Source organism: Polypterus senegalus, chromosome 8 (genome assembly GCF_016835505.1).
Source record: "Polypterus senegalus isolate Bchr_013 chromosome 8, ASM1683550v1, whole genome shotgun sequence".
NCBI lineage: Eukaryota > Metazoa > Chordata > Cladistia > Polypteriformes > Polypteridae > Polypterus > Polypterus senegalus.
The window spans coordinates 178,944,640-179,016,728 of record NC_053161.1 but is presented as its reverse complement, the minus strand read 5'-3'; the positions used below and the strand labels follow the sequence as shown (position 1 = coordinate 179,016,728).

At 40.0% G+C, this 72,089-nt stretch overlaps 1 protein-coding gene across 2 annotated transcripts; it reads right to left on the bottom strand.

Moving 5' to 3' along the window:
- Positions 1-19,280: 19,280 nt before the first annotated feature.
- Positions 19,281-63,648, bottom strand: LOC120533502 (NACHT, LRR and PYD domains-containing protein 3-like). 2 transcript variants are annotated; one of them, XM_039760409.1, is made up of 8 exons: positions 63,472-63,648; positions 48,076-48,242; positions 47,700-47,874; positions 46,698-46,763; positions 28,758-30,486; positions 21,951-22,124; positions 21,508-21,696; positions 19,281-20,186 (listed from the first exon to the last, which is right to left on the bottom strand). In XM_039760409.1, the coding sequence occupies exons 1-7, from the start codon at positions 63,518-63,520 to the stop codon at positions 21,519-21,521; spliced, it is 2,538 nt and encodes an 845-aa protein (XP_039616343.1). In that variant the 5' UTR covers positions 63,521-63,648; the 3' UTR covers positions 19,281-20,186; positions 21,508-21,518. The 2 variants fall into 2 exon arrangements, with proteins under 2 accessions (XP_039616343.1, XP_039616342.1); XM_039760408.1 differs by having other exon boundaries at positions 21,523-21,696.
- Between the last annotated feature and the right edge of the window lie 8,441 nt (positions 63,649-72,089).

The following is a 72,089-nucleotide window of genomic DNA, read 5'->3' as shown; positions in this document are numbered from 1 at the left end:
GCTTTGGATTTTTTTTTCTCCCTAAATAATAAAAACCATAATTTAAAAACTGCATTTTGTGTTTACTTGTGTTATATTTGACTAATGGTTACATGTGTTTGATGATCAGAAACATTTTGTGTGACAAACATGCAAAAGAATAAGAAATCAGGAAGGGGGCAAATAGTTTTTCACACCACTGTATAAACACCCTTATGCTTGAACATGGTGTTCGTTATGGACAATCCGTGACGAGCACAGAAGTCCAATAACAAAACACCACTTGGGTTCAGATCGGCGGGGGCATTCCTCCCAATCACGCCCTTCCAGGTCTCACTGTCATTGCCCATGTGAGCACTGAGGTCTTCTAGCAGTACGAGGGAGTCCCCAGAAGGTATGCCCTCCAGCACCCCCTCCAGGGACTCCAAAAAGGGTGGGTACTCCAAACTGCTGCTCGGCACATACGCACAAACAACAGTTAGGACCTGTCCCCCCACCCAATGGCAGAGGGAGGCTACCCTCTCGTCCACCTGGGTAAACCCCAATGTACAGGCTTCAAGTCGGGGGGCAAAAAGTATGTCTACACCTCCTCTGCGCCTCTCACCGGGGGCAACTCCAGAGTGGTAGACAGTCCAGCCCCTCTCAAGGAGATTGGTTCCACAGTCCAAGCTGTGCGTCGAGGTGAGTCCGACTATATCTAGCCGGAACCTCTCGACCTCGTGCACTAGCTCAGGCTCCTTCCCCTTCAGATACTGACTTTATATATACAGGTAAAATTCCATTACAACAAATATCTTTACAACAACTATTTTTATGGTGACAGTTTCCCCATATGACACAAGTCTATAAAATTCTCATTACTACAAAGCAGATACTTTAATTACAACAAAGTGCCCAAAAGACCATGAAATGCCTGAATGAATCATCCACAGAGCAGTTAGTTCTGTGGCCGCAGCTCAGTTGTGCACAACGATCCCCAAACAGAAATATTGTAAAAATGGTTTTCTTTCTTTGAAGTTTCCTTGTACTGTTTTTTTGCTGTTTTTGTTTCCTGTGGTTTTCAGTGATACCTTTTGCTTATTGCTCGTCAACATTTAAATGTCAATTTATTTATATAGCAAATTTAAAACAACAAAGGAATCCTGTGGCCAAAGTGCTTTACAATAAAAGAAGAAAAAAACATACAATTAATATAAATAACATGAATAGAAATAAAATAATTGAACATAAAATAAATAATAAATAGAAGTAAGATTACACAATCACATTAAGGAAACCATCAGTATTACTGAAGGTCACAGAAGGCAAGTAAATAGTCTTTAATCTTGTTTGGAACAGTTCAATTGTAGACAACTCCTTTATGTGATGAGGTAAAGAGTTCCACAGGCGAGGAGCAGCAGCTGCAGTTTTACACTTGGTATGAGGGACAACAAGCGACAACTGACCAGAAGATCTAAGCACTCTCGATGGCTGGTGTAAAGCACACAATTCAAATAAATAGGCAGGAGCAAGCCCATGTAAAGATTTAAAAACTAGAAACAAGATTTTAAAATCAATTCGAAGAAGCTAATATTGGAGAAACAGAATCAGACTTTCTTGCCCCAACCAGAAAGCAAGCGGCAGCATTCTAGACCAAATGTAACTTGTGTCTCAAGGATTTGCTAATCCCAGACTACAGCAAGTTGCAGTTATCAAAGCAAGAGAAGATAAAAGCATGAGTAGCTTTCTCAAGATCCCTAGAAGATAAAAAAGGCTTGATCTTACCTTAAAGATGAAGCTGGAAAAAGCAACTCTTGACTACAGAATTAATCTGTTTCTCAAAAGAGAGGTTACTGTCACAGATAACACCAAGATTGTAGACTTTTGGTTTGCAAAAGACAGAGAAAAAGCTGAGAAGTCCAAGACCAATTTGGGCTTTAGCTGATGCACCCACTAAAAGCACCTCCATTTTATTTTGATTCAGATAAAGAAAATTATTAGCCATTCAAGATCTTACTTCTTTAAGACAGTTGTGCAGTTGATTCATTGCAGAGTTGCAGACGGGAATATAAACCTGTATATCATAGCATAGCAGTGAAAACCAATGCTAAATTTCATAAAAATAGCTCCAATAGGGTGAAGGTATATAGACAATAAAAACTCACTGAAAAGTGTCTACCAGTTAGATATGACTTGAACCAGTTAAGAGTGGCCCCTTTAAACCCAACAAGATGTTCAAGCCACAACAGCAATATCTCATGGTCAATAGTGTCAAAGGCAGCAAACAGGTCAAGAAGGACAAGGACTACAGTGCTGTCTGAGTCAGTAATACTAGAGATGTCATTGAATACTTTCAGTAGGGCCGTCACAACACCATGATAACGCCTAAAGCCAGATTGGTAGATCTCAAATAAATTATTGGAGTTAAGGTGATCAACCAATTGATTATAAATAGTTCTTTCTAAAATTGACTAAAACTCTAGGATCTAATTCTGTCTTTTTTATACAGGGACGCACTGCAGCATGTTTAAAAAATGAGGGCACAACCGCCACACTAATAGAATAATTGATAATGGCTAGTAAAGATGGGTTCAAAACATCAAAGGCTTCTACTACGAGGAGTGGTGGTACAATATCAAGAAGACTGAGAGTAGGTTAAAAGGGTGTAAATAGTACTTTTTAACTGTGAAAGTGAGAGAAGATCAAAAGATTTCAAGACAATACCATGGTTAATACTAGAATTACCAGAGCTTACGAAAAAACTCGTAGATCTGTTCCACCTTAAATCGCTTCGCACCTCTCTATCAGCGTCTTTTGTCCTGTAAATGTGTCAATAAGCAGCAAGCAGCCAGCAGCCTAACTATTACATCCCCCCACTGCCGCACAGTTTTCTCAGCTCAAGTCTGTTTACCTGCGTGTAAGTTGCGTAGAGCGTATAGAGTGAGAAGTCAAGCAAAATGAGACCTTTTATAAATTCTGTATCGTTATTTGGAACACATGCATTTCATGTGTGTTCCGTGTCTACAACGATCTATGTAAACACATCATTAAAACAGAAAGATTTTTCATGTTTTAGTAATAATTGACAAAATGTAGACATGAAGTGTATAATCTGTGAAACCTGAAGCTCAAATATCAAATAAATACTTTCACAAAAGGTACAAATATAACAGAACAAATGCGCTTTTATTCAAAAATATAACTACAGAAAAGGAACACGTGTTAGGGTGCGACATTGACACGCATTTGGTATGACTGCTTTAGTGGTGCAATGGTATCAACTGTTAACTGGTAATCAAAACTTCACGGTTCAATCCCGGACGACTCTGTTTTAAGAAATGAGCTGCTCTTATTCTTACTATTTTAGAATAAAAACATACATTTGTTTCCAGTCTGTAACAGCCAGTGTAAATTTATGAAACTTGTAAAGGTTAGCTTTGTTTTGTTTTTAATTCAGTTTTATTCTCTCAGTCGCATTCACGATTCCAGCCCCCCACCCCTTGCATTTGACACTGCTGTTTTCACATAGCTGTGCTATAACAGAGGTGAACTCAGATAATGACGACGGTTCTACATCGGAGCAAGAATGCAAGCCGCACTTTTGCCATCACTGTACTTTGTATATGTACATGGGGAGCTCTGCAGTCTACTTGTGACTTTACACTGTAGGAAGTAAGTAAATAAATAAAGGTAAATAGGTAAATAGCATTCGATCTGGATCTGATATACAAAGTACAGCGACGGCAGCTTCAACCTTCAGCTATAAACTCTTCAGTAAGCGAGCGACTCTCCACACTAGTGTTGAGATCTGGACGGTGCATGTGCCCTAAAAGTTAACATTTATATGTTACTTACATAAAAGCCAGATTGAATGTTATTTACCTTGAGTTATTTACTTACTTCCTACAGCGTAAAGTCACAAGTAGACTGCAGAGCTTCCTGTGTTTGATCGACACAGGCATGCTCAAAAAATACGTGTAATGCCACGAAAAGTGCCTGCTGACACTGTAGTATGAAAGCAATGGTACGATAATGCAGTTAGACATTTTTTGGGGGCATATGCACCATAAAGTTTTGATTACCAGTCAACAGTTGATACCGTTGTGCCATTGAAGCGGTCGTAGCAAATGCGTGTCAATGTTGCACCCTAACGCGGGTTCTTTTTCTGCAGTTATATTCTTGAATAGAAGTGCATTTGTTCTGGTATAATATATAATATTATATAATACTAGGAAAATACCCGCGCTTTGCAGCAGAGAAGTAGTGTGTTAAAGAAGTAGTGAAAAAGAAAAGGAAACATCTTGAAAATAACATAACATGATCGTCAATGTAATTGTTTTGTCACTGTTATGAGTGTTGCTGTCATATATATATATATATATATATATATATATATATATATATATATATATATATATATATATATATATATATATATACACACATACATACATACACACACACATTATACAGTGGTGTGAAAAACTATTTGCCCTTCCTGATTTCTTATTCTTTTGCATGTTTGTCACACAAAATGTTTCTGATCATCAAACACATTTAACCATTAGTCAAATATAACACAAGTAAACACAAAATGCAGTTTTAAATGATGGTTTTATTATTTAGGGAGAAAAAATCCAAACCTACATGGTGATGATCAGAAACATTTTATGTGACAAACATGCAAAAGAATAAGAAATCAGGAAGGGGCAAATAGTTTTTCACACCACTGTATATACAGTATATATATCTATATATATATATATATAACTATATATATATATATATATATATATATATATATATATATATATATATATATATATATATATATATACAGTGGAACCTCGGTTTGCGAGCATTATTCGTTCCGGAAACGTGCTCCCAATCCAAAGCACTTGTATATCAAAGCGAATTTCCCCACAAGAAATAATGGAAACTCAGAAGATTCCTTCCACAACCCAAAACTAATCATATAAAAATGATTAATACAAAATACAAAGTAAAATACATAATACAAATTAACCTGCACCTCACCTTTATAAAGAATCATGGCTGGTGTGAGTTCCCGGTACAATAAATAACAGCGCTGTTGCTGTTTCAAGCTGAATAAAACTGGTGTTAAAGTACTAATACTCAGCTTCGTGTTTTGGGGAGCAAGATGGGTACTCACACTTCACAGCGCACACACACACAGTCACAATGCTGTAGTAAACAGATGTTGACTATATGAGTGAGCGAGCGAGCGAGATAGATAAGGAGAGAGAGAGAGAGACGCGGTGGGCAAGCAAGCGAGCGAGATAAGGAGAGAGAGAGAGAGAGAGAGAGACGCGCTGGGCGAGCGAGCGAGATAAGGGGACAGAGAGAGAGAGAGACGTGCTGGGCGAGCGAGCGAGATAAGGGGAGAGAAACGCGCTGGGCGAGCGAGCGAGATAAAGAGAGAGAGACATGTTGGACGAGCGAGATGAGAGAGAGAGAGAGAGAGATGCGCTGGGCGAGCGAGCGAGATAAGGAGAGAGAGAGAAGAACCATCAGCTCAGTTGTGATCACATAACGCTCAGCAGACAAAGTGTATCCATACTACTCGTATTGCAAGACATCGCTCGTTTATCAAGTCAAAATTTATTAAACATTTTTGCTCGTCTTGCAAAACACTCGTAAACCAAATTATTAGTAAACCAAGGTTCCACTGTATCTCTCTCTCTCTCTCTCTCTCTCTCTCTCTCTCTGTATATATATATATATATATATATATATATATATATATATATATCTATACTAATAAAAGGCAAAGCCCTCACTGACTCACTCACTCACTCACTCACTCACTCACTCACTCACTGACTGACTGACTGACTGACTCATCACTAATTCTCCAACTTCCCGTGTGGGTAGAAGGCTGAAATTTGGCAGGCTTATTCCTTACAGCTTACTTACAAAAGTTGGGCAGGTTTCATTTCGAAATTTTACGCATAATGGTCATAACTAGAAGCTATTTTTCCATTTACTGTAATGGAATTGAGCTCGAGGGCGGAGTTTCGTGTGACATCATCACGCCTCTCACGTAATCACGCATTACGTAGAAAACCAGGAAGAGCTACAAAACGCGCTGAAGAAAACATGCATTATATAATTAAGAAGGCAGCTAAACAATTAGAAGCGAAGCGAAAGTGACATATAAAACCATATTCAGCGGCTCACATGAACTGACGCAGTGCGCAGACAAAAAGCAACAGTTCCAAAGAGTGCTGAACAAAAACCGAATTATACTGCTACGCTCAAATAGACAAACCACACGACGTGGCGCAATAGTAGAGCCTTCGCCTGTAGCGCCCACGTCCGAGGTTCGATTCCCGAGAGGGGATGCACTAAGTATGTACGCGCTCTTCTCGATTCATTTTAGCCTCGCATCCCCTTAGTTTGAGACGTATGAAAACACATGCGGTTAACGCAGAAAGACAGATCACCTATTGAAGCTTCATGAATAATGGATACTTAATTCGCGATCCATGATTGTTTTGGTAAAGCCATACTCAGTGTATTCATTAGATGAACGGTAAAAAAGTAAGAGCGAGGGGAGGGTAACTTACTGAGGCACACAGGCAAAACCACAATAGCACGCGGGCTCGATGTACTGTAGTGTGCGTCAACTTGATCTGAATTGCGCGATCACATTCGAAAAAATATTTCTTTTCAAGTTCTATTTAGTCCATATGTGTCAAACTCAAGGCCCGCAAGATCATTTTATATACTGTATTATTGTTATTAATGGCCCGGGGATATGAAGCGCTGGTAACACAATAAACTACAGATCCCATAATGCAGCGCTTCAGCTGTCTTGCCGAACACTTACCGTGTTAATCAAGTCTAGCTTATGAGGCTGCAAGTTATTGCGAAGCTAGCCCACACGATGCCAAAGAGAAAAGGTGATTCTGAACATAGAGCCTTTAAAAACCGATGGGAGGCTGAGTATATGTTTACTGACATTGCCGGTAAACCCGTGTGTCTCATTTGTGGAACGTGTGTACAAAAACTGGGGTCTCCTGCCCAGCAAAAGTCGAGCAGCCGGCGCTTAGCTGTGCCGGAATTTGAGACGCTAACTGCGCTTCTGCCTTAAGTCAAAGTGAGCACTTTTAATTTTTTTCATCCTCCCCCTGATCTATAGCCCAGACAAGTACAAACACGGGACCCCTTTTCTACACCACGGCAAAATAATATTAAGGCGATTCACACTTTCTTTGCACGTATACGATTATGAGGTCCTCAGCTCGGATTATGAAGACACGCACAAGACTGGAGGACTGACAGTGCTATCACAGCCGATTAATGGCAGGGACGTCTCACCAGTCTACACAAGACCCACCGCGACTGTCCCCAAAAGGCGATCATAACGTCACCGAACACATCTCTATACTATATAAAAGAAAAAGGCAACTTTCCTTTCTTTACACCTTTTTTCCTTTTATCCCAAACCAAAGCCTTTCTCTCTTAACACTGCAGAGGACACAAAACTAATTTTCTTTAATTGCTGGTAATACCGGTAACGCACATTACCAGAGGCAGAAATTTGAACGTTCACATAGAAAATGTAATTTCTATACCACAGCCGTCGTGTAGCGCCTTTCAAAATGGATCTACTACCGAGAGATGATCCATATACATTTTAACTGCTGTTAGTACTACTTAGCTGTTCTGTTATACCGTCTTTTAAAATGTAGTTTACCCGCAACCACTCGAGTAGTGCTCAATGTACCTGTACTTCTTAAAACGTTAATGTTTTACTGTTTAATAACCTATAGACTATATTTTATTATTTTTCCCTTGCACTCAGTGACCAAAGCTATACACACACATATAGACACATACATATATATATATACACATATATATACCTGTGTGTATGTTTGTATGTATGTGTATATATATATACACACACACACCTATCTACATTATATATATATACACACACACACACACATACAAACATACACAACACACACACACACACACATATATATAATTTGTGTGTGTATGTATGTATGTGTATGTATATATGATGTAGATAGATATGTATATATATATATGTGTATATGTAGATATGTATTGTATATACATATGTATATATGTATATAGATATGAAGATATGTATGTGTATATATATGTGTATATGTATGTGTATATATATATATATATATATATATATATATATGTAGACTCAAACCCATTATGACAGCAGCAATCCAAGCTGTGAGAAAACAGTAAAAAGGAGGCGTGTTAGACGTCGTGGTACATTTTCTAATGCAGCTAGACGAAAACAACTTCGTGACGCTGCCGCCAAATACACAAAACAATTACTTTCACAATCATGTTACGTTATTTTTCAAATGTTTCCTTTTCTTTTTCATAACTTCTTTAACACATGACATTGCTGCGAAGCGCAGGCATTTTGCTATATATATATATATATATATCACAGCGACACTCATAACAGTGACAAAACAATTACATTGACAATCATGTTACGTTATTTTCAAAATGTTTCCTTTTGTTTCTCTTCCTTCTTTAACACACTACTTCTCGCTGCCAAGCACGGTATTTTCCTATATATATATATATATATATATATATATATATATATATATATATATATATATATATATATATATATATATAGGAACAACACTCATATCAATGACAAAACAATTACATTAACAATCATGTTACGTTATTTTTTAAATTTTTCCTTTTCTTTTCATACCTTCTTTAACACACTACTTCTCCGCTGCGAAGCGCGGGTATTCGGCTAGTCTATACTTATAAAAGGCAAAGCCCTCACTCACTGACTCATCACTAATTCTCCAACTTCCCGTGTAGGTAGAAGGCTGAAATTTGGCAGGCATATTCCTTACAGCTTACTTACAAAAGTTGGGCAGGTTTCATTTCGAAATTCTACGCCTAATGGTCATAACTGGAAGGTATTTTTCTCCATTAACTGTAATGGAGTTGAGCTGGAAAGACGGGGGAGTTTCGTGTGACATCATCACGCCTCCCACGTAATCACGTGAACTGACTGTCAACGCAGTACGTAGAAAACCAGGAAGACCTCCAAAAAGCGCTTAAGAAAACATGCATTATATAATTGAGAAGGCAGCTAAACAATAAGAAGCGGCGAGTAACATATACTACCATATTCATGAGTGCTGCTACCTCGGAAAGAAAGCAAGCTGTAAACCTAAACTTTAAATTAAGTTCATACACAGGCTGCCGCTGGCGTTTCACATGCCCACGGGTAATGCGGGATACAAGTTTAATGAGAGGACGCAGGATATAAACGAGAGTTTTGATCACTTTGTAACCAAGTTAAAATTGTAGGTGAAGGGGTGTGCTTATGCAAATTCCGAGAGACTGTGTTTGTGGGGGATTGACAGTTAAGGCGGGTGGGGGAGTCACGTCATCATCTCCCCTCCCATTCATCTCATTTTGGTCTGAGCTGAGCTCCGCGGCTAACGCCGTCTTCCGAAGCAACTTCTTCAGACTGCCACCAAATACTCACAGAAAAATCCACAAGTTAATACACACGCTGTCTCTAGAGTTTCTCCACACTGAATCCTCCAGGCACTACTTACAAAAGGTCACATTGACAATCGTGTTACGTTATTTTTAAAATCTTTCCTTTTCTTAGCACAAGCACAGCTGAGAAGCTTCGATGTATGTGCTCCATAACGCATTAAAAATAATGCATTTAATCACACTTTGCATTACAAGCAAAGGGGAGCTTTTGTCAATGCATGATTTCCTGGTACTGTACACCGATTACATTGATCAGCGCATCCCGATTCATTTTACCCTCGCACCACCTTAGTTTGAGAAGAAGTATGAAAAAATATGAGGTTAACACAGAAAACAGATCACCAATTCAAGCTTTATGAATAATCGATTCGCCATCAATAATTGTTTTGGTGAAGCCATACTCAGTGTAATCCTCCTTCCATTTTATAATTTTTCCGCCACTAGCCATGATTAAATGAATGGTAAAAAAGTAAGAGCGAAGCGAGCGTGACTTATTTAGACAGGCATATATATGACAGCAACACTCATGACAATGTCAATCATGTTACGTTATTTTTAAAATGTTTCCTTTTCTTTTCGTACCTTCTTTAACACACTACTTCTCCGCTGTGAAGCGCGGGTATTCTGCTATATATATATCTATATATATATATCTATATATATATATATCAATATATATATATATATATTTATCAATATATATAAATATATATATATCAATATATATATACACATGCATACTGTACATACACACACACACACACACATTATATATACGGTGAAGTACTGCCTTAAAAGTTTTATTAAGATGAAAATTAAACCTTTTTTAAACTGTGGGAAAATATACCAATAATTATTTGTTAAGGATCTCTTTGTATACCACATTGTGAGTTCGGCCCTCCGGTTGTAATATGACCAAGCTGTGCGCTGAGCTTACTCTTAAGCTTGCAAGTACAGTTGGCCATGGACAAAAAATCTACAGATTTTGAACCCCACCACAATTATGAAGCTGGGAATTGAAGGTGTGATGATAAATGTTGTTAGTGCGTATGCCCTACAAGTTGAGTGTGCGATGGGGGAGAGAGAAGATTTCTGGAGTAAGCTGGATGAACTGGTGGAGAGTGTACACAAGGGAGAGAGAGAGTGGTGATTGGAATGGATTTCAATGGACATGATGGTGAAGGGAACAGAGAAGATGAAGAGGTGATGGGTAGTCAAGGTGAGGAATGCAGAAGGTCCGATGGTAGTAGATTTTGCGAAAAGAATAGACATGGCAAAGGTGAATGTCTATTTCAAAAAGAGGGAGGAACACAGGGTGATGTACAAAAGTGGAGGAAGATGCACACAGATAGATTCTATCCTCTGCAGGAGGGTCAGTGTAAAGGATATTGTAAACTGCAAAGTGATGACAGGAAAAAGCATAGTTAGGCAGTCTGTAGGATGATATTGGAGATGAAGAAGAGGAGGAGAGTGAGGGCAGAGCTAAGGATCAAATCTCTCTATTATAAAAAAAAAATCTTGCGACGAGACGTGATGTTCTGAAGAGAGACAGAGGTGCTTCAGAGAGGCACAGACACTTTCACTTCCAGCAACACGGTCAAGTCACACTCAAGTCACGTCATACTGACATTAGTTGGAAGCATGCTCCCATGAGACAGTGACTTACGCAAGGAAAGTGATAATCAGCCCAGAACAAGAGGATTTGAAAACCTTGTAGGTCCAAACGGGCTCAGAAATAAAAGACAAAGGCAGGTCTAAACATACACATTGTGGTCTATGGCCGGCTTGTCATCCCGGCCAATACCCCCAGGCTGCCAGATGGAGCTCTCCCTGCAGCATGGAGGTGCCCTGGATACCAGCAAGGAATCATGGATTATGGAGTTTTCCCCTACAAACCTGCTGGATACCCCAGGGGCCAATAGAGGACGCTGCAGGGAGGCCCAGAGAGTCACATGTGCCCTATAACCCGGAATTGCGTCATAGGCAAAGTGACAGCGGAAGTGACGTGTTTCCGGGGTGAAAAAGGACTTTTTATCTGACCCGGAAGTAATGAGGAATCATGGACTGAAGGACTGTGGAAACACTTCCAGGTCAGGGAATATAAAAGACTGAGAAAGACACCAGAGTGTTGAGCTGAGCTGGGTGGAAGGGTGGCAATGCGTCTGGGAGTGGAGTAATTGTTTATTGAGTATTATTGTAGTGTTTAATGAGTACTGTGGAGGAGAGGGTGCTTTGTGCACTGTGCAGTATAAATAAAGTCTACTTTTGGACTTTTATCTGGTGTTTGGCGTCTTGGACAAGGGTTCAAGGGAGCGATAGCGCCCCCTATCTGTCACAACATACAGATTATGACAGCAGTGGAATTTGAAAGGCTCAAAATGAACCTTGGCACAATACACACGCAGAGCAACTTAAAAATATAACAGTACTACAATTCGTAGGTGTCAAACAACAGAGAGTACAGATCACATTTGTGGCAACAAACTGAAATTATTACTAGGTGAAATAATGGGGGTCAGAAATAAAAGACAAAGGCAGGTCCAAACATACACATGCAGAGCAGGTTACAGATTATGACAGCAGTGGAATTCGAAAGGCCCAAAAATAACCTTGGCGTGATACACATGCAGAGCAAGTAAAAACATATGACAGTACTACAATTCAAAGGTGTCAAACAATAGAGAGTACAAATCGCATACGCATAGGTGAAATAACGGAACAGCAAAAAGAGATCGAAAATATGGACATAGGTGATATGTTGGAAGTATGTAGATATTGTAAGGCTATACAATTTATGTCAGAGACTTGTAAATCGTCTAATTCGTGTTGCCATCAGGGAAAAGTACCATACGCTATAAGAATCAGGGTTCCCGCAACAATTACAGCTACTACAAGTTTAATTTTGAAAAAAACACAATTTGGTCAGGTGTATATTTATGATTACAGAGAAGCAAAGCAACATAGAATTGAAAGAGTTAAACGATCTTATGTAATAGTGAGGTGTAGCAGGTCCACAGCTCATGTCTAAAAAGGCCAGTTTTCAGATAAATAATCTCTGCACTCACGGCTTAGAGAGGGGGCATGGTGTGTGTGGCCAAGCGGTTTCTGGGTGATGCCTGATGCAGACGGTCCTCACTTAAGTGCACAGGTGAGGAGTCGTCTGCATCCGTAATTGATGCCGGGAGCTTCTAAATGCCACATCTGATCCATGTCCCCATAATAAACAAAAGCGCGAGGTGGCTAGGAAGGGGGAAGGAGAGAGGAAAAAGAAGAAAAGAGAGTAGAGAAAACGGGAGGTTAAGGGAGAAGAAGGCTGGAGAAGTGGGGAGCCGATGCGAGCAACTGACTGTTATAATACATTTTGCTATAATATTAAGGTTAATGTCACTGTCTCTGTAAAACACTTTTTAAGGATTCATTCACATGTGCAGACTAAGTTTGGCACACAGGGGCTAGTCTGCCTGCATTTAGAAAACCATTACTTTAGCAGTTTGAAGAATGAACAACTGCAGTGTAGGCATTGTGCTATTATTGTATTTTTGGAGGTGGGCTCGAGTCCGTTCCTTTCCTTGTTTGGAGACCAGAGAGAGCCTGCAAGTGGAGCAGACAGTATATAAGGCTTGGACTGCTGCCAAGACACTTTGAAGCTGACGGCCGGATGATGTTATCTTCATTCGTCCTAAAAATCCTTTCAGTGGAAAATTGCAGACTGTATACATCAAGATCCGACCTTGGTATTGTCTGCTATAGCGTCCCCCATTTATAAAGCCGCGTAAAGCGTCATTAAAGAAAGATAAGTATAATTCTCTTATGTGATTTTTGTACCGTAATCACTATGGGATGGATATCACCTTTTAATATCATATCTCTATATTTTCAGTTAATTAAAATTCCACAATTTTAAAGAACGTATTCCAATTAGGGAGCTTTTGCTTCTAAAGGAAACACTGACAGCAGGCTCTCTTGAGCAAAGGCAGGTAGCTGGTAGGAGAGCCCGGAAGAGTGTGGCTAACTCTGGGAGGGGGCAATTTGAAGCGGTCACTCCAGCTGAGCAATTGGGAGAAGCTGGAATGACCGGCAATGGAGACGACTGGCTGTCTAAAGGAGCGGAGTCGCGGAGGCTTTGGGTGTGTTGAGCCCCAGCGTGAGCGCACTAGCCGCTGGGGGGGAAGAATCCCAAGTCTCGATCCAGCTGGAGCCCAACATAGCTGAGGATCAGAGGGCTACGGGACCAGTATTGAAGGACCTGTATATGGTGGTAGGGCGACTCCCATGTTGCGGGGGAGTTGCCGGTTTAAACAAGGATGCACCTGATTTTTTGTTTTAAAAGACTGCTTTCAGCCGTTATTTTAACCTTGTTTTTACATTACCAATAGTGTCGGGTTCAAGAGCTCCTAGAAGCTAAATGGGAGCATGGAGTAGAACCCGCATCATCACAAATAGAAATTACACCGCCAATAATGGATACAAATCCATACGTCCAAAAGTATCGCACTTTACATGAAACTTATCAGCAAAACACGGACAAAGAAATTATCTTGGATGTCTATATGAATCCAAAAGATCACAGTAGCATTTATAATAAACCCACATGTGACGAATTGTCAGCGAAAATACTTTAGAAAACCAGAGATATCAAAGACAGAGTAGATATTCGTGTATATCCAAAGTAAAAGCTTGACTCATCATGTATGTCAAATACATCACCACATGCCAACCCTGTACTCTTTCCGTTGCTTTTCCCAGATGGCAAAACAGGATAGTCGTACAATATGAAACAAACGCATTCAGAAAAATAAATAACACCCACATAATAATTTGGGTAAAAGTCGCACCTAATCATCTCTTCTTTATTAAATCAAATTACGCTAAACTTAGAACAGAACATATGCAAGGTCTCATTGATTACGTTCACAATTCAAATATCAATAGATCAGACAAATTCAAAATAGGTAAAGCATTAATATTGCCATTATCATGTCAAGGTAGTCCAAGAGCATTGCAACAGTTATATCATGATTCAATGGCAATATCCAGAACTATAGGTCAGACAGATTTATTTATTACAATGATGTGGAACTCACAATGGCTAGAAAGTCGCAGCTTCTTGAGAACAATTCCACCGGCTACCTTGGCTCTGGATATTCCCACTTTCGTAAGTAGATTTATCAGAAAGTCTTATTTTTATTGAATGAACTGGAAACAGTGTTCGGGCAAAAAGGAGATCTTGATATGCCATTCGTATTAAAATGTTTACAGGTTCCTGTCAAAACAACTTTTGCAATGACAATTAACACATCACAAAGACAAACATTTTGAAAAAGTCAGTTTATTTATAAAAGACAAAGAAACTATATTCACTCACGGCCAGTTATACGTTGCATTATCACGCTGTGAGACCAAACAAAGAATCATGATTCAATGCGATTGTGAAGAAACGTTCATTCTTAATATTATGTTTTAGAAAGTTTTAAAATAAAAAGTGAACATAATGCATATGTAACAATTCCCATGAAAAAACAAACACTTTACATTGTATTTACATAGGGCCAAACCCTGGGGTTGGTGAGCAAAGCTTCCTAGTGGTATAAGTTGAAAAAGGAAGACTGCAAGGTTGAGTTTAGAGATGAGGTGAGACAGGCACCAGGAGGCAGTGAAGAGCTAACAGACAGCTACAAGGGTGGTTGATGTGACATCTGGACAGAAAAAGGACAAAAAGGAAACCTGGTGGTGGAATGGGGAAGTACAGGAGAGTAAATAGAGGAAGAGGTTGGTGAAGAAGAAGTGAGATAGTCAGATGCAGAAAGTAGACAAGATTACAAGGAGATAATGATTGACTAGGCAGAGGGACAAAGCTGGAAAAGATGTGCAATAGGTTATAGTGATAAAGAACAAAGATGGAAACGTACTCACAAGCGGGGAGGGTGTATTGAGCAGATGGAAAGAGTAATAATAATAATAATAATAATAATACATTTTATTTATTTGTAGGCGCCTTTCTAAACACTCAAGGACACAGAACAATAGACAAAACACAGATTATAAACAAAAGTAAAATACAAAAGTTAAAATCAGACAAAGAAATTGTAATCAAAGAGAAAAAGCAGTCTTAAACAAATGAGTTTTAAGTTTAGATTTGAAAAGTGAAAATGATTCAATATTTCTAAGTACTTTGAGAGGCTGCTGAATGATGAGAATGAAAGAGAGAGAGAAGCTTGGATGATGTGGACATATTGAATCAGGAAGTGCAATGGATTAACAAGGACAGCTATGAAGAGGAAGAAGAATGGAAGGCCTTTGGTCCAGATGACATACCTATGGAAGCATGGAGGTGTTTAGGAGAGAAGGCAGAGGAGTTTTAAACCAGATTGTGTAATGGAATCTTGGAAAGTGAGATGATGCCTGTAGAGTGGAGAAGAAGTGTACTGGTGCTGATATTTAAGAATAAGGGGGATGTTCAGGACTGTAGTAACTACAGGGGAATAAAATTGATGAGCCACAGCATGAAGTTATGGGGAAGAGTAGTGGAAGCTCGGTTAAGAAGGAGGTGATGAGTGAGCAGCAGTGTGGTTTAAGGTTCTTGTAGTTTTGCCTTTTTATATTAGTTTTCATTGCTATATTTTTTTTGACCTTACTTGGAAATTCAGTTTAGTTGTCCTTCACCGTGTACTTTTAGTTTTAATTTAGCTTTTACTTTACAAAGATATTTCTATTTTATTTTTATATCTATTAGTTTCACTTTTAGGTTTAGTATTTATGGTATGGAGCTCCTGCAGAGTTTAGTTTTGCGTCGCAATCAGACGGAACTGTAAACTTAACAAGTATGGATATTAGTTTAATGTTTGTGTGGAAGTTTACTACATGGTTTACTATCTAGTTTTGTTTTTGACTGATAAAAACAAGCATAATCAAAACCAGATACTGAATATGAAGAATTTTACACAATTTCATAATTTATAAAATATTTTCTATGTCATTTGTGCTGAACAAATCTGTGCTGACTGTTGGCACTTTTTATCTTTTCCTTTTATTGCCCAGAATGGGCCAATTTGTAATGAAATTTAGGTGAATTTTAAGGTTTGAAAGTTTTTTTTTTTTTACTCACAACATCTATAGCACACAACATATCCTGCTCCCAAGACAATGTGCTTATAATGAATGCCTTCAATATTGCATTCAAAAATCTCCCATACTGGGCTTTGTTATTTTCTACTAGCCATATTGATCTCTGATTCCGTCTCAGGCACATACAATTTATAGACATAATTTTGCAACCTGCAGGCCTGAAAAGATCAAAAATTAGAAAATATATTCTACTGTGTTCTGACAGGTGTGATAATGTAAATTATGGGGGCTTAGGAAGAACAGGGCTCATAGACTTGAATCAGTGTGCAGACCCCACCTAGCTGTATTGAGGGAAACAAAGAAAAACAAGCATGTAGTGTGAAGGTTAGTGGCAGTAAGACTTGAATAGCCAATGTATAAGAATGGCAAACCCTTAATGAGCAGAGTAACAGCAGGTAATCAGTGTATGGACGGGCACAAAATGAGTTTGTATTGCTTCATTGTTTAACAATATTTTTAAAGCAAAAGTGATTGGTCAGTAACAATATGCTGATCTTGTATGATGACCTAGTTAGTCTCTTAATCAGTGTTGTTTTATTCTCAAAAATCAGGAGTGGTCTCCCCTAGACTTTCTCATATACTCAGAAATGGTGGATGGATATTTGAGGAGTAAACCGCAAGACAATGTTTATCTATATTAAAGAACCAACAACAACAAATCAAATCAAATTAATAATAAATTGAACAATTATTATAAAAGTAAAGTTGAATAAATCTGACTCTGCAGCTGCATGAATAAAAAAAAAAATAGTATGTGTTCAGGTTAAGTACCACTTCCTTTTGATGGATTTGGCCCAAAAGTGAACACAGATCTACAATTTTGGTGCAACAACCACATGCCAAATTTCATCCATCTGTCTCTTAGCGTTTATGAGGAAGAGGAAAAAGAGGAGGGATTAAGAGGAGGTTTATGGATGTGGTGAGGGTGGAAATGCAGGTGGTTGGTGTAACAGAGCAAGACGCAGAGGACAGGAGGATATGGAAAAAGACAATCCGCTGTGGTGACCCCTAACGGAAGCAGCTGACAGAAGAAGACGACGGTGTGTGCTTGAGTGCTTACTTACACCCGTATGTAGTCCTGGGATTTTTAAGGATGTTGCCTGGTTCATAGAGAGGCCAAAATTGTCTTCTTCAATCCTTTTGTTGTAAAACAGAGTGAAACCTATATGACTCAAATATGTGTGCTTACAATACTAAAGTCATAGGAAACCTCCTTGAAACACAATTACCTGAAAACAGAACATCACCTCACCCACCTATAAAATGGAAAGGATATCAATCATATTTTCCCTACAAACTGCTTCTTTGAAAACACTGGAAAACTCCTAAAATAAAATCACCAAAACACCTGAAAAATACTAATACGGGTAATTTACAAGTGTAGTTGGACCTTCAAGGTCCTCACCTGTCTCACACGCTCACTGATGTCCTTACAAGATGGCATTAATGGCGGACATTAAATCAATGTTCTACAGAGTCCCAGAAGAAGACACTGATCTACTTCACGTTTTTTTGGTGGTCTGAAGGTAATGTAAGTAAATGTATTTGGAAGAATTTTAAATGACTCTACATCTTCACCTAGTTCTGCTTGATATGAGTTGCATAGAACAGCCAAAGACGCAGTAGTGACCATTTCTAAGGCAGCAGTGAACACTGTTCTTAATAATTTCTTTGGGGATGACTGTTTAAAGTCAGTTGAATCAGAAGGACAAAAATTAAATTGGCAAGAGTTCTCCAGGCTCAATATTTCAGAGGGAGATTCCACCTAAACAAGTGGGTGAGTGACAGCAGAGCAGTCTTAGTGTCCATTTATGAAGAAGACCAAGCTCTTGAACAAAAGGATTTAGACTTAAGCCAAAGCCACAATTCTGCTTCCAACAGATGATGCCATGGGTCGCCAGATGTGCACAGAAATGGCTAGTTTCAAATTATAAATACATTCACAAGGTAAACCTCTTACAAGACATGATATTCTCTCTGTTATCAGTTCAGTTTATGACGCCTTTGGACTTTTAGCACCAGCTATTCTGCCCGTAAAGCCCAATTTAAGAAGTAGAAAATGAAGCACATTCAGAAATGGAAAAAATGGATGGATGACTTACAGTTACCGGTAAACTATGTGATATCGCGTGTAGTAGGAATGGGGCCCAATCTACACTCTGGATATCTGGTATATCATGATTTGAGCAGGATCAGAGGAGAGAAGAGACCCAGGCCAAAATCAAAAGGTGAAAGGAGCAAATTAATTACAAGAATGCTGTACAACAGGAGTATTTAACTAAAACCTAAAGAGGTCCAATTAGAGAAAATTTCTTGAGGCAACGGTCTGGAAGATCATGTTGTCTAACTATTTAGTATCATATACGAGTACTTAAGTAGTCTAGTAGTGGTATCAGCATCTGCATGTAATCAATTACCAGACTTTCAAATCAAATGAGTTCAGTACAATTCAAAAACTTTTTGGCAATATTTAATGTCACGTAACACAGAACTGAACATGTATGTATGACTGCAGATATGTATAATGTTCCGTCACAGTATATAATGTTCTTAAATTTACTAAATAAAAGTAGGGCTGCATTTCAAAATAAAAGAAAATAAATAAAATGTGAAAATTGTGCATGTTTAAATAAAGTGCTTAACTTCAGAAAAATAAAATAAATGGAGAAAAAGTTTGAATTTCCCCTTTTCTGTTTCACATCTTGACTCAACAGTCTCAACCAATTTTACAGATAATAAATCTCAACACATCTTAACAATTAATGACTAGTGGACTGCTCATATTGGGCTCTGAGACTAATTATTTTCTGTGATCTCACTTCGGATTTCAGTGGGTATGTTTGTTCGAAACCTTCATGTTTCATCTCATAATGTCGTTTCACATTGGCACTTTTAACAAGTGCCACGGTTTCTGAACATATGAGACACACTGGTTTAGTGCTCCCAGTGGGAAGTATGAACAGAAAGGAGTTTGTCCATTCTGGATTAAATGCCCAATTTTCGCTGTCCACTTTCCTTTTTTTGGAGAGCGCCATTTGTTCCTTATTTTTCTGTCACTTTCTCCGTCTCCCCCATCTTTTCTTTTTCCAGTGCAGTCGTCTGTATCTCTCACTTTCTTCGGATTATTTTTCCCATTGTTTTTTCTACATGTATCGCTATCTTTCTTTTTCTTTCTACCGTCTCTCTTCCTTGCCTCTAACTCTCTCATCTGTCTGCGCTGTAAAGTAAAGCAATGGTCACAACCTAGAATCCACAGACTTGATTGGCTGAGTGGTATCACGTGAAATGGCTTAACGCACATACAATTGGTCTGTGCATTTCTTCATCCACAAAACATTACCGTAAAGACTACAAAAGCTGCGCTGGTTAAAACAGAAGCGCCCCATCAGGTTTTAAATCATAACCTTCTGTTTTGGCTGTAAGTCTGGGTTCGTATGAGACATCTTCTGCTGCCTGTTCGTGACCTCTGCTGTACAACAACAAAAACGAGCAGTGTCAGGCAGGCTTTGATTCATAGTCCTTCAGAGCTGACACTTCAAAAAAAAAAAATAATAGAAAAACAAAGACAAAAACAAATTACTGTGTATTCAGAGTATGCACAATGCATTCCAATAATCGTCCAAACAAAAAACTACACACACAAAAAGGTAAAGACAATCTTCCTTCTTGAAACGGTCTCAGGAAGTGCCACAAAACAGAAAAAAAAATCAAGTTTGTGTGTACAAAAAGCAAAACAAGTTTACCAATTCCAAAAAGAAAACTGTCGCAAAACCAACTATGTAAATATACCTCCACCAAAACTATCAATCGGAGAATGATAGATGTATATATGGAGATATATAGATATAGATATAAAAGTAAGTAGATGTGTTAAACTTGCATGGTTTAATAAAGGTAGTCTGCATAAATACACTACTTTACAGATATCAGTAAAGTTGCTTATGGCACCATAATATATCTTCCACTGACTAACAAAAAGTAAAAAATGACTGTTCATTTTTAATAGGGTGGCACCACTGAACCATGTCTAAATTCCAAGACTAGAGCTCACAGTTGCCATTGTGGAAGTCAAAATAGACAGGATGCTAAAAAGTGAACTTCAAATACCCCTTCCATAATCTGCATTTTGGACTAATAGCAAACACTATGTTAAAATACATTTCATATGAAAACACGGGGTTCAGGACTTTTGCTGGCAAGAGAGTCACAATGATATTTACAACCTTCACAATGGACATACGTCACGTGCCATAAATCCAGCAGATCAAGTGTCAAGATGGCTGAGCACAGAAAGTGTCATCAAAAGCAAAACTTTTTTCTTATTGAAGACAGAACAAGAGTAGCTAAGAAGACCAAACCAAATGAACTGTCACTGAAGGAAATCCAGAGATTAAAATCTGAGCAGCTAACTTTACAAGTGCAGAAGAAACCACTGATCACCGACCTGGTAAATAATCTAATAACCTACTAGTCAGAATGTCCCTGTAAAAAAAAAGTGGAGTCCAAATTTAAGAAATACTAGTGAAGTTAAAGGATGAAAGAAAGACATTTTATCTTGAAGTCAGTCAATCTGAAAGTCACCAGAAAAACAAAAAGTGCTCATCACAGAGCATATGATGAAAGAAGACGCAGCAGAATTCTAAAAACTTTGGACAGATACAGTTACAGTAACAATGTTGATATTTTTGTAAAAAAAAAAAAAAAGAAAAAGAAAATCTCTTTCAAATCTAACAACTTAAGTCTGTCCTGAAGTGTCAATGTGTAGTTGAATCACGGCTTTTTATTCCATGTCTCTCAAATGCTGACTTCAATAAAGCTGCCACAATTGAATTAATAAAATTACAACACACTCACTTCTTGTTGACTCACCTCAGTGTCTCTAATTTGCAGTTTTCACTCTTTAGCCCCTCACACAGCTGATCCACTCCTGAATCCTCCAGGTTGTTGTCGCTCAGGTTGAGTTCAGTCAGTCGTGAGTGTGGAGAACAAAGAGCAGAGGTGAGAACTGAGCAACATCTGGAGGTGAGATGACAATCAGATAACCTGTAAAGATGAAAAAAGACAATGGCAACATAACAAATGACGGAGACTGACTGACAGTAACAATTCTGATGCTTATATTTAAAAAAAAAATTAAAAAAAAAACACAACAGCAAATATGTCTCAAATGTGATAACACTGGCTAGACAGCAGTCTGGACCTGAAGTCACCACTTACGCATTTTATTCCATTTCTCTTTAATGCTTACATCCATAAAGCTGCAAGAATTCAATTCATTAAGACACACACGCACTCACCTCAGTTTCTCTAATTTGCAGTTTTCACTCCTCATCCCCTTACACAGCTCAATCACTCCTGAATCCTCCAGGTCATTGTTACTCAGGTCCAGCTCAGTAAGACGTGACCGAGGAGCAGAGAGAGCGGAGTAGAGAGCTGAACAACAGTCAGAGGTGAGATCACATGAGGTCATCCTGTACAGATAAAGAGAGAGGAGGTGAAGATCACAGGGAGTTACATTCAGACAGACAGTTCTTATGAGAGTTCCCGGGTCTGAACATATTAGATGGCAGAGGAAGCCCACAGTTTAAAATATCTTTAATGAAACAGGTGGGCAGCACAACTTAACAAGGACATTTAATAAAAGACAATAAACAAAACCAGTCAGACAGCACACATATTATTAATTCCCTAATTCAGTTCCAGAGGTGTGAAGCAACAAAGCACAACTGCTCTGTTGCTTTACTTAAGTACATTTTTCAGTTAATTGCACTTTACTTGAGTACATTTTATTCACAGTTTGTTTTACTTTTACTCCACTACATTTTAGTCGTATAGCAGACTTTTTACTCTGTTACATTTTCCAGCATGTCGTCGTTACTTGTTACACAGACCAAGCTCATAAAAGAGACCATTCAGGCGTGTTGTCAGCTCAGGTTCAAGTTCAGCGTTGCTCAGGCACAGCCAATAGAATGCCTTATATCATTTCATAATTAAAGTGCCATTGCACGCTTTACACTGCTTATTCATTCCAATGCGTCCCACTTATTGTTGAGACATGGAAATTGGATGTGCATTTTCCCCACGGTCATATTTGAACACTTCACTCCAAGTTGAAAACTGCACAGGTGATTAGTATGTAACTCAGTGCCTACTATGCTCACTGGAATCTAAAGAAATGTCTGCCTTCATGAATTTACCTTTAAATTTAAAGAAACATGTTGAGGTGAGTGCTTTTTAAATTGTCTTATACGGGGCCCCTGAAGTCCTAAAAGGCGGTGGTGTCTTTTAAATCTTGTGCAAACAAAAACTTAAGGGCACTAGTAACATCTTCAGACCACAATTACTGTATACTTTAAATTATGCAAAAAATATCCATATGTAACGCTCAAGATATTGTGGCAGTGCAAATTCTTACAAGCCCAACTGCTGAAACACTAGCATGAGCCTGGCCACTAAAGTCGCTGATTAACTGGAGAAGACAGACTCGGGTTCGAGTGAGATCTCATGTCCCAAGGGGAGTCAGAGGAGTGTCCCTGATCCTTTGTAACGGCCGACACTCTCTTGCCAACCGGCAGCTACACCACCAAGATCTGTGGCCTTGGCAAGCTGAGGACATTAGAGCCGACAAGCAGTACTTCTTCCAAATAAACTTCCCCAATTGATGATCAAAGATAAGCCAAAAGACAAACAATATGTAAAATAATAAAGTGAGTATACATTAAAAAAAAAAAAGAAATGAAACAGATTCCAAGCAATATATATATCAAATAGTCCCGACCTAACACTCAACCCCAAAAGAGACCGGCAGAATGTAATAATAAAAAGATGCAGCAAAAAGTTAATTTACAACACGAACCCTCCCTTGACCCCACACTGAACATGAAATCAATGAGACACACAGAAAACACGAAAACACACATAAAAGTCCAGAAGATTAAGCAGAAAATTAATGTTTGTGAACTTTATTCAGCTGGAAAAAGTGTCTGATGGCAATTATATACGGATGAAAATGATGGCTGCTCCTCTTCCCAAACAACAAGAAACAGTCTCACCATGCTTATCCTCAATACATCGGCATAGTCCAGAACTCCGGAGTTTTGCATTGCAAAGCTGAAGTTGTCAGGCATTGAACATGGCAAGTAGAAAAAGATGTAAATGACGTGGATCACTGATTTCTCCTGACTCTGTAATGAAGTGTCGGTATGGTAGAAAATGGGATATTTTTTTTTTCTTTTTGTCCTCCTGTTTAACACTAGAATTACCAAAGCCTATGAAAAAACTTGTAAACCTGGCCCACCTGAAATCCCTTTGCACCTCTCTGTCAGCATCTTTTGTCTTGTAAATGCGCCAATAAAGACACGCAGCAAGCAGCCTGCTATGTCAATTTTAATTACGAACTATGACACACTCCTAATAGTTGGCGACTTTAATTTTCATATAGATAATCAGTGTGATCTAAAAGTAAAAGAATTTATGAACCTCCTGGATTCTTTTGATTTGAGACAGCTCGTTAATCAGCCTACACATAAAGCAGGTCATACGTTAGACTTAGTGATTATGAAAGGACTAAATGTTGATATAAAGCAGGTCATTGATATTGGTCTATCAGACCATTTTCTTCTACTTTTTAATATAGAAATAATGATAAAAACACCATGAGAAGCATATTGTTAAAAAATGCTTATTTGACGCAGCAGCAGCTTTAAAACTTACAAACATTCTAAGCAGTCAGTCCGTTTATAGTGCCAACTATAATAGCGAGGATAATGTAAATAGTAAGGTGGAAAGATTTAATACTAAAGTGAGAGCTGCTGTTGACATAGTTGCACCTGAAAAGACAGTGAAAAAATCTTCTAGCATTGTTATACCATGGAAGACCCAAAGAGTGTCTGATTTAAAGAGAACATGCCATAGAGCTGAGCGTAAATGGAGGAAAACTAAACTAACTATCCACTATGAAATATTAAAAGTTAAAATAACAGAATACAATAACACTGTCCGTCTTGAGAGGCGCTGCTATTTCTCTAATATTATAAATAACAATGCTAGTAATCCCAGAGTCTTATTTTCAACAATTGATCACCTACTAAACCCAGGTAGCTCAAAGGAATGCCTCCTAAGTACTTCCAGTAAAACCTGTGAGGCTATTGCTGTATTTTTCAATCAAAAAATTAATGATATTAGAAATAACATAGTATATCCCTCCAACACTAAGGATCCTCCTAAACCCCAGCATCCTGTAATAAACAAATTAAACTTTTTCACTAGGATAGATTTACCTGATTTACAAAAAACTAATCTCTCAATTAAAACCCTCCACCTGCGTCCTTGACCCGATACCAAGGTTTTTCAAAGAAGTATCAGGCGTGCTAATTGATAATGTTCTTGACATAGTAAATTTGTCACTAGATACGGGGGTCTTCCCAGACTGTTGTAGTTAAACCCCTACTTAAGAAACATAATCTCGACCCCTCGGCTCTTGAAAATTTTAGACCCATCTCTAACCTGCCTTTCTTAAGTAAAGTTCTGGAGAAGGCAGTCATTATGCAGTTAAATGACCACCTAAATAAACATGCTATTCTTGATAAATTTCAGTCAGGTTTTAGAACAAATCACAGCACAGAAACTGCACTTGTTAAAGTAGTAAATGACTTGCGGGTAAATGCAGACAGAGGCCATTTATCTGTTTTCATCCTCTTCGATCCAAGTGCTGCATTTGTCACCATTGATCACAATATTCTTAGAAATCGCCTTAGTCAATGGGTGGGCCTCTCTGGCAGTGTCTTAAATTGGTTTGAATCCTACCTGACAGGGAGAAAATTTTTGTTAGTTGTGGTAATTACAACTCAAAGACACATGATATCCGATATGGTGTTCCACAAGGCTCTATCCTGGGTCCGCTGTTATTCTCAATCTACATGCTTCCGTTAGGTCAGATTATCTCAGGGCACAACGTGAGCTACCACAGCTATGCTGATGACACACAGCTGTACTTATCAATAGCTCCTGATGACTCCGACTCTCTCGATTCACTAACACAATGTATCTCAGAATGGATGAATAGTAATTTTCTCAAGTTAAATAAAGAGAAAACTGAAATCTTAGTGATTGGCAATAATGGATACAATGAGGCTATTAGAAATAAACTGGATACATTAGGATTAAAAGTCAAGACGGAGGTAAAAAGCTTAGGGTAATTGTTGACTGTAATCTGAATTTTAAATCGCATATTAATCAGATCACTAGGACAGCATTTTTTTTCACTTAAGAAACATAAGTAAAGTTAGACCTCTTATATCTCTGAAAGATGCTGAGAAATTAGTTCACGCGTTTGTTTTCAGTCGACTAGATTACTGTAACGCACTCCTCTCAGGACTATACAAAAAAGACATAAATCGTTTGCAACGAGTGCAGAATGCAGCTGCTAAAATCCTAACTAGGAAAAGAAAATCCGAGCACATTTCTCCAGTTTTGATGTCACTACACTGGTTACCTGTTTCATTCAAGATTGACTTTAAAATTCTGCTTATGGTTTATAAAGCCTTAAATAATCTCGCCCCATCTTATATATTGGAATGTCTGACACCTTATATTCCAAATCGTAACCTCAGATCTTCAAATGAGTGTCTCCTTAGAATTCCAAGAACAAAACTTAAAAGTGGGGGAAGGATACAGAAAGCTGTCCCAGAGAATAAAGCTGTCTGTTTCCACAGTTAGGAACATATTGAGAAAATGGAAGACCGCAGGCTCAGTTCAAGTTAAGGCTCGAAGTGGCAGACCAAGAAAGATTTTGGATAGACAGAAGCGATGAATGGTGAGAACAGTCAGAGTCAACCCACAGACCAGCACCAAAGACCTACAACATCATCTTGCAGCAGATGGAGTCACTGTGCATCGTTCAACCATTCGCGCACTTTACACAAGGAGATGCTGTATGTGAGAGTGATGCAGAGGAAGCCTTTTCTCCACCCACAGCACAAACAGAGCCGCTTGAGGTATGCTCAAGCACATTTGGACAAGCCAGCTTCATTTTGGAATAAGGTGCTGTGGACTGATGAAACTAAAATGGAGTTATTTAGGCATAACAAGGGGCGTTATGCATGGAGGAAAAAGAACACAGCATTCCAAGAAAAACACCTGCTACCTACAGTAAAATATGGTGGTGGTTCCATCATGCTGTGGGGCTGTGTGGCCAGTGCAGGGACTGGGAATCTTGTCAAAGTTGAGGGACGCATGGATTCCACTCAGTATCAGCAGATTCTGGAGACCAATGTCCAGGAATCAGTGACAAAGCTGAAGCTGCGCCGGGGCTGGATCTTTCAACAAGACAACGACCCGAAACACTGCTCAAAATCCACTAAGACATTCATGCAGAGGAACAAGTACAGCGTTCTGGAATTGCCATCTCAGTCCCCAGACCTGAATAGAACTGAAAATCTGTGGTGTGAGTTAAAGAGAGCTGTCCATGCTCGGAAGCCATCAAACCTGAATGAACTAGAGATGTTTTGTAAAGAGGAATGGTCCAAAATACCTTCAACCACAATCCAGACTCTCATTGGAACCTACAGGAAGCGTTTAGAGGCTGTCATTTCTGCAAAAGGCGGATCTACTAAATATTGATTTCATTTCTTTTTTGTGGTGCCCAATCAAAAAAACAGTTTTAAAGGATTGCAGCTTATATTGCATATCTGCAGAGACTGTCTGAAAATTACCACTGTCACACTTCCCTTGTACATATCCTGTGCAACTCTTACGTGCTTCTCTGCCACTCCCGACTTCCTCATACAATACCACAGCTCCTCTCCTCTGGATAAAAACTCCACTGCCATCTCTCCTAAACACCTCCATGCTTCCACAGGTATGTCATCTGGACCAACGGCCTTTCTATTCTTCATCCTTTTCATAGCTGTCCTTACTTCCTCCTTGTTAATCCGCTGCACTTCCTGATTCACTATCTCCACATCATCCAACCTTCTTTTTCTCATTCTGTTCATCAGCCTATCAAAGTACTCTTTCCATCTGCTCAACACACTCTCCTCACTTGTGAGAACGTTTCCATCTTTATCCTTTATCACTCTAACCTGATGCTCGGCCTCTCTCTGTAGCCCGCTGGTCCTTTTCTCCCTCCTTACTGTCCAACCTCTCATACAACTCATCATACGCCTTTTCTATAGCCTTCATCACCTCTCTCTTCACCTTGCCCCTTATATCCTTGTAGTCTTGTCTACTTTCTGCATCTCTCTGACTTTCCCACTTCTTCACCATCCTCTTCCTCTGTATACTCTCCAGTATTATATTACTGTTTTAATGTACCCTCATTATAATCAGCATGTCATTTAATAAAGATATTTCTTTATATTCTCAAGACATACTGGGCACATGATTTATATTACTTTCTAAAAAAATATTAATATGACCACTGTATACGTAAAAATAACTGAGCACTCATATGTAATAACTTTAATTTTTACAGCACACATGATGTCATTGACAGATGACAACTGTTCTATGGAGGGCAACGGCACAATGGCAGCCCTCCTCAGACTGGCACTTGACTTATAAGATGAGCCATGGCACGTTATATGCTGACTTCATTAAAAAAAAGTGTTTCTTTTCCAGTGAAATTGTTAAACAAGATATTACAGAACTTCTGTTTCCATTAAAAAAGATTGAATTTGTAATCTTTTTTTATATGCAAAGATGTTTCAATATTTCGGTATGTGAGGCCACAACCCCACTGTAAATACCAAGACCATCTTGATTTAGCAGTGGATTTTTTTTCTTTTATTTATTTTTTGAAAGTCTTTACTTCATTGTCATAATTAGCACATTGCAAGTGGGGCATCACTGTGATTTGATTTGACTTTACATGGCTGGAGGGCTTCACATGGCTGACGACACCTGTGGTGCATGTGAGGGACACAGCTACTGCTATTAGACGCCAATATGCTGCTGGTGATTTGTGATGGATGAGAGATGAGGTGAATTAAAACAAATTCAGTAATTGGTGAGACAAGACCTGACACTCCCTGCTGGACACACTAATGTCACCCCTCTGTGTAAAAAGACAATCAATCTAAACTCATGAAGGTTTTATTACTCACCTGACACATCTGCAGCAGATGAGCCCCGGCGCCAGTCTCCTGATGCACTCTGGGGTGAGGTTTGTGTCTGACAGGTTGAGCTCTTCAAGTTCTCCACAGCAGCTGATGACAGAGCCAAGCACAGCACAGTCCAAAGGAGATAAAGTCAAATCACTAAACATCATCTTCAAATCTTTTCCAATGGCGTCTCTGATTAATTTCTTATTCTGAGTCTCATAGAGCCACTGACACACTCGCAAAACATTACTTTTATCTTCAACCCATAGGGCCAGTTCAACCTTCTGCTTCACCCACTCCAGTATCTGCTTTGCTGTCTTCCTCTCAAACTCTCCCATGACTCCCCCCAGTGTTTTAAACACAGAAGGTCTGGCCAGTCCTGCTAAAAATCGAGTGAGAATCTCAAAGTGGCCATCTTCACATGACTCCAACTTCTCAAGCAGATCCTCAATGCCCCCTGATGGATTGAGGTAAAATGATAAGGCAGCCATGAACTCCTGCAGGGTGAGGTGATAGAATGTGTACGTCGTGTGCTCCAGAGTGCTTTCTCTCTGAAGGATTTCTTTTAGGAACCCAGAGAGGAAAGGGGCACACAGGACTGACTGGAGACCATAGGTGGACATCTCAAACTTGTCATAAAACACAAGAGTTCTGTTCACCACTCCATAATAAGCCATCTTTCCTAGTTTGACCAGAATCTCTCGCTGGTCATTGGCTTCTCGCTTGTGATTGGTGAGGATGTTGTGAAGGAACATCACAAAGAGCTCAGTGACAGTTCTGGGGGCAGATCCTCGCTCTTCTTCAGGTGTCATGAAGTGGCTCTTCAGCACAGAGCAGATAATCCAGCAGTACGAGGGGTTGAAGCACATGGTGTACAGGATGGCGTTCTCCTCCACATACTGAAAAGCCTCAGAACCCTGATCAGCATCACCAAAGAACTTCTTAAAGTACATCAACCTTTGTTCAGGGAAGAACCCCAAAATCTCTGCAAATCGATCAACTCTCTCCAAATCCAGGTTCTCCAGGGCTGTTGGTCTGGTTGTTATCAGGACTGTGCAGCCCTTCAGTAATGTCCTTCTGACCAGGCTGGAGACCAAAATGTGGAGAGGTAAGTAGTCCTTCTCTGGGTTTAAGGGGTGCTTCCTCTGTGTGAAGTCCAGTCTGTGTTTGTATTCATCCAGTCCATCAAATATAAAGAGGAGAGATTCAGGTTTCTTAAGGATTTCTCTCAACTTTGAGTCATCAAGATATTTATACTGCCTTACAATCAGCCTGGTCAGAGGCATCTGTGGCTCTGTCTCTGTGTCTAGTAGGTTGAGCTCCCTGAATTTGAACAGGAACACAAAGGCAAACCTCTGGTACTGAGTGCCTCTGGCCCAGTCAAACATGATCTTCTGCACCATGGTGGTCTTCCCAATTCCAGCCACCCCACTGACCACTATTATGTGAGGGGCAGTCTCAATTCCAGGACTCCTCCTAAAAAGCTGCTCTGTCCAGATTCGCTCACATTTCTCTTTTGTCCGCTCCTCTATTAGCTTTGCATGAGTCTTTCCCATCTTCACAAGTTCATGGTGCCTCTCACTGTAGGTTCTTTTGTACTGTTTGATGACCATCAGCTCTGTGTATCGAGTCTCAAAGCCCACAGCTCTGGTGTGTGGATCTCCAGGAGAAGCCTGATCCTCCAGACTTCTTGTAGATTCAGACACACCACCTCTGTGTGTGTCACGGAGGCCTGAAAGTAATAAAGAGAACTTGTGAGAAAAACATAAAGAAAAGGACGTTTTGGATGCTTACTTTGATGAGGCCTGCTCACAAGATATCTGCATGTACAGGAGATACCAGCTGATCCAGTACCTTGCACTCAGGGTCACTGAACTTGAGGAGGAGGAGGTGGCTAACCTGTGTTGTACTAGGAGATTGGCAGATCTTGCCCCACTGTCTCGACTTCAAGCAGACAGGTAGAACCAGGTATGTCATGGTTGGACATACAGTACTCACATGGCTATTGGTGCAGATTGTCCAAAATTCCAAATTAGACCTGGAAGTGGCCAACCATTTTCAAGTTCTTGTGGGGCTAGACGGTGACTTGGACAACTCTGAGGTGGTGAGTAAATTGGAGGAGCCCCAGTGGATCAAGTGAAAACCAGTCCCTCCAGAAAGAGAAAAGTAGTTTTGTCCAGCACTCAATCATTAGAGGGTGTTACAACCTACTCTAGACCTTTTTGTTAAACTCTGCTTGTTTAATTTGGCTTCTGACAACTTAATTGAGTCCTGACCTATTGAGTTGCCTATTGTTAATACATCACCTGGGTTGTGGGCGGGGTGCAGATTATAAAAGAAACTTATTTGGGTTTTAGGTTAGAGAGAGAGTGAGAGGAACAAAGCATGGAATGGAGAGTTAGGGTTGGATGGCCTGGCTTTGGGTTTTTGTTTCTTATTGCTTATTAAAGAAATGTAATTGTTGTAAGCTAGCCATCTATGTGATAAATGTGGATAGTGTGTATCTAGCTGTGTAAACTTTTGTTTAGCTAGAGAGCTAAGTTAGTGTTGTCCACCTGTCTTGTTTCTGTTTTATGTAACTTTCTCCATATTTTCTGAGTCTTTTTTTGACAATAAATGGAGTCTGATTTTATTTAGCTGGTTAGTTTTTTCCTGTTTTTTCTCTCCTTCCCTCTCTCACTTGTGTACGGCCTACTTTTATACCCCTAGGCCTTTTGGTAGGCTGTAACAGAGGGACAGGGGTTTAGGTTTGCTTTCTTGTGTGGTCAGACTCTTGTATTGTGTGCTGCCAGCCTGATGCACAGTTGGAAGTGTGAACAGGCTGATGGCAAGCTTGGGGTGAATTTAGTTCTCATTGGCCAATTTGGAACAGATGACAATTGCATTGACAGACAGCTCTAAAATCCAGGAGTTAAGTGCCAAACTGAGGAGCAGAGATGACACGGTGGTCTCCTCTGAAGTTCTGATTTTGCCATACACTGGTCCAGGTAAGACTAGATAGATAGATAGATAGATACTTTATTAATCCCAAGGGGAAATTCACATAATCCAGCAGCAGTATACTGATACAAAGAAACAATATTAAATTAAATAGTAATAAAAATTAAAATAAAATTAATGTTCGCATTTACTCCCCCGGGTGGAATTGAAGAGTCGCATAGTGTGGGGGAGGAACGATCTCCTCAGTCTGTCAGTGGAGCAGGACAGTGACAAAAGTCTGTCACTGAAGCTACTCCTCTGTCTGGAGATGACACTGTTAAGTGGATGCAGTGGATTATTCATGATTGACAGGAGTTTGCTTAGTGCCCGTCGCTCTGCCACAGATGTTAAACTGTCCAACTTTAATCCTACAATGGAGCCTGCCTTCTTAACAAGTTTGTCCAGGCGTGAGGCGTCTTTCATCTTTATGCTGCCACCCCAGCACACCACCGCGTAGAAGAGGGCACTCGCCACAACCGTCTGGTAGAACATCTGCAGCATCTTACTGCAGATGTTGAAGGATGCCAACCTTCTCAGAAAGTATAGTCTGCTCTGACCTTTCTTACATAGAGCATCAGTATTGGCAGTCCAGTCCAATTTGTCATCCAGCTGCACTCCCAGATATTTAAAGGTCTGCACCCTCTGCACACAGTCACCTCTGATGATCACAGGGTCCATGATGGGCCTGGGCCTCCTAAAATCCACCACCAGCTCCTTGGTCTTGCTGGTGTTAAGGTGTAAGTGGTTTGAGTCGCACCATTTAACAAAGTCTTTGATTAACTTTCTGTACTCCTCCTCCTGCCCACTCCTGATGCAGCCCACAATAGCAGTGTCATCAGCGAACTTTTGCACGTGGCAGGACTCGAGTCATATTGGAAGTCTGATGTATATAGATTGAACAGGACCGGAGAAAGTACAGTCCCTCGGCGCCCTGTATTGCTGAACACAATGTCAGACCTGCAGTTCCCAAGACGCACATATTGAGGTCTGTCTGTAAGATAGTCCACAATCCATGCCACCAGGTGTGAATCTACTCCCATCTCAGTCAGCTTGTCCCTAAGGAGCAGAGGTTGGATGGTGTTGAAGGCGCTAGAGAAGTCCAAAAACATAATTCTTACAGCACCACTGCCTCTGTCCAGGTGGGAGAGGGATCGTGTAGCATATAGATGATGGCATCCTCCGCTCCCACCTTCTCCTGGTATGCGAACTGCAGAGGGTCGAGGCGTGGCGGACCTGTTGCCTCAGGTGGTGAAGCAGCAGCCGCTCCATGGTCTTCATCAGATGTGACGTCAGAGCAACAGGCCGGAAGTCATTCAGCTCACTAGGACGTGATACCTTTGGGACAGGAGTGATACAAGATGTTTTCCAAAGCCTTGGGACTCTCCCTGTTCCAGGCTCAGGTTGAAGATGCGCTGTAGAGGACTCCCCAGTTCCAACGCACAGGCCTTCAGCAATCGTGGCGATACACCATCTGGACCCGCTGCTTTGCTGGCACAAAGTCTTTTCAGCTCTCTGCTCACCTGGGCTGCTGTAATTGTGGGTGGGGATGTCTCACCTATGCTGGTATCAGCAGAAGGATGGTTGGAGGATGCAGTACTCGAGGTGAGAGTGGGTTACTGTGATCAAACCTATTAAAGAAGTTGTTCATTTGGTTTGCTCTCTCCACGTCTGTCTCGATGGCGGCACCCCGCTTCGAGCTGCAGCCAGTGATAATCTTCATCCCATCCCACACTTCCTTCATGCTGTTGTTCTGCAACTTCTGCTCCAGCTTTCTCCTGTACTGCTCTTTCGCCCTGAGCTGGACTCGGAGTTCCTTCTGCACGCACTTGAGCTCATGCTTATCACCACCTTTAAAAGCCCTTTTCTTCTGGTTCAAAAGGCCCTTGATGTCACTTGTAATCCATGGCTTGTTGTTAGCATAGCAGCATACTGTTCTTACTGGAACTACAATGTCCATACAGAAGTTGATGTAATCAGTTGTGCATTCAACAGCCTCTTCAATGTTCTCACTATGTGACCCAAGCAATATATCCCAGTCTGTAGTTCCAAAGCAGTCTCTCAGAGCCTGCTCTGCCTCAGGGGACCACTTCCTGAATGAGCGTGTAGTTGTAGGTAGCGCCCTCACTCTTGGTTTGTATTGAGGCTGAAGCAGAACCAGGTTATGATCTGCTTTCCCAAGCGCAGGCAGTGGGGTGGCGCTGTATGCGTCTTTAACGTTTGCATACAGTAGGTCGATAGTCCTGTTTCCCCGAGTGTTACAATCCACATACTGGGAGAAGGCAGGTAATGTTTTGTCCAGCGTTACATGGTTAAAGTCTCCAGCGATTAGCACAAGTGCCTCAGGGTGCTGCGTTTGTAACTTAGCAACTGCGGAATGGATGATGTCACTCGCCATCTCCGCGTTCGCTTGAGGGGGGATGTAAACAATAACAGCAATCACGTGTCCAAACTCTCTGGGCAAGTAATAGGGACGCAGACTTACGGCCAACAGTTCGATGTCCCTGCAGCAAGTGGAGATTTTAACGTTTACATGTCCTGAGTTGCACCACTTTGTATTGACATAGAGAGCGAGTCCTCCTCCTTTCTTCTTTCCACAGGTACTTGCGTCTCTGTCCGCTCTAACTGTGCTAAACCGGGTAGCTCCACGTTAGCATCTGGGATGATAGACGTTAGCCACGTTTCACTAAAACACAGCAAGCTGCATTCTCTGTAGGTTCTGACATTTTTCACCAGCACAGCCAGTTCGTCGATCTTATTTGGCACCGACGGTTTATAATGCCATTTTCTTTCAAGTTGTCTTGATTTAATCTTATCTTTTATCTTTGCGCCGGCTCGGCTGCCCCGATATCGTCTTCTTACCTCGTCAGGTAAATAAGGAACCACACCGCATAAGCATTTCTTCTCAGTGCTTTAAGCTGACTACTTGAATAGGCGATTCTCGGAGTGTAAAAATCCATGTCAAATAGTAAAATAGTAAAAAGTGTCCAGGGAGCAATTCCACATAAAAGAAAGTGGTAGAAGTGATCAGTGAAATAGAGAAAAATAGAGATAAAAAGGTAAAAAGATAAAGTCATATACGGAGCTGCTGGAAAGGCTGCCACTCGGATGCGGCGCCGGAAATGAAAAAAAAAAGGAGCTGGTGGTGGATTTTAGGAGGCCTAGGCCCCTCATGGACCCTGTGATCATCAGAGGTGACTGAGGGGATTTGAAAGCTTAACATGTGGCCCATCTTCGGGTAAGACAGAAGGGCACAGGTTAATGGTGCATTGGGGTAGCTTGACCAGATGCATTTGAATCAGAGGAACACAACTGTCAGGGGCATGGGGGGGTTAAGGGAATGACATATACTGTACAGTAAGTAGGTAACTCAAAGATTGGAGGGTTGGGAGTATTTTGAACCCTTCTCTTTCTACACACTTTACTGTTTTTCACATCTAATCTCAAAAAGATACATTTTGCATTTTTGCCAAGCAATTTACATTCAATAACCCCTAATGACAAAGTGAAACAGCTTTTCAGAAAGGTATGCATATTTATCAAAAAAAAAAAAACAGAAATTTCTCATTAATAGAAATGTTTAGAGTCTTAACTCTGTACTTTGAAGAAGTCCCGTTGGTCGCATTTCCAAGATCAAGTCTCCTTGGTACGTCTCTACAAGCTTTGCACACCTTGATATGGTCAGTTTATCCTACTTTTCATTGCAGATCCTCTCAAGCTCTGTTAAATTGGTTGGAAGTCTCTCCACATATATTCTATAGGTTCAATACTAGTTTTTGGCCTTAGCTACTCAGAGCCGCTCAGAGCTATGTCCAGAAGCCATTCCACCATTGTCTAGGCTTCATGTCATTTAGCAATCATCTCAGTCCCAGGTGAAGTTCACTCTGGAGCAGGTTTTCTTCAAGGACATCTCTTGATTTGGCTGCATTCCTTATTCCCCCAATTCTGACCAGCCTCCCAGTCCCTGCACCCTATAGCAAGATACTGTAACCACCAACCTTCACCACAGGGATTGTATTAGACCGATAATAAGCAGTGCCTGGACTTCTGTACAAAGTGTTCTGTTTCTGTCTCATCAGACCAGAGAATTGTTCTCCTCGTGCTCTCAAGAGTTTTTATATTGTCATATGCCGTTTACCTAAGAGGGGCGTCTGTATTACCACTCTTCCATAAATACAGAGTTGATAGAATGTGGAAATGTGCGTACGCACAAAAAAATCCAGATGCATAAACCTGCGCGTTCACCAACTTCCATGTTCTTGCGCTCCATAAATCCTGGTCACCGTAAAAAGTAACGCATGTGCACGCGCCTGCTGTCTCGCCCCAACTTCTCCCAGAATTATGCCTCTTTGAATATGCAAATCAATATAAATAGCCCTTAAGCTCAGCATTCTGTGAAAAGGCAATGGCAAAACGCATGGGGGGAAAATAGAAGAATTTCAGCGAATAAAAAGTGGAGGCAAAGAAAAACTTACTATTTGTTGGTTTAAGCAGTGGTATAAACAACAAAATGAAGTTGATCGACTGACATAGCGTGTCAGAGAAACTCGAAAGCTCAAGTTCACAAAGTCGCACAGTGCCTGAAATAAAAAAGTTGTCAGATATCAAAGTCACTGTGAAAAGGCGAGTCACCTGGCACTGCCACCTGAATTTCCTGTTCGTGAAAAAAAAGGCGAGCAGGAGGATGGAATCGCGGAATCGGGAAAAGTGAGATGTTGGTCTGCACAGCGACGTAGTTTTTTTTTCTTTTCTTTTCCCTGTAACTAAAATAGTAAATGTTTAGCAATATTTTCACTTTTCCCGCACCAATACAACAAGCTAAATCACAGATATGACCAGCAAAGATATAAAAATAGGAATGAAACGCACATTATTATGGAAGTGGAGGCTGTGGCCTGTGTTATTTGTAATGATACTTCCAATGGTGCAGTCTGCAGAAGAGGAAACCTTGCAGCAGGGATCCTGGAGTGATAGCTGGATTTTTACATTTTTTCTAAATCTTCCTGGCTATGCTACAATCATAATTCCTGGCTACATTTTAATCCAGTACTTTAAGAAAATAAACTACTTGGAAACAGGTAGTGGTATTTGCTTTCCTGTTATCAAAAATTGCATTTTTGGAAGTGATCCCAAGCTATCTAACCAAGAAGAACTGTCTTCAACTTTTAAAAATGAAACAACAGAATCATCCTCCATGAAGCAGGCTCTTAAACTTCTGTTTTGTGCTGCAGGCTTACAGATTTCCTATTTGACATGGGGTGTCTTACAAGAACGTGTCATGACGAGAACATATGGAACCACTGAGACTGACCTTGGAGAAAAATTTAAGGATTCCCAATTTTGGTTTTTATGAACCGCATTTTGGTAGTAACTGTAGCTGGTGTCTACTGTGCCTTCACCAAGCAGCCTTGACATGGAGCACCCATGTACAAGTATTCATTTGCCTCTCTCTCTAACATCTTGAGCAGCTGGTGTCAGTATGAAGCTCTTAAATACATCAGTTTTCCAACACAAGTACTTGCAAAGGCATCAAAAGTCATCCCCGTAATGCTGATGGGAAAGATTGTATCTCGGAAGAGCTATGAATATTGGGAGTACTTTATAGCAGTCTCTTGCCTTTTCACTGTTGGTTCTCTTCTGGAACAGGGTGCTTTTTTTGAATCTGTCAAATTCATGAGTTGTCACTCGGAGTTCACGTTCCACGCATTGCTTCTTTCTGTCTGCTCGGCTTGTGGCCAGCTGTTCATTTTCTACACAATTAGCCAGTTTGCTGCTGCTGTTTTTACCATCATAATGACATTACGACAGGCCATTGCCATTCTTCTGTCTTGTTTTATCTATGGTCACACTATCACATTATTTGGTGGTCTAGGCATGGTGATTGTCTTCTTAGCACTCTTCTTACGAGTTTATGCCCGTAGTCGAATGAAGAAGAGAATGAAAAAAACTGCATTCAGTTAAACACCAGTTCAAAAGGTGTAACAGCAGAAGGTAAATGTAGACATACAGTACTTGCAAAAGAAAAATACTTTCAAATAAGGATTTCCCAGTATAGCACAGTTAGACAGTGTGAGTTTGTACAACTTTAGTTAATTTCATTTTATTTATATGTGCTTTATTTTTTTTAATACATTTTAAGATATTACCAAATTTATGTTGTTTCATCCCACCATAATTAACGGATTTTAAGTGTCATTTAAGTTCTTTTTTTTTCCAGTATACAGTACAGTTAACTATTTCTAATTGCTGCAGACCAAACAGTATATCAATGAAATGTAATCTGTCATACTCATTCCTACAAGTAAAAGTGATTTTGGAAGAAATTATACCAGATATGTATTTTTAATAGACAATTTCCAGTCTTCTTTTAGATTGTCTACTTATAATATCTAATTAGGGAAAAAATGTTTCTGACTGTTACCTATTTCTGATGAGAAGCACTACATATTTTGGTCAGTTTTAACAAATGGCTTACAGGAATTGTTTACAATATTCCATATTTACACACTCTATTACAAACATTTTTCTTATATTTGGATAAAGTCCCATTTAATGCTTAATAGCTACTGTGAAGAGAAGATTGTTGTTCCTTTTAGGAAAGCAGAAACAATTAAATGATTACTACATTATCAATAATTGGAAAAAGGACATGGGGGGAAAAAATAAGCCGGTCAAGGTAAACCTCAAATGCAACATTCCCAATTCTGTATACAGATGTTTCTGGTTTTGTCATATTGTGTTTATTTTTTATTCTGCTTTTTTTTCTTTTTTTGTTGTTGTCCTGGTGTCTGTCTTTCAATTTTAATTTTATAATGCCACAGCTAAGCTAGTTATTTAAATATGGCACAGTATATATTTTTCAGTTCTTTAGTAAATGCAACAGATTTTTGCTTTCTCCATTTGTAAATTTTAGTATTCAGGTGAAAATGATTGATTGAAACTTACAAATAAAAAGGTGCTCCAACCTAAAAAAAAAAAAAAAAAAGGCGAGTCATAGTCAACCGTCTGAGTGTCACATGAAAGCTTATTAGGGTACAGAGAAAAAAAAATAGGCACACAGTAAGAAAAAAGCTCAATGTCAACTTTAATCTCGTAATTTCCACTTTAATCACGTAGTTTATTTTGTCATTAAAGTAGAACATCATAAACTTCAACTTGAATTTGTTTAATTTACTAGTTTCACAAATACTATCGTAACTAAAGTAGCACGTTAAATGCTTTGTTTTGTATTTGATCTTCTATGTGCGTGAATCACTACGTGCTTCTGTTCTTTCTCTTTCTCCGACAGGACACAGAATCCATTACATTTGTGATATTACAGCCCTCTGAATAATTAAAATACTGAGATGTATACTTGATATCATTTTCATGATGATAGGAGTTAAAGCATGTTAGTAAACATGGGAACACGATGGAGCAGTGCTAGTGACGAACTGGCCAGAGATTGTTCTTGCCCTTTCACAAGATGCTTGCTGCGCCGTGCGCGACCTTCGATGAAATAATTTATTGCAGCAGTACTGTCTCTTTCAAACGTACTAACCCCTAATTCCTGCTCTTACTTTTTTTCTCCAAGTAACCAATCACCACACAATCAGCTCTTTAAGAGATGTCAGGCCATCTGTAAGCTCAAAACTCCGATTCTTCAAAACTTTTAAGGGACATTGAAATATCTTCGTAGTACATGTTTAATTATTCGATCCATCTATCCTTCCAGCGTGAGGCAGGAACAATCCCTGAACGGGGTGTTAGATCGTTGCTAGCGCTGCAACATCGTGTCCTCACATGTTTAATTATTAACAATATAGATTTTTTTAATTGAAGTTAAAGTTTTTTATCTGTATAATAAACATATTTTGCTGCATTTCATATTAAAAATGATATCGTCATCATATGTAAATACGCGCTTTATAAAGTGACTCAGATTGTTCAATATTATAACTGTATTACAAGTTTACAGTGAGGTAATTGTACTAAAAAGTACAAAGTGTTCTACAAGGAGCACTTGATGGACTGATTGAGTGTGTTTATAGTTCTTGGGATGAAACTGTTTCTGAACCGTGAGGTCCGTACATGAAAGGCTTTGAAACGTTTCTCATATGAGACCAGTTCAGCAGACAGCATGGCTGAGGCAGCATGTGCTTGATGCAGTATACTGATAATTCTCTTGCCAGTCAGCTGCTGTACAGCTTTGATTCACACTCTGAAACAGTGATATAAATACTCTGAGGGGTGCAGTGAGAGTAATATGGAAAAAGATGATCTGCTGTGGCAACCCCTAACGGGAGCAGCTGAAAGAAGAAAAAGAAGGTGCAGTGAGAGTAACAACGCTAAAGCAGCTGTGGTATTTAGAATAGTTTGACCATTCTGTAGACCATTATATTGTTACAGGTTAATTACAATCAGATGCATTAAACTAATAAACAATATGCGGCTAATTTCACTGTATTTGATGTGCATCTAAAAAAGAGAGGGAAACCACACAGGAACAAAAGCACTGCTTTGACGCTGGGTGCCACCAGTTTGCAAAACTGAGTGGAGAACTTGCGTACGCCAGGGTTTGAGGTGGCATGAAAATGTGTGTGGCTTTACGCCAAGTTTAGGTTTTAAACATCTCTATTTGAGCATGGAAACAGGCTAACACAACATTTATACACGTTCACAGATTGTTCCTGCCTTGTGCTGTATTCTTGCTGGAGCTGGCACAACACTGGAAGGATAAATGGACAGAATAAACATGTACTATGAAGATATTTCAATGTGCCTTAAAAGTTTTGAAGAATCTGCGTTCTCAGCTTACAGATGGCTTAACGTCTATTACAGAGCTGATTGTGTGGCGAATGATTACTTGGAGAAAGAAAAGGACAGCAATTGGGGGTTAGTACGTTTGAAAAAGACAGTACTACTGCAAAAAATTATTTCATCGAAGGTCGCGCACGGCGCAGCAAGCATCTTGTGAAAGGGCAAGAACAATCTCTGGCCAGTTCGTCACTTGCACTGCGCCATCGTGTTTCCATGTTTAATAACATGCTTTAACTCCTATCATCATGAAAATTATATCAAGTATACATCTCAGTATTTTAATTATTCAGAGAGCTGTAATATCACGAATGTAATGGATTCTGTGTCCTGTCGGAGGAAGAGAAAGCCGGTTTAAGAAGCACGTAGTGATTCACACACATAGAGCACATAGAAGAACACATACAAAACAAAGCATTTAACGTCATACTTTAGTTATGATGGGATTTGAGAAACTAGTAATTTAAACGCTTTTAAGATGATGTTTAAGATGTTCTACTTTAATGATAAAACAAAACTACATGATTAAAGTGGATATTTCGAGATTAAAGTTAACATTGTGGTTTTTTTTTCCTCTGTATCCTAATAAGCTTCCATATGACACTCAGACGGTGGGCTACGATTCGCCTTTTCACGGCAACTTTGATATCTGACAACTTCATTTTTATTTCGGGCACTGTGCGACTTTGTGAACTTGAGCTTTGGAGTTTCTCTGACACTCTGTGTCACTCGATCAACTTCCTTTTGTTGTTTATAGCACTGCTTAAACAAATAGTACGTATTTCCTTGCCTCCACTTGGTATTCGCTGAAATTCTTCTATTTTACCTGTGCTTTTGCCATTGCCTTTTCACAGAACGCTGAGCTTAAGGGCTATTTATATTGATTTGTATATTCAAAGAGGCGTAATTCTGGGATGAGTTTGGGAGTGGCGGCAGATGCGTGCACGTGTGTTACTTTTCACACTGATCGGGATTTATGGAGCGGAAGAACGTGGAAGTTGGCGAACGCACAGATTTATGTATTTGGATTTTTTGTGCATACGCACATTTCCGCTTTTGTCCTTTCGCCATGTTTTAGTGTGAATTCTATGGACGGCGTTATGCATGAGGCCCCGGGTGCTTCCTGTCTTGCTATATGGTTGTGAGAAATGAACGCTATCCAGTGACCTGAGACAAAGACTGGACTCCTTCAATACTGTGTGTCTCTTCACAGAATCCTTGGGTCCCGCTGGTTTGACTTTGTGTTGTTCACAGACTCCCAAATGAGGTACATTACCTGCATTTTGAGGGAGCGTCAGTTATGGCACTACGGTCATCTGCCGCAATTCCCCGAGGGTGATACAACTCACAGGATCCTTATTGTTGAAGGCCCAAGTAGCTGGACCAGGCCAAGGGGATGCCCTAGTAGCACCTGGCTGTGGCAGATAGATGGTCATTTCCAGAGCATGGGATTGGATTGCATGTCTGCCTAAGAGGTTGCCAACCAGAATCCCGAGCTGTTTCTTCGTGTGGTGGGTGCGGCAAAGTACTGTACCAGTGCATGCTGCCCAACTTTACCTGAAAGCTCCTTACAAATAGGGGTGGAGAACAGTAGGACTTCCTCAATGTAATGAGAGACTGTTTATAACTTAGTACTAACATGGGGGCAAGACTGTTAAGATTTAGTATCTTCTAATAATCAGGATAGAACTGAAGGGATGGATGTGATTGAATCATGTAGGTCAAGTGACCATAAGTGACCGTTAAGCTTCACTTTATTGGTTACCATTTTGAAAAGATAAATCTGAATAGAATTTTAAGTATGAAGACAACTGAAAAAATGTAGGGCAGGTTCAAAAGTGTGTTATGTAAAACGCAGAACAAATTCATCCTGAAATTTAAAAGTAGTTGGAAATTAAGGAGAAATCCATGGTGGATAAATAAGAACCTGGAAAAGAAAACACAGTTCTATAAGATCTGCAAGGCAAATGGTATAATAGTATAAATAGTATAAGGATGAAATCTGGGATGTCAGGCACTGAATTGCCTGATAACAGCGGGCAAAAAAGATCCCCAAAGGTGCTTCTTAGCAGATTCCAAAATGTCTGGGGCTAGCCCTGTACGATGGATCAGTCTTTCCTCATAAGTTTGTTCAGACATTGTGCATTTTTTAACTCAAGTTGCTTCCCACTGCTTAGCAAATACAGTCTGCAGACCAGTCCAGTGTTCTGTTAATGTGAACCCCCAGGTATTTGTAGTTCTTCACCATTTCCATGTCCTCCTTCTGAATGGCAACTGGAATCCGAGGGTCTTTAGCATGTCAGAGGTCCACCACCAACTATTCTTTTGACTTGCTGATGTTAAGCTCCAGATGGTTCCCCCTACACCACAACACAAAGTCCTCCATAAGCCTCCTCTACTCTGGCTCATCTCCATTTTTAATGTAGCCTTTGATGAAGAAGTCATCTGAGAATTATACTGAAGGTCTATCGTGTAGAGGGTGAACAGGAAGGGAGGTGCTCCAGTAATACACATAGGAAGAAAAAACATTAGATTGAAACACACAAATAGAGGTCTGAAAATAGAAAGAACACCTTATGAGAATGATTTAGAAGTTGTAGGTGACTCATCACTATCTATGTCCAGACCGTGCTTAGAGGCCATTAAGAAGGCTGAATGTCTGGTTATAAAGCGCCATGACATGTGGAGTACAAGTCACAGGAGGTTCTGCTCAAGCTTTATAACACACTGGTGAGGCCTCATCTGGAGTGCTGTGTGCAGTTTTGGTCTCCAGGCTACAAAAAGGACATAGCAGCTCTAGAAAAGGTCCAGAGAAGGGGCTACAGGGATGAGTTATGAGGAAAAATTAAAAGAGCTGAGCCTTTTCATTTTCATCAAATGGAGACTAAGAGGAGACGTGGTTGAAGTGTTTAAAATTATGAAGGGAATTAGTCCAGTGGACAGAGGCAGTGACCTGAAGAATTTAGAGGATAGGACTGGCAAGCTCAGTTGACCTGAATGGCCTGTTCTCATCTAGGTTGTTCTATTGTTCCACACACCAGTATTTCTGAAAAAAAGTCCCTGACCCTTACAAACTCCTGTCTGTTGGTTAGGTAGTCCATGATCCAGGAGATTGCACGTGGCACCAAGATGCATACCCTTGTGTTATATCCACAGTCTATGAAGCAACAAGATGTTAAAGGCACTGGACAAATCAAAAAAGATGGTCCCGACTGTGGTGCCGGCATTGTCCAAGTGGAAGCAGGAACTGTACAGCATGTTTATAAGAGCATTATCCACACCTATTTCTGCCTGATAGTTAAATTGAAGAGGTACAAGATGATCTGAAGATAGGGGTCTGAGCTGTTTCAGGACCAGCCACTCAAAAGTCTTCATGACGTGTGAAGTTAAGAACAATCACTGGAATTACAGAGGATGTTCCAAACAGCTGGAACCTCCAGCAAACGCAAGAAAAGGGAGAACAGGTGCTGGAGAACCCACAGAGCTGACTGGAACATGTTTAGAGGCTGATTCAATCCAGCCAGTAAGTTTAGCAAGTATCATGAAGAATATTACAGATGAAAATGATAAAAGATAAAATTAGGCAAGATCAGGAGATCATGTCTCACTACTAAAGTAAAACTGTATGGAGAAGCAACCAAAGCAGATGACTAAAGAGGTGTAGTTTGTTTAATAGGACTAAGTGTTGCAATCCCTGACGATTCAGCACAGCACTTGCCTTGAGTGGGGTTGGAGATGTCTTCTTTGTTGGGACAACATTGATAATGACCAGAGAGTATTGCTTCCATCAGTATGCCACATCTTCATTTGTGCACCCTGAGCTCATTGGGTGTTTCAGCCTTTTACCACAAGACACCCTCAGCTGAGGCAAGCCCACCACAGGCTGATCAGACCTAAGTATGCATTGCATGGTTACTAAGTGGTCATTTGGCAGCCCAAACTGTCTCTTATGTCCTTCAGCCACAACCAGTGTCTGCTTCTTTCAGCGGCGATGGTGAGTTTCTTCAATTGCCTTTCACTGCGCCTGCTCTCCGATTATCCACTTTCTTCAGCAGCCTTCTATTGGGACTGGATACAGAGCCCCTGCAGCCCACCTCCACTGAATGCACCTTCACCCTCCAGCCTCTTTCCTCTGCCTCAGCTGTGAGATTGACATACCGCAGCTTTTTTCCTTCATATGTGTGATTAATAACATCCTCCCATGGGAGTGTCAACTCAACGATGAACACACAATAGCAGAACTCAGACCAGACGATCAAATCTGAATACAAACTGGTGACTGTAATTTCAGATTGGAAGGTGAGTCTTGGATTTAGGTCAACACACATTTCCCAATCCCTAGCACAAATCAGTAGGCATGGGTCCCCTTCCTGAATGAAGGATGTTATTGCGTGAAGGTAGTTTGGCCATTTAGGGGAATGGTGCTGGTTGCCACTCTCTTTTCTTCTAATTTTGAGGACAAGCACCTCAGTATTTGGTTATGACACCATGTGTATCTTCCTTGAATAAAGATGTTCTTACAACCCACCAGAATATGTTAGAGGGTGGCCGGGGCCAACACTGGTGACAGGCTGGATCCTCTCCATGCCAAAGATGTAAGTTTGCTGGCAAGGACAGCACATCATATGTGGCTCTGATGATGAAACTTAGCCTGTTTCCATATTCCACAGCTTGCTCCATGTGATTTTACATTGCTCTATGCCATCCAACCTCATCCAGCAGCCTTGCTGGGCTTGGGATTCTGCTCTGGCACATCTGGCTGCTTCTTCCTGGCGGCAAACATCCTCCACCACCAAATGCCAACGTTCATTTAGTGTAGCCTTTTGTCACATGGGTGTTGTTGGTGGCAAACCAAGTCCCCCTCTGCCATGTTGGACCTGCCCCACAATGTCCCAGTGTCTAACGGCAGCCTTTGCTTCTGCCACTGCAAAAGCTGCGTCCCATTCTTATGAAGGAATTGTGGGACTCTTGAGTGTCGTATGCAGTCTTGCTTTGGTGCCTTTAAACTCCTCCACAAGGCTTGATATGTGCAGAGTGTGATCTCTATTCCCATACAGGCCTATGTTGCTGAGGCATCTTGGTAGTCCAAGCAACTTCCTCACTTGTGTGCTCACCAGTCCCTCCATCCGTTTGGTATACGATAGTGTGAACAAAAGGGCACAGTCTGTATGTGGGTACAAAATTGACTCAAGCACAAGAAGCAAAAGGACTTGGGGAGTGGAACCCTATCAGAATTAGATCATGTTGACTGTGGTGTCCCTCTGGGATCAGTGTTGGGGCTGCTGCTCTTTTTTATATAAATAAATGATCAGGACTAGAATATAAAAATAAGCAACTTATCATTGATGATGATAAACTGGGTGTAATGGTAGATAATGTATGATCAGTCGATTTATTACAGAGGGATCTGGACTGTTTAGAGGCTTGGGCATATATGTGACTGATGAAAATTTAATGTAAATAAATGTGAAGTATTACACATAACAATTAAAAATTGTTAGATTTGAGTACACAATGGGAGGTCTGAAACTTTAAGGTACTCCTCACAAGAGAGACCTGGGAATGGTCATTATTTATATCAAGACAGTGGACAGAAACCATTAAGGTCAGCAGGATACCATGTTATATAGCAGCCCATGTGTAGAGTACAAGTCGAGTAAGTTTATACTAAAGCTTTATAACACACTGGTGAGGCCTCATCTGGAGTGTGGTGTGCAATGTTGGTTATCAGACTACAAATAGTATATTACAGCACAAACAAAAGCCCAGAGAAGAGCAACAAGGACAAGGCTGATTTAGGATGGAGAGATCTACACTATGAGGAAAGACTGAGGGAGCTGTAACTTTTCAGATTAAGCAGATAGAGATGGAAATGTCAAAAAGTAAGTTTTTAAAGTCATGAAAGTATTTTGTGTTGGTGGATGCAATTTATTACATTCAATGGAAATTTGTTAAGGATGAATGTCACTCAAATTTTAACAACAGACAAATGGAAAAAGTGACAAACCAATGTGGTGGAGTGTACGACTTTAGTACCCTTCTAAAGCTGACAAAATTATTTTGGAAAAGATTAGGTGAATAGGATTAGTAAGATTGTTGAGCTGATTGGCCTGATTTTGTCACAAATGTTCTGAGGAGCAGATGACTGGAGACACAAGACCAGTGGCTTACCTTTAATACAAGTGTCAATGGGAGCAGGATGGAGACTGGCCTGAATGTCTTTCAAGAGGTCTGGTCCTGGTGAGACAACAATTGAAACAGAAGAGACAATTACAGTAGTAAAAGGGGCAGATTACCAAAGTATACGTAAATCTACAGTGAGGTATACAACCATAAAAATATTAAAAACTAACAGACTCCTGCTAAGATGGACTTTATTTAGCCACTTTGTTTAATGAAGAGATAACGTTTGAAAGCAAAGAGCAAACCGTCAATGTGTGTCCATATTGGGAGGTCTGCAATTAATTGTCCAGGAAAGATCACCCAGAAAATGACACACAAGACAATATTAGGAACACCAGACATATTGTGTGTTTATCATGCTGAGGAGAGCAGGAGGCAAAGTGGAGAGCAGGGACTCATTACTGAGGCCTCAGGGGAACAACAAGCTTCATGTGCATTTGATGATGAAACGTCTTAAAAACAAACATTTATGAACATGAGTGTGGACATGTGGGGCATCTAAAACTAACATTTACATACTGCATCGAGAGGGGCGTGCTAAGATCAGGAGTGTCAGAAAACAACAAAATCTGTAACTTACTGTTACAGAAATACAACAAAAAAATATTACTGATCATCCAGGTGGGCTGTAGGTGTAGGCTTATAAAGTGCAGAAGGAGCGACATGCCAGTCAAATGTGTGGTCATGACCAGAGGCACATAGGTATCAGTAGCACACCAGTTACTGAATAATATGGTGGGACCACCAACCTCTTTAAAGACTTTAATAGATACCTAAAAGAGATAATCTGAGAAACTGAAGGAAGTGTTGGCATTGACGGCTATCTAGCAGACATTTCACTGTAAGTGACGGACCTGACAGTTGTGTGTCCAGTGGTCTACAGACAGTAATGTTGTGTTTTGTGTTCCTGTGTTTCTCTCTTCCTCTGTTTCTCTTTGCGATTTGTACACATTCAGTGTTTCCCTGTCACACAAAACTCCATTAACTCACCCCGCTCTGTCACCTCCTCCAGTATTCTTGTCAGGTTTGGTGATGGAAATCTCAAAAGTTCTTCAGCCAGTGCCTCCCACAGGCTCACCAGTACTGCACTGTCCATCTTCATTATGTCACTGATGAAGGACTCCACACCTGCTCGCCCTTCAGACTTTTCTTTGTCTTTGAATCTCTGAAAGACAAGCAAGTGACCAGAGGGCTAATTTAGAAAAGACCACTGGGGGAGCAGAGCAGAGTGGTCAGTAGTGGTCCGATGACCTTACAATAACGGAAAGACCCGCTATGGTGGATCAGGCAGTCTCAGATGATTCTCCTCAGCTAACCATCTCTGCTCACTTCTCTGTGTCTCGTACTGACAGGGAGACCCACCTACCTTGGCCTCATCGTTGGTGAGGATGTTCTTGGTGGCCAGGTTCTGCAGGATACTCGTGATGTCGTATTCAATCACATAAGTCAGGTTGGGCTTGTAGAACTCGGTGATCTTGTGGAGGTCCTCATGAGAGAAAGTTTTTATTACTTTAGGAAACTTCTGTTTTAAACCTGCAGGGGGAAATTGAAAGAAAATAAGATGAAAATGAAAATTCAAAAATACCAGCATGTTCGAGGCTTAGGGATCAGAACTCAGTCTGACATGACCACCTATCTCAATCCTAACTAACGGCCACATCTATTCACAAAGAAAATATGAGGGAATATCATCAATGACAGGCTGGACTGGTCTCATAACACAGAGTTGTTGTTGTATATAACAAAGGTCAGAGCAGGACTTTTTTTACTGACGAGGACTGTGCTCCTGGGTATTAAAATCCTTTACATGTTCTACAACTCTATGATTGCCAATGTGGTGTCATAGAAAACCAAGCCAAATGGGACAATGCCACCTTGTCCTACAGTGGAGGTGTTTTTACAGGTGAACTTGTTACAGCTCTCTGAGTCTGCACTTCGTTACAATTAGCATACAAAATTAACTGAATTGAACTAAAATAGTAACCTCAAGATCTGCCTGTCAGTTTATATCCGATTATGAAGGTGCTGCTGGTCCTTGACTCTGATATTTGAAGAGTGTGGTAACTGGAAATTCAATGTCATTTTTTACCATTGTCCTCTCGGCCAATCAAAGTAAATACACCGCAGTGGTGGAGATGAGACACAATTGTCAGAGTTGGATTTTGGAGGTAACTTACAAGAAGTCTGGGCTTCTTGAAAAACAGGCCTCTGTTCTTTAGACAATTGGCTACAGTGCCCCTTTTTGTATGTTAGGTGATTTTTAAAAGTTGTCTTGTCGTTCTCTAAACAGTTGGCTTAACGAGTCCTGTATACAATGAGGTGATGGGTGATAACAAACCTGCCACTTGCCTTTTAGTGGCACGGCTTTAGTTAACTACATGTTTATATTAGTTATAAACTTTTAGTACATTTAAAGATAAAGGTGTTCAGGAGTCAAAGGGGGGCAACTCTCGTATTTTCAGATTCATCATGATCCTAAAAGGAAAACCAACCAACTGCTGGGCTCAGAAATTTGCATAAACCATTTTGTAAGCTTTAGTTGAGATTTACAAAATACGACCTTGGTGTGGAAATTAACTTACAGTTATGGAAACGTTGCGCTACCTGTAAATCCTACTCAGTCTTTTTTGGTGTTGGCATTTTAGGTACTCTAAGCAGCAGGATAACGAAATGAACAGAAAATTGTCTTTCATTTCACATTTGAATTCCAGGTCTATCACACTGATGTTAGCCCGTCCATCCATCCATTTTCTACACCCAGTTCTTCTAAACCCATAACTGAACAGGGATTGCACGATTTCTGTATGATGGTCTCTGTATTCAGCACACAACTCTAAGAGGATGGCTGTAGTATGTCTAAATCAACTACTTAAGTCAGTCATCATCATCATCATGAAACAGGACAGATATACCATTATAAACATCTAAACGGCAGAATATGTTTGTTTGTGTATGTATTTTAATTGTGGTAAAATGAGCACATTCTTATTTAAAGAAGTTAGAAAATCTTTTGTAGTAGCCAGCATTGTCTCCCTAGAGATGGGCGGGGCTGGACAGGTGATTGACAGCAGGGTATCACTGGCGTGCTGAGTTCTGCATTACTCAGAACCTCTGGAACTTTCTCATTACACTTTACAAGTCTGAGAAAGCAGGTGGAGTCTCCCATGGCATTATAAATACAGCCCTTCAGATGAGAACAGGGAAGAAAAAAAAAAAGACACCACACGCAACGCTGAATGACGATCAGGGACACTGCGAGAGTGGAAAAGCCTGTCTAGTGAAGTGACTGTCATTTTTACAGGGCGGCTTACATGGCTTTTACAGTGCAGTTTGATTCTGCTAGAAGACTAATGCAGATCATTTGTTGTGAAATAAACACACCCATTAGTGGGCTCAACTCCCATCCATTGTGTGTCTCGGTCTTCAGTTCTGTGCACATTTCAGTATGCATAGCTAACATTCAGATGCGACAGTTAGCCGAGTTACAAGTTGGACTGCTTTCTGTTATTGATTCTTGAAAGTGACAGATATCACATTTTTGTTTTTAAAATATTTTGTAAAATAGGAGTGTGTGATGTGCATTGGAGATTTGCTCAGACTGCCAAGCCGTTGTTTGTATAGGCAGACAGGCATAAGCACCGAGCACACATGCACTGCCATTTCAATCGTTTCAAGAACAGCAGGTTGTGACAGCCAATAAAGCTGCTGTGTGCTTTGTTAAGAAGTTCTTTCTGTTTTATATGTTATACAGACATGTACAGGCTACACTTGTTTAATAATAAAGTACAGTATATCCTCTCTCTTTCAAACATATATAATAATTTACTGCTAATATGTCTTTTGATAAATAAAATCTATTGCCATGTATATTCTTCTTATATTTTCCCCAATGCACAGCATGGATGTTTGAGGATATTTACTAATTCATTGGTTGATTGATTTTTTTTAAGCAACTACAGCAAATTATACTTTTACTTAAATATTTTTTTTAAGACTACGGTTTTACTTTTTTCTAATTAGTTTCCTTTTTACTGGAGTTTATTATTGTCGGTGTAATTATACATTGTACTTCAGTAGATTTTTTGAGCCCTTTCACCCACCTCAGCTACAAACCCATATCTTAGATGTTTATGATTTGCCTCTTCCATTGTAAAAAGCAGCCGCTTTGGTAAAAGATATGGCCACTGAACAATAAAATGTGAAGATCTGAACAGTTAAATGATTCTGCCACTCCAGATATGAATGTTCGCCCCAACAACCTCCAAAGTGCCACCACTTGAAGACCCTTCTGATCAGACTACATTGGATACAGTGGGACCTCTTGAAATATCAAAGACCCACGTTTCCAATACAGGCGATGTTCTATGGTATCACAAATTCATTCAACGAGATCTTAACAGACCAGGAGACTCCTTTCATTTCTGAAAATTCTTAACAGCCAAACTCTTACATATCAAACATTTCAAGACTTCAGTTTCTCATTCTCATTTGAAGGACTGATAGAACATTTCTACCAAATACTTACATTAGTGTTGACAAAAACAGAAAAGGATCAGGACCTGCCTGATGAGCTCAAAGGAACAGGAATGTTCATTGCACATTTGCTGACAAAGACTCAAGTGGACACTACACAAAGTGCTGCTCTGTAAAGCACTGCCTTGAACAAAACAGATCAGCACACATCACAAAATATGAGATACTGATGGAAATTAAAAATGTTTAAAAGTCTGTGGTCTTAAAACAGAGAGCAAAAACATACGTAGGTAGGCAGTCAAAAACACAGCAAAAACACTGAAGGCAGAAGTTTAAAAAAACAAAAGAGCAAAGATGAATAATGTGGCAAGAAGGTGATTAAACAAAGAAACAAATGCAAGATTTCAAGCCAAATCTGAAAAACAGGAGTCATAAAAACAGACAAGAGGTCAGTAATTGAAATCAAACAAGAACTACATCACTAGGTATAATCAGAATATAAGTTTAATGTCACTGTGCTCTGTATAAAAATTATTTTATAAATCCACTCACACGTACAGGCCAGGGGCTCTTAGCATTTTGAACTGCTAGGCAAGCATTTGAAGAGAGAAGGGGACAACTAAGAAAATAGGCATTGTACTATTTCTGTATGTTAGAGATGAAATTGAATCCTCTCCTTGCCTTGTTTGGAACCTAAGTAAGGGCCTACACATCGGAGAAAACAGTAAAAAAGACTTGGATAGCAGTCAAATACCTCGAAGCTGACGGACGGATGGGTGATAACGTCATCCATCCTGAAAATCCTTCCATCGCAGCGACGAAAAATGGCAGACTGTATACATCGAGATCCCACCTTGGTAATTGTCTTGCCATTTGGTTTCCATCGTTTGTTATGCCACACAAATCATCATTAAAGAAAGCCAAGTTATTTTCTCTTATGTGATTTCTTACCGCCATATCACTATGGGAGGGATATCACCTTTTTACATTATATCTATATAGCTTCGGGTTACTTAAAAACGCCGCAATTAAAAATAACTTTTTCCAAATAGGGAACTAGTGACCCCTACAGGAAATACTAGGCAAATGTGCAATCCAGAAAACAAGGCATAAGACCAAACATCCAAAAAGTACTCAATAATTTGTATGTAGCAAAAGACCAGAGGTGACCAGCGCCTAAACCAGACAAATGAAAGACCCCTTACCCGATTCCTGACAGACCCTCACTTGACCTTTTGAGTCAGATCCATTTAGGCAGGGTTTACAAGCTTTGCAGTGACTCTCAGTTATATGGAAGGCCACAGAGCAAATGAAGAGATCGCTTCATTGTTAAACGATGTTTTTAAAGCACAAGTGACTGGTCCGAGTCAGCAGTTCAAAAATAAGGCCATTACCTATTGGCCAAATCCAATTACCTATTGGCCAAATCCAAATGATAAAAAGTAGGACTAGTGGGAAATTGCACAAGGTTTGCACACAACATCTCTGAATGAGCTGAGACTCACAGCACTGTTACAAAACACCATCATAAACATCTTGTTGGACACACTAAATGAACATTCAAATGTGACCTGACCTAAGGTCTCTGCTCCAACACTCCTCAGTTCAAAAGCAGCTATGAACAACCATGATATCTCTGTCTTAAGGCAATAGCAATAGGGACTTGCAGTATGAAAAATACAAAAAAAAAAAAAGAAAAGACACTCGCTTGAAGTAAAAGGGAGGAAAGCAATAAAAAGTGCCACCAGTAAAAAGGAATGAAGAACCAGCTTGGACAATCTCTGCTCCTTTGTCTCAGTGATGGCAGGTGCTAAGAGCTAAGATAATAACCATCTGGCCAGCCAATTCTCTTAAAGCTCACCACCAGAGGTTCCATGCATGCAGCAGGTCAATGAAGTCCACTTTTTTGACCCAGTGTGCACCAGGCTGATCAGCCCCTCTTCTTATACCTGCAACACTCTTCACACTCGCTCCTGGATGACACTGCTTTAAGGCAACCAAACTACAAAGCCTTCAACTTGCAAGACATGGCAACCAGGGATAAAACCCTTAAACCAGCATGGATTTCTTTCACATGTGTACACAAGAAAGCTATAAACTTAGATTGACTTCTCGCTCACAGGAAGCTCTCAATCATAACAGCATAAGTTACAAGTGAAAGGAATGCAATGGCTTCATGTCTCTGACCCACACAGTCAGTGAGCTTTAATGTCTGATTTCAGGCACTGAGTCTTTAATCTTCTATAATCAATCGTTACATATGAGTGTTGAAGTTCTCCAACAAAATAATGGCTCAGCTTAAACCAATTAAATACTAAAGCAGGGATCTCCTAATGACATCAGTCAGTATCATCGCAATTTGTATATTACCGTTTTTACTTTTTAATTTGACAAAAATATGAACTTTAAGCCTAGCCATCTCCAAATACTACTTCTTTGCACTGTCAGGGTGTTCCTCTTAAAAGATATGTTTGGAATTTTGAGAGTCAAACTTCTTTTTTCACCATCATGGTATACATTTTTTTATCACACAAAATTGCCTTCTAAAGTGAAGTATGCTTTATATCTTTAAGACAATAACTAACCTCCTCTTGTGTTTTACAATAGAGTTAATGCACACTGAATCCCAATGTCAGAAAAAGCTTAAAGAGCACGTCCATTTTTGACAATGCACACATATTGCAATACAGAATGTCATTTTAGGAAAAAAAAAAAAACATGTTTGTGAGATTCAGCCATTTTAAAAGGAGACCATTTGTGCATTTCACTTTGCTGATCATATTCCTCCTCAGCACACATTCAGCCCCAGAGCCGTGGATTCACTTCAGAAAGTCACAGCCAAGTGCCGTTACTGACACTGAGTGCCGATTCCCAGATGTGAATTTCTGTTTCTGTTCTGTAGACAACAATAACCAAAAAAACTCAGTCATTCACATTCTTTCACTATGCAGAAGATTACTTTATTATTTCACAAAGATGTTGCCTCTTGATGCACTTCAGTGGTCTAGTGAGATAAAGATTGCAATCAACTAACAAGAAGTGAACAGCCATTGTAGGCACACATTTAGATTAAATCAAGTTGGAGTTTAGTAAGTTTAGTATGGAAGCTTTAGACACAGAGGTAGCACAGAGCTGTCATTCCTGTCTCTCAGCACTCAGCATTCATGAAGTTTTTACCGCGTGTATTTATAGATTGACTTCTATCTGTGAGTATACTCACTTGAAAGTGTTCTCCACTTTATTATTGTATCCTCAACAAGAGAGACATTTCATGTTTAATTGATAATTGTTTCATCATGGTTGGGCTCTATCACACAATCTACCTTTTTATTTTCTGAATTTTGATTTATTTATTTTTTTAAGCCGTGCATGAATGTGACACATCATGTAAAATGTGACATGAAGGTTGTTTGGCTCTTTTATAAATCAAAGGATCTTTTTTAAATGCAATGCAGAACAATAAGCTCATCTCAAATTTATTGTTATACATATAAAGTACAATCAAATTCTTATATCCACTTTTCATCATTCTGCCCCACAGTGAGAATTTCAATCTGCTGGCTATGTAAAATAACAATACAGAATTTAATGAGTGAAGAAGTAAGCAATGTCTGGTGAACTCTAACAACCCATTCAGAGTGGTGAATGCAGTCCTTCTCGCAAATGGATTCCTATAGAGGTACCAGCCAGTACCCCTTTGGGAGAACCAGGATAGAAATATACAAGGCTTTTCCTATTTTCTTCAGTAAATCATCAATACACCGGCATTGGGTATGCATCAAATGTAAAAATTTTATTCGAGCATCCAAAATCTATACAAAACCGAACCAAGCCATCCAGTTTTGGCACCACAGCAATTGGACTATTCCATTCACTTTAACTCTCACAAATCACACCCAATTCAAGCATCTGCTTCACTTCATCACATACCATAGTCCTCTTTGCTTCCATTAAATGATACAGGTACATCTGTACCTCAGTACCAGGCTCAGTCACAATCTTGTGTTCAGCAAGTTCAGTCCAGTTTGGCAAGGATGAAAAGATGTCAGAGTTCCTTCTGATCAGGCATAGTAACTCAGCCTTCTGCATTTCAGTCATATCATCACCAATAGCAATCTCAATCTGACAAACTTCAGCAGCAGTGGCCACCACATTATCATCCTAACCTTACAGTTAACAGGGCTCATTCATTCCTCCACTACTGCAGCACCCAGCCATTTCATCAGAAACTTGTGGGTCAGACAAAGTGGAAACAAGCACCAATCGCCATTTTTGAATTTGTGAAATTTGTTTTTTTGTATCATAATTACATTTTTGTGCCTCCTGTTCGCACTCCTGATGTTCTACATCAATGTGCTCCTGGAGCAAAATGACCCGATCAACAAAACTTTCCAACCATAAGTTGCACTGTGTACTCCCGCCCATTCTTCTCATGAAGAATCCCATGTCAAAAACCCCTTGTGTCCGCCTGCCATATAATATTATGAATGGCTTAAGCCGGTAGATGCCTGAAGAACTGCCTGTACAGTGAACACCAAAAAAAGCAAAACCGTGAGGTCGGGTCATCATGAGTCACACACTGAATCATTTGCTCTAAAGTCTTGTTAAATCATTCTGTCAGGCCATTCATTAGAGGATGGCAAACAGTGGTGCTTAACTGTTTGGTTCCAAGGCTCTCACACAGCTTGGTTATGATGCAGAAGGTAAAAGGTATACCCTGGTCAATAAAATCTCGCAAGGATTGCCAATGCAAGTGAAAACCTCTGACAAAGCCTTTGCAACAGCTTGTGAGTTCGCCTGACACAAAGCAGCCACCTTGGGATATCTTGTTGTGCTATTAACGAACATGAGTTTATACTGATAACCATTCCTACTCTTGGGAAGTGGAGCAACAATGTCTAACCCAAATCTCTCGAAAGGGACATTCAAAACAGACAGGTCTATGAGTGGAAAAAACTTGACAGTTGGGGGAAGACTTACAAAACTGCTCCACAGCTCTGACCATATTCAGTCAATACAACCATTTCGAAATAGGATCCCTTGTCTGCACCAAGATGAAGACGTGTGTGAACAATTTTCAAAGTCTCTCTATGACCACTCAGGACCACAAACTGTTCAATCAGCCTACCCCCAATGCGATTAGAAATCACACAATACAAAAAGCCATTCATAACTAAAAAGAGCAGAGATTTCACACTAGGGCCCTCCTGCTCTACATAGTAACAGTCACCTGCAACATGGGCTTGTCCAAATACAAAATCTAAGTTGCTGTCGGCTCGTTGCACGTAGTGGTGCAATGGATCACTGTTGATCTGTGATCCGAACCGATTCCTGTCCACGGTTCGGTACGCACGTGATCCAAAGATCATAGAAAAAAAAAGTTCCACTGTATTGTGTGCGTGTCTCTCGCGCATTCTCTCAACCTCTCTTGCACACTAACTCAACCTCTCTCGCGCATTTTCGCTTGACTTTGGTCCGTTTTGCCGCTTTATACGCGTGGTCATGGCCAGCGGTAGCAGTTCAAGCAGAGAAGCTCGACAAACCTCCAGCATCATTTAAGTCTCATGTGTGGGAGCATTTTGAATATTTTTATTTGAATATATATGTTAAATATGTTGATGGGAAAAGGGTGGTGGATAAAACCACCACAGTTTGTCAACTGTGGCACGAGGATGCCCTATGAGACTGGCAAAGCGACGGGCATGGCCACTCATTTAAAATGACACCACCCTGATATGACAGGACCCAAGACGATGGATGCGCAACAACCAAAGATATCCGCGGCATTTAAGCAGCCCTTTGCTGCCAAATCAGACCGGGCTAAAGCTATTACAAAAGCTATTAGGGTGTTTGTTGCTGCAGACATGAGGCCATATTCCGTTGTGCAAAACAAGGGGTTTAAACATATGATACCCCTGCTTGAGCCACACTATGATATTCCGTCACACACTCACTTCAGTGACAATATCGTCCCAAGTATGTATGAGCAGGAAAAGTCAAAAGTTATGGCTGAACTTTCCCAGGCATCTTCTCTGGCCCTAACTACAGATGGGTGGACCTCCAGGGCAACAGAAAGCTATGTGACCGTGACCGCTCATTTCATCACAGCGGAGTGGGAGATACGAAGCCCTGTACTGCAGACACGCCCCCTCTATGAGAGTCACACTGGCACAAACCTGGCACACGTATTGACGGAAGCAGTGGCAGAGTGGCGGATAGAGAGGCCCAATACTAATATCCCAGTCACAACAGATAATGCCAAAAACCAAATAAATGCAGTGAATGAAGCAGGACTGGGCCCACAGATAGGGTGCTTTGCACATGCAATTAATTTAGCATCCCAAAGGGGAATGAAAGTGTGTAAGATGGACCGCCTCCTTGGGAGGATCAGCAAGGTGGTTTCCTACTTTCACCAAAGCTCAACAGCTGCTCATGTGCTTAAGACCAAGCAAGAAATGTTACAGCTGCCTACTCATAAGCTCATACATGATGTCACAACAAGGTGGAACTCCACTTATGACATGTTGGAGCGTTATCTTGAGCAGCAGGCAGCTATATACTCTGCACTAACAGACAAAACCCTGACAAAAAATGCCAGAGACATTGTCACCTTGTCTGATGATGATGTTAAAGTGGCAGAGGAGGTCCTCCAGCTGCTCAAATCACTCAAAATGGTTACAACTCTGTTGAGCACTGAAACTGCACCATCTGTGTCCATGATCCTGCCTCTGAAAACAAGGATCCTACAATCCATGGCCCCAAGTGAGGAAGACAGTACCATCACAAGAGATGTCAAGACTGCCATTAGAGAGGACCTGAAGCCCAGATACACTTCACCACCAACCCTACAGGACTACCTTCACAGATCTACTGCACTTGATCCAAGGTTCAAGTCGCTGTCTCACCTAGACTTTGCCCTACACCTGAGGACATACAGCGATCTCACTACTGAGATTGTGAGCAGTCTTGGCACTGAAGACTGTGAAGAGGTAAAGAAAATAAATATTTTGAAATTATCTATTTTTTATTTTTTATGATAATGTTTTTAGTTAAGTTTATTAAGTTATTAAGTTTTTGCCACATTTTAATGTCTATGGAAAAAAATGTTTTAATCATTAATGTAACTTTCCCTGCAGCGTCAATATGCAGCGCCAACAGGAGCAGACACATCTCCTCCTCAAAAGAAGTCGGCAATGGTGGAGCTTTTTGGCGAGACCTTTTCACAGAAGGACATGGTCAGCAAGGCTTTTGCTGACACCATCAAAGAGGAGGTGGTATCCTATGAGGCAGCAAGTGGCATTCCAGTCGATGGTGATCCACTGACTTGGTGGAAAAGCAACGAAGTAAGTACCCTCACCTTGCCACAATGGCAAGACACCATTTTGCTGTGCCTGGCACTTCAGTGCCTAAAGAGACGGTGTTCTCAACAGCAGGGGACATAGTTACAACAAAGATCTACACTTTCCCCAAAAAATGTAGACTTCCTCATGTTTTTAAAAAAAAATTTAAATTATAAGCTCAGGTCTGCTTTGCTTTCTTTCTTCTTTTTTGATGATGTGGACATAAGCTAGTTTTTATTTCTCTCTGTTCAAAGTAAGAAGCAATGATGCCTTAAATTGCATTTAAAGTTGCTTTTTATTGTGTCCATACTAAAAGGAAATAGTTATCATGCCCGATATTGCATCTTAAATTGTATTTATAGAATTGAGTAGAATGAGTCTTGAGTTGAATGTTTTTTTTAATGGCCAAAAAATACTTAACTAAATAAATGGAGAGTTAAATTTGTCTTGTCTTTTATTTTTTGCTGATGCGAAAATTGATCCGATCTGTGACATAAAACCGTGATCCGATCCGAACCGTTAGTTTTTTTGATCCGTTGCACCACTAGTTGCAAGCATGCAAACTCCAACTGTTGGTCAGTCAATGCTTCACCACAGCCTGACGCAGCAGCCACCTAAGCCAATGTTTCCCTAAAGCCCAAAACCGCAGCCCCATCTGAGAATGATGAAGGAGCAAGCACCTATGACATTCAGAGACTTCCAACCACCCCAGAAAGTCAGGTAAGAAATCGTGTCCACCCTTACTGGACAAGTCAGGTTCAAGCTCCAAGCCGGCTCCCTGACTAACCCTGTCAGTGGTGAGCCCCTCCCTTTCTACTAACAAAGATGCACTTTGCAGGCAGCCAAGACCCACGGGAATAGGGCATTCCACTTCCTATCTAAGAAAGGCCAGGGTGAAGAGTCTGACACAGCAGTCCAAAGTTTAAACTTCTTTCCCTTATATTTCAGAGGGAGGAGCACCTTCTCATACTCCTTAACCTCCCCATGAACACAGTAAATGTTTACATGCTTCATGCTTATCAAGGGTATCTGCTGGAGCAAATTGCATCAGATGAAGCAGAAGTTACTATCAGAGTCCAGCAGGGACAGGACCTCACACCCAGCTAAACCAACTGACACCTTAAAGTTATCCTTTTCCAAGAACTTGGCCGGAGAGCAACAAACCTCATCTAAACTGATCTTCAGAGACTAAGCAGGTAGGATCAAACAGTCCCTAGCCAGATGTCCATGCTGATCACAGCGAAAGCACCTGTAATCGGTTCCAGCTGCAAAATTTCTTTGACGGCGTCATCTGCATAGGGCATTGGTCTCCTTTGAATCTGCAGGTCACATCCAACAGAGTTTTAACTTTCCTCCACAGCATCTCGTCACAGAGGTCATTGCTTATATCAGTCAACACGGCGTCAATAGAGATCTTTTCTACAATGTTCTCATGGTGTCTCCATGAAAGCAGCTTTGGATAAGATCTACTAAATCCTGCACCGGTCCCCAGATAGAGCAATCAGGATTGATTTGCCACAGACGGATCTTGCACCCCTGGCCAAGGAGCTCATAGCCACACAATGAAGGATTTGATGCTTCAGGAAATCAGAATCATTAAGTCTCTCAGTGGGAAGATTTGCCATGACTTGCAGAGCATCCCTGGACAAAAAGGGGATAAGGAAGGCAGCCAGATTTTGCCTGTACCAGTGCATCAGTGTGGTCATGTGTTCAAAACAAAAGAGGAAACATTCAGGGTCATCCGAAGGAGCCATTTTCTCAAGCAAATCTCTGGGATAGCTAGAGGTAAGAGCATCTGCAGGCACCTCGTGCTAAGGCTGTTGGGAAAATCCATCTGTAGAAGACCCCATTTCTGGTACCAACTGTGATGTGTAGATCACAAACTTCCACAAGAGAGAAGGAAGAGAGTCCAGGTTTCTGAGAAAATCAGTTTTATTTTTGTGAACACAGGAACAATCTCAAGCATTTACTCAAATGGGACCGTTCACTTCAGCACACACAAACAGCAAGCAAGCAGTAATATTGTCAGTCATCTTGTATTCACTCCCTTCATCGGATTAAAGGAACAGATAGTTTCCTTCACCAAGCAGGTTCACTTTGGTTGAGAGATGAGAGAAACTCAGCACAAGGCCAGGTCATGGACCAGTTTTAAATTTTCCCTGCATAAACCATCAGGCAACAGACAAGATTCGTAGCAAGCCTGCAAACTTGAAGTTGAACAGACAGTGGACAACAAATTCCTGCCTATATCAGTGTGCAGAGCAGTTGGAGGGTGTTGAGAGCTCATTGTGGGGTCTCAAAAATCTCACAAAACCTTGTGACCAAAAAAGGACAGCAATGCAGGTACACCAGTAATTGGGAGCTTTGCCTTTTGGCTCAACTCTCTCTTCATCATGACTCACCAGTACAAAATAAATATAACTGCAAACACCACTCCAATTCACTTGTCAATCTCCTGAGTTCTTCTTCCATAACTTGTGAACAAGACCCTGAGATACTTAAACCCTGTCTACTTGAAGCAGCACCTCATCCCCAAGGCACTCCACCCTTGTCCAGCTGAGAACCATGACTTCAGACTTGGAGGTGCAGATCCTCATCCTGACCACTTTAAACTTGGCTGCAAGCAACCCCAGTGCACACCTGATGTTACAGCAATATGAAGCCAGCAGGACCACATCATCTGTAAAAAGCAACGATCTCATCCTAACATCACCGACCTAGACTCCATTCACTCCATGGCTAAGCCCAGCAATTCTGTTAATAAAAATTATGAACAAAATCAGTGACAAATGGCAGCCCTGGAGGAGTCCAACATGCACTAGGTTTGAGTCTACCTTACTGTTGGAAATGTGGACCAAACCTTCGCTCTGATTGAACAGGGACTGAGTAGTCTGCAACAGAGGGTCTGGTACCCCACACTCCCGAAAGTTGTGACAAGCATTCTTCATAAACTAGGCTGACCCGCCTTTTAATGCGACCGACTTTTAAGTTGACCACTTCTTAAGGAAATTCAATATGTAGATCAATTTGATATTTTATAAAACTCATTAATTTGGTTATATTGCATTTGAGCGGTATTACTTTAATACTCGTAGTTTCTGTTATTTTTGTGATGAAATTTAAACTTTTTTTCTATATTGAGGTCGCCCTTTTGAACCCCCCTGATATTTACTACGCGGTGAGGCATTTGTACTCCATCCACATTAATTATTTCCAGACACATAATTTTGTCTATTTTTAAAGCGCATCACGCACTAAAGCAAGGGAATGATGGAAGCACCAGAACTCTGCTAACATCATGTCGCTTCGTACCGCAAGCTGCAAGTAGTAAGTCTCTGATAAGCGGAATACCACTATGCTTTCCACTCACGGGACAGAAGGACAATCCCGACCGCTTTTATATAGTAAGAAAGAAGAAGATGATATCGCACAGTCTGGAGTAGAAAATCATCTTTTACCTGGAAAAACGAAACTACAAATCCCATCGTGCATTGCAAAATGGACGGGGCGTGTGTGAAACTCCGCACCTGCGTAGTACTCATGGGACGGAAGGACAATCCCGACCGCTTTTATATAGAAGGATGTAGAAGGCATGTTTTCTTACATTGAAACCTTTGGCACTTTGAAGTGGTCGTATTCGGTAAGTTTCAAGGCTTTTTTACATTAAGACACCAGTACTCATCACCTACATTATAAAAGGTAAGAATGAGCTATGTATTTATTAAAGTTTATTAAATATGCCTTACTTTACAGTATACAGTAGTTTTATGTAGCAAACTATATTACACAATGATTGAAAAGAAATAACTGACATGAAAAATACTTATTATCCTTTAAAGGTGATTAAGATCCTACTTTCACCAGCATCATTAATGTTTTTCCTAACCTTTCTTAACCTAACCTCCTTGTACCTTTGGCAACTGCCTTCTATAATGTATGGAAGAATTCAGGACAGCTGAAATGGTGGGGTTTTTTTTCCAATTATTTCTACTTTGAACATTTCCTCCAAACTGGGGAGTTCAAGAGGCTTGGTTAACCTTTTATTACTTATTTCGAAGAATGTGCATGACCCAGAACAACTGAGCATTTTTGTGACAATGACAGTTGGATGCACTCCTCTTCTGGCCAAGAGCTTACCGATCTGCCCAGGGAGGTCTCCTAATTGAGCACTGGGATGGTAACACAACTGAACAGACTACTGCATCTCTATCAATTATTATTCCTCTCTTCTCTCTGGTAGTTCAGTTAGAGGTGACCCACTGGGGCTCTTCAGTCCTGCCCAGGGTGTCAGAGATGACATCTCAACAAAGTGCTCTCAACTACGTTATAGAAATGGATAATTCTGTTGAAGTTGCTGGACAGTTCTGAGTAGTCACCTTGTGCTTACATCTGACCTTTCTCGATTGCCTTTAAGAATCTCGGACGACTGTTCACAAAGTCAAATAAACTTTTAAACTAATCAAATATTTAAGGTCTCCTTTGACTTCTTATTGTCCTACACTCATTTATTGAGGTCTGACACTCTCAGATCTTCATGGTACTCATACCACAGTTAACAGCTGAGCTTATTTCTCTTTTAAATATAATATATTTCAGATTTTATCCTTCTTTGACTTTTCTCCTGTAAACAGAAGTTTTCATTCACCTTAAGTGCCCTTAAAAACGTCACACAACTGCCAACTGCATGAAATTAATAATTAACTTTCTACCCCATTATAATGTTGTGGATTCACATATCATTGTGATAAAGGCTCAGCAACCTTTAATTTAAGTAAGAAATAAGTAAACATCATAAACATAAAAACGATTCCATTATGCTGGGTGACATTACCAAGCAATCCATTTACATAGCAAATATCATACAAATAAAAGTATTTTTTTTCTTTTTAAAGTGTGCAGCTTTTAAAACAGTTTAACTTCAAATAGAAACATCACCAGGCTTTTCTCACCAGACAGAGCGCCGATGTCTTCATCAGGTCTCCTTTTCCTGGAGGTCATTGACACAAATTTCTTACAATAGTTGTCTTCACTCAATTTTTTGATTTTGTGACCTGAATGGCACTTTGTCTTCTTTGAGGGATCTTTTCACCAAACTTAATGTGAACTCTCAACAAAGGGCTGCTGTGGAAACAAAACAAAGAGGACATGAAATTAAAAACAAATGACAAGAGCTGAGCAGAGAGACGGCAGACTCAGGTCTGTAATCATTTTGACATGAGGGACTAAAAGGAGATGAACGTCCAAACATCCAAGCTTTTAAAACTTTACAACACACTTTGGAAGTGAAAGTTGATGGTCAACACGGTTATCCATAATCTTATCGAGGCCTCAGAATTAAAATTTGCAAGGTGGAACCTTTGGGACACATGAATTTAATGGCTATGTCCTCTTGGTGACAGATCTGTAACCTCCTTAAGGTTATTTTGTGGAGATGGTAGCCTGCTAAGACTGAAGTAATAGGAGGCTGTCATTGTTCAGGTGACCTTACATCATATGATGGTCATCACATACCCAGTGAACATTTGGTCTTTGGAAGACTGAAAATCGTGGTGTTGGCGTATCTCAGACATTTGTGACATGGCTATGAAGCTAGCAACATTGTTTGTTAAAAACAGATTTGTAAATCATTAACATTTCTCATGGAGAATATTCTTATTACATTTAGTCCATATCACAGACCTCTTTTTAGCACTTAGATCTTGTTGTTAAAGAAATGTGAAAAATCGTTTACTTTTAATGGATTTGAGTTTTTGGTTTAGGGCAGTGCTTCTCAATTATTTTCTGTCATTAGGAAGAAGGAAACATCTCGCGCCCCCTGCGCGACTATAAATAGTATCATTTGTCTATAAAATTGTTATAAGTACACCTCTGCGTAACACTGTATCCTTATTAACGTATAAGAGAATAAAAAAAGAAAGAAATATGGACCAATTTACAACAAAGAATAGCTTTATTAAATGTAACAGAAAAGATTTAAAGTGCATTCTAAATTAAAAAAAAAATTTAAAGAAAAATAAAAAAGCATGTTCCCCGAGGTCAAACTATTTGAGAAACACTGGTTTAGGGTAATGTATAATAATTTAAATATTTGATTCACTTTCCTGGGTAATTACAACCCACTCTCCATTAAACCACCTGTCCCCTCGCACACAAGATGGCAGCACACAAGTCAGCAAGTAAAAAACTCTAAAACTGGCAGTGTCTCCTCAGTCATTTGAAAATGTCTCAGTTATGTAAAGTCTAACATCAAACAAAACACTGTCCATTGTAAAGACATTGTGGAAACTAAAGGAAGTAGCATGAGAAACTTAATCCAGCATCTCTGTCGGAGGCGTGCAGTCGAGGAAGACAAGCATGTAGCTCTGTGAGATGTACAAGCTGACAGCAGCCATGAAATGCCTCCTAAAAAGCAGGAAACAGTAGTGATGTCATTTTTCTGTTGCAACTCATATGATTAAAGGGACCAACCGTGAAAAGAAATCACAGATGTGGTGATGTTTGTCAATTATATGGTGCCCATAAACACCTTGGAAAAGCCTGGGTTTATCCACATGCTTGGCGAAAATAAAAATCAGCCCCACAAGTGAGCTACAGAGTTGAAAGTATTTTGTTGAAGTAGCCCTGCCACATCTGCACAACACCACACAATAAAACACAAAGCAGCTGGAGAAGGTGTTGTGTCACTCCACAAAGACAGACTTACTGTCCACCTGAACCACAAAGTTCTACACGAGTTTGACAGCACATGTTGTGATCAATGAGTGGACTGACTCTGAAAAGTGTAAATGCTGATGAAATGAACACTGAAAGGTGCAACGGCCTCCTGGAAGACCACCAAGTCAGTATGACTATGGACAGCAGCACCAACCTCATCAAAGCTCTGAAAAGTGAAGGACTGGATGCACCTGCAGTGCTTTGGGGCCAAAGATGGGCCTCTAAATGTATTGATTATTTCAGAGTCATTGTTTAATAATTAATTGTGTTTTAAAGCTTATTTGATTGATAAAATGGAGTAATCCACATTCTAAAGTACACCCTGCATTTCAAATAAAAGTATCTTTATTAAATTTAACTTTGTTCAAATGCATATTTCATTGAATGCCCACATGCATCTTACACAGCAGACACACAGTGAAGACAGAAGGTGTGCACAGTAATCAGCAGTCAAGTACATGGACTTACTTTTGTGATTGTTCTGGACTGATAGACACTGACATGTCTGGTGTGTTGTACTGATCGATCTTTGAGTGATCTGTGGGTCGTTCGTCATAAAGTGAATAAAATTAGCAGTAATAACAAAGAAATAAAATAAAATTACTTACTGAATGCAGTACCCCATCCTACCAATATCTGTTATTTTAATGCAATAAAGGTTGTAAAGGTTTAGGAATTCAGAGCCAAAAATAATTGGGACTCTTGATGGAAAAATTGTGAGACAGAAAAAAAATGTCATCATCACAGTGTTTTAGGAAATGAGTGCACAGCTGAGAGAGAACTTAGACCAGTAACTTATGGGAACCCAAAGGACAAGTGAGGACTTCATCTAGACAGCTCTGTTCATGAAACTGTCTCAGTTTGCTCTCCTCTCATCCATTGTCTGCCTGGTCTTACAGGTCCCACCGTGGCTCTGCCCCTCACTCCTTCACATCTCTACCACTTTCTCCCATAAGTGTCCATTCTGTTTTATTCTGCCAACTCACTGTGTCTCCTATCACCAGATGACCTACAAATGCCCACTTCTATGGAGTCTGTTCGTGGTCAGCTGCCTTCTGTCACCACAGAGAATCACAAAGTATCTTGAGGCTGCTTAGGGCTTCTACTCCTCGATGTCTGCAGCTGGACTGCCCAGTAACAGGACGGTGGCTGTGCTTGTATTGCTGTTGGCCTTCTGGCTTGCATGGAGTCAGACAGGATCACTCGGTTAATGTGTGAGAAATGGTCAATGAATATTAAAGCTTGTGCTCTTTGTGAATTTGTATTTAACTTAATACATTATTCATATGTTCATTAATTACAAACTCTACAAGTACCACTGAGCTGCTGAAGTCAAGATTGTTCTTCCTCTGCTAGTGTTTCACCTGAAAGCTCACTTAAACTACCATCACAGACTTCATTTATATGATATGTGGATAGAAATATTGGAATATTTGTAATGACTGTGTCATGCTTTGCTCTTATTAAACTGTTCGGACTCCACGTTTACAGAATTTCCTGCATTTTAGATTAACAACTTACACATCGTGATGGCACAGTAGTAATGAGTGACAAAACAACAAGACACATTTGACATGAGCTAGAATAGAATAATCAAGTTATTATTATTATTATATGCAGTGATACAGTAATTTTAACGATTACAGTTTAATTTGGTCTCAACAAAAAGCCCTGTTTTGGTTTAACAGATTTTATTCACATTGGCTTGTCAAGACTCCACTACAATTTTGAGTAATGCTTCATAAACAAACTTCAAAGGTGACACGGTGGGATTTACTCCCCTCAGACTCCCGCTGACCACTGTAGTTCATCTAATGATGGACTGCATACGGGTCAGTGTGCCCAGTGTGAAGAGGACACCCAGAATGTCACCTAAATAAAAAGAAGGAGCATGTGGTGATGTCGAAGTGTACAGCACAGTATAACACTTCACAGGGCACAACCACAGAGCTGCAAGTAAAAGGAGCAAATAGGTAGCATGGCATACTCGTGACAGCTTGGGAGTAAAAACTTTCAGGCTGTGCACTCAAAAGCATCTACTGACACTGGGGGACCTTGACAAATCACTTCACTTGCCTGAGCTCCAATAAGGTTTAATAAAAAACACAGTAATTAATTATATCTCAAATGGTGTAAATTGCCTTTGAATTTATTCATGGGATTAATAAAGTTTATCTAATCTAATAAAGGTGTTAGACTAATAAGGAAATGCAAACATTAGAATAATAAACAGACCGAGACATAAATAAATCAATCGATAAATAAATAAATGCCTCTGCGTCTGTCAATCTGAATCCATTTTAAGGCTTTTTCACAATAGGTCCACACCCCACCCCATTGATAAAGAAAAAGAAAGTCTTTTACCTCGAGTGGCTGATTATTCAAAAGACCGCAGATTTCAAAATGCCAAAACTAAAAACAGAAATAAGGAAACCTTATAAATCCATTAGCGAAAGAGATAATGACAAACAGAAGACGTGTTTTTCTATTGGAAAATATACTTCCAGTTTCGTTAGGAGTTTCCGCCCTAGTAAATACAGGAATTCCACGGACTGTGGCAGATCAGGAGTGTAAAGTTAACACTAGAATTACCAGAGCCTACGAAAGTACTCATAGATTTCGGCCCACCTTAAATCCGTTCGCACCTCTCCATCTTTTATCCTGTAAATGTGCCGATAAAGACAAGCAGCCTGCTATTCCATCCCCCACCTCCGCAGAACATGCACAAAGATCTCCCAGCTCAGGCCTTGATTGATTATCTGGGAGTGAAGTGCTGAAGTTTTAGAGTGGAAATAATAGATCGTTATTTGGAACACATGCATTTCGTGTGTGTTCAGTTTCTACAATAATCTGTGTAAACACATTGTTAAAACAGAAACGTTTTTCATATTTTAGTAATAAATGACAACATGTAGACATAAACTATATAATGTGCGAAGCCTGAAGTCCAAATATCAAATAAACACTTTCACAAAAGTTTCAAGGATAATACAACAGTTTCTGTGGCGCAGCAGTAAGAATTGCTGACTTGTAATCAAGAGTCCCTGGTTCGATCCCGACTGCCTCCTATATTTACCGTTTTCAGTAGTGAGCTGCTCCTATTGTTAATATTATACAGTAAACACATACATTTGGTTTGCATCCATAACAGACGGTGTACATTTATATACTTGTGAAAGTTACCGTTTTATTTTCACTTTTATTCTCTCTGTCACGATCACGATACGTACTACCACACCCCCTCCACCCAGGGATCTGATGCTTCATCTGAATTCTATGTATTAAACATAGAAAATGTTATATTTGAATACACAATTAGAGGTCTGAAACTTGAATGTCCACCTTATAATAAGGATTTAGGAGTCATAGTGGACTTGACACTATCAACTGCCAGACAGTGTTCAGAAGCCATTAAGAAGGCTAACAGCATGTCAGGTTATATAGCGCCTTGATGTGTGGAGTACAAGTCACAGAAGGTTCTGCTCAAGCTTTATAACACACTGGTGAGGCCTCATCTGGTATATTGTGTGCAGATTTGGTCTCCAGGATACAAAAAAAATATGCAGCAATGCTAAAATTCCAGTGACAAACAATTAGGCTGATTCTGAGAATGCAGGATATGAGTTATTGGGGGAGATTAAAGGAGTTGAATTTTTAGTTTAAGCAAATAGAAATTAAGAAGGGGCATCAAGGAAGTATTTACAATTATAAACGGAATTAGTATAATTGTATCCCACTTGTAGTTTAAAATAAATTCTGCACCACGAACACAGGGACATTGCTGGAAACCTATGGGCCAATTTCACGCAAAGTGTTTTTCTTCACAAAAAGAACTACAGACGCACTGAATAGATGATCAAGTAGTGCGGTGAAGAGCAGGACTTACCTTTAGTTCTGAACTTGGTGTCATTGTGGACAATCAAAGTGTTTGCAATTACATTTAAAGAACACTTTAGTCTCAATGGCCCTTTAGGATTATCAATGGCATGCCCATTCCTCTAAATTGTGATGGATGTGGGAGCTTAGATTGTATCTCTGAGGTTTACACCACCATTACCAAGACAGTAAAAGGAAAGGACAGACTCCTTGGCATTATCTAACATCTAACACTAGAATTATAATGCTGTTGTAACCAGGGTTACATTTTAAGTGGGGCTGTGGCAGGTATCTAAGCCCAGGTGGTACAGCTGTGGACAAACAGTTGGGCCTTTCAGAAAAAGAAAGTGAGGTGTGCGATATACACTGTGAAGAGCTGGCAAACTATTGAGCTCCTCAAAGTTTTAGATCAAGTACACGATGGGCAGGCTGTTTACATTCAAAATCATTTGAAAAGCGACTTGGGAGTGACAGCACTGATGGCTGTTTATCTGATTATCAGACACGCGGGCATGATGGACTGACTGATCTGCTTTCCAGTTTCTTATGTACTTACGATTGATGTTTATCTGATCAATGCTAATTAATTTTCATTGTTTGCTGTATTTGGTTATTTCTTTAATTGGCTTTGTCCTAATGGACAAATTAAGATACTGGACTAATTAAGAAACGTCAACCGTTTCAAAGGGTTTAAATTAGTTATCTAAATATGTTGTATAAGGTAATGTTTTATTAACCAGGATCATATTATAAACTGCAAATTGGGTTTTACACCCACCCGCTGGGCAGCCTGGATTTGAGATTAACACTGTTTTTGAGATCATTTTATGTGGTATTTGATGCGGTTTGTATAGTTTTTCACATTTGTCCTACTGTTATTTTTTATTTATTTATATTTCACTAAACCCTTTCAATTATTCACTTAGCCTGCGATTGTCAAGTGGTGTCTGATAACCCTCTCTGATCAGACTCCTCAGTTAATGGTCAGACTATAGTTAATGGCTAAATTGTTCATTAGGTGGTTACTTTTCTTTCCCCTAAGATAGTTTATTGTCCTTACTTAAATGTGTTTTACTGTGGTAAGTACTAATTAGTCAGGGCACCCATATAAACTCATCTACTGGACACACACCTGAGAGGAGACTGTTTGATTATAGAAGGGCCCCTTCCCTCTAGTTAACTAGTGGTAGTGTAGTTTTCTTCCACTTATGTGCTCAAGATTGCAAATTTTCGTTGTTTAGACGTCTCTGGAGTTTACTTTTGATAAAGATTATGACTCGAAATAATCTGTTCACAGAAATGCATTGACCCAAAAATGAACACAATTCCAAACCTCTTCAAGTTACTATAAAGTCCAGGTAAAGAGTTCCACGCATCAAGCACAAGTTGGTCCTGGTTTGTACTTTCTTGCATTTTCTTCCAATTGTAGTTCTCTGCTAAAGCAGCAGGCTGCATCTAGAATTTCCCCAGGTCCTGCTCCTTTATTTACATTTACACTCCCTGATGTCCTTCTGCAGAAATTGTTCAATTTTAATATTCACTTGATTAATTCCTGGGAAAGCATTAAGTTTAGATCGGAAGATGATTAAGGAAAATGTCAAATTTTTAATTCCAGAAATTGTAAGCTAATTGATTCCTAAATCAATTGAATTGATTGTGCTGTTTGAATGCTCTTTAAACCGCTTCAGAGAAGTAAAGTGATTCAGCCTCTCACTATCAAAGTCTCTTTAAAATAACCAAAGCTTGCGCTTAACAGTCAAACCCTCTTCTAAAATTGAAACAGTTGCAAGTCCATTATCTTGCAGTTCCACATTAAGGTAATTTCATCCATCCATCCATTATCCAACCCGCTATATCCTAACCACAGGGTCACGGGAGTCTGCTGTAGCCAATCCCAGCCAGCACAGGGTGCAAGGCAGGAAACAAACCCCAGGCAGGGCGCCAGCCCACCACCGTAAGGTCATTTCAGTGTGAAGTTATACCGACACAACAGCAAAACTTCTCCAGACAGAAAGAACCATCGAGATGAGCTGAGAGGTAAAACTTCTCATGTAGCAAAGCTTTAACATGCTCTGTGCAGGCTGCAAGGCTTTTCAGCACAATTTCTCTCGGAAAGTCGACAAACTCTATTGTGCATGACGAGATCACAATACATGATGTTTACTGTACATCGAGTAATTCACAGAATTGTCTGCGGTTTAATCCATTTGCCATAGTTTTGTTTACCAACTGTGGAAAGTAACAAAATACAATTACTTTGTTTTAAATACGTTTTTTCGCATATATGTAGTTTACTTAAGTAATTAGCTGTGGATACTTTTCATTTTTACTCCACTACATATTACAGAATATCCTCACTTTCTACTCCACTACATTCCTACATGGTGATATGTTAAATTTTACAGTCACTTGAACAGTTTGTTCTTTTTGAACGACTCTTTTCAGTGAATCATGGGCATCAATTTGCGAATACCACCAAATGGGAGTGCTAAAACTCTTCTGTGATGCTGCCAGCCTTTCCCATCTAGAGTAGTGTTTTAAAACTATGGGTTGCGGAGGGAGAAAAGGTGACATACAAGACTGGAGGAAGATGCACACAGGTAGATTATATGCTATGGAGGAGGGTAAGTTGGAAAAGTGTGGAAGAGTTTAAATATTTGGGAGCAACAATAACAGAGTAATGGGGAGTATGGAAGAGAGTTGAAAAAAAAGAGTGCAGGCAGGGTGCAGTGGGTGGAGAAGAGTGTCAGGAGTGATTTGTGACAGATGGGTATCAGCAAGAGTGAAAGGGAAGGTCTATGGGACGGTAGTGAGACCAGCTCTGTTATATGGGTTGGAGACAGTGACACTGACCAGAAAGCAGGAGACAGAGCTGGAGGTGTCAGACTTAAAGATGTTAAGATTTGCATTGGGTGTGACAAGGATGGGCAGGATTAGAAATGAGGACATTAGAGGGTCAGCTCAAGTTGGGAGACAA

Coding starts and splice junctions, on each gene's coding strand:
- LOC120533502 (XM_039760408.1), bottom strand. CDS start 63,520: ATGACCTCCAGGAAAAGGAGACCTGATGAAGACATCGGCGCTCTGTCT. Junction 48,243..63,471: donor AGACATCGGCGCTCTGTCTG/GTGAGAAAAGCC, acceptor TTCCCCCTGCAG/GTTTAAAACAGAAGTTTCCT. Junction 22,125..28,757: donor ATCTGCTGCAGATGTGTCAG/GTGAGTAATAAA, acceptor TTATCTGTACAG/GATGACCTCATGTGATCTCA.